At 31.0% G+C, this 72,089-nt stretch overlaps 3 protein-coding genes and 1 long non-coding RNA gene across 8 annotated transcripts; 2 read left to right on the forward strand and 2 right to left on the reverse strand.

The window, feature by feature from the left end:
• The first annotated feature begins 23,608 nt into the window (after nucleotides 1-23,608).
• Nucleotides 23,609-29,129, forward strand: LOC147816144 (uncharacterized). 2 transcript variants are annotated; one of them, XR_015431808.1, is made up of 4 exons: nucleotides 23,609-23,749; nucleotides 23,869-23,945; nucleotides 25,857-26,613; nucleotides 28,234-29,129. It is a non-coding gene; the product is annotated as an uncharacterized LOC147816144 (long non-coding RNA). The 2 variants fall into 2 exon arrangements; XR_015431809.1 differs by lacking the exon at nucleotides 25,857-26,613 and having other exon boundaries at nucleotides 28,234-28,363.
• Nucleotides 29,130-30,218: 1,089 nt separating this feature from the next.
• Nucleotides 30,219-38,548, reverse strand: LOC107438182 (F-box only protein 22). Of its 2 annotated transcripts, none has more exons than XM_016050399.4 (3): nucleotides 38,012-38,548; nucleotides 34,580-34,835; nucleotides 30,219-31,062 (listed from the first exon to the last, which is right to left on the reverse strand). In XM_016050399.4, the coding sequence occupies exons 1-3, from the start codon at nucleotides 38,165-38,167 to the stop codon at nucleotides 30,305-30,307; spliced, it is 1,170 nt and encodes a 389-aa protein (XP_015905885.2). In that variant the 5' UTR covers nucleotides 38,168-38,548; the 3' UTR covers nucleotides 30,219-30,304. The 2 variants fall into 2 exon arrangements, with proteins under 2 accessions (XP_015905885.2, XP_015905886.2); XM_016050400.4 differs by having other exon boundaries at nucleotides 38,261-38,397.
• On the forward strand, nucleotides 38,463-55,088 carry LOC107438181 (major facilitator superfamily domain-containing protein 6). Of its 3 annotated transcripts, none has more exons than XM_016050396.4 (6): nucleotides 38,463-38,669; nucleotides 42,036-42,097; nucleotides 44,109-44,201; nucleotides 45,636-47,015; nucleotides 48,571-48,717; nucleotides 53,521-55,088. In XM_016050396.4, exons 3-6 carry the CDS (start codon nucleotides 44,126-44,128, stop codon nucleotides 53,580-53,582), a joined length of 1,665 nt encoding a protein of 554 aa, XP_015905882.2. In that variant the 5' UTR covers nucleotides 38,463-38,669; nucleotides 42,036-42,097; nucleotides 44,109-44,125; the 3' UTR covers nucleotides 53,583-55,088. The 3 variants fall into 3 exon arrangements, with proteins under 3 accessions (XP_015905882.2, XP_015905884.2, XP_015905883.2); XM_016050397.4 differs by having other exon boundaries at nucleotides 38,537-38,669; nucleotides 42,036-42,089; XM_016050398.4 differs by lacking the exon at nucleotides 42,036-42,097 and having other exon boundaries at nucleotides 38,480-38,669.
• A 4,753-nt stretch (nucleotides 55,089-59,841) lies between these two features.
• Nucleotides 59,842-62,807, reverse strand: LOC147816145 (E3 ubiquitin-protein ligase MYCBP2-like). The gene is made up of 3 exons (XM_087158273.1): nucleotides 62,698-62,807; nucleotides 61,183-61,348; nucleotides 59,842-59,949 (listed from the first exon to the last, which is right to left on the reverse strand). Exons 2-3 carry the CDS (start codon nucleotides 61,346-61,348, stop codon nucleotides 59,936-59,938), a joined length of 180 nt encoding a protein of 59 aa, XP_087014399.1. The 5' UTR covers nucleotides 62,698-62,807; the 3' UTR covers nucleotides 59,842-59,935.
• Between the last annotated feature and the right edge of the window lie 9,282 nt (nucleotides 62,808-72,089).

Genomic DNA, 72,089 nt, shown 5'->3' on the forward strand with positions numbered 1-72,089 from the left:
ATAGGTCAAGATAAGTGACAAATATATTTACCGGTGTCTTTTTCCGTGTTAATGTTAAAATCTTCTAAACACAGCTCACTTCCCTTTTTTTTTTTTTTTTTTGAAATTTGCAGTTATTTAGAGATCTAAGAGAAACAGTTATTCATCTTAGAAATTTCTCTAATTTACAAAATCAGTTATTGATTAATTTTTGAATATGAATGGAAAAAAATTGGATTTTGATTTTATACTTTAATGCAATTTTGGATTTCATCACACGAAAAAAATTGTCGTGTCATTTTGGATTTTATACTTTAATACAAATATAATTTGATATTTTAACATATTTTTAGGACATATTAAACTATTTTTTTATAAGTAAAAAATATCAAACTATATACACCTGAAAAAAATCTATATAAGGGCGATCCCATGTTTGTCAAAAGGTCCATGACAATGAAATTTATTAACATTCTTTTCTTTTAATCGAAAGAAAATGTTAATTATTTTCTAATATGATTAAAAAAAAAAGAAACAACTTGAATAACCTTTGATAGAATGATTGGGTTTTCGCTTTACTAGAAGTCAATTTGAGAGTCTGACCTTAAATATATTAATTAATTAGGACAGACTTTATTTTACGCTACGAAGGAAGACACAAAAATGCTTTGTATTTTGTACCGACTTTTGACCCTCCATGTATGGGAGGATCTGGAAAATAAGATTCCACTATTTTAGGCAGATGAGTGTTAATTCTCAATGTTGAATTCACTTTTTTGCGTTTTTTACAACATTTGGTTGAATAGTTTTTTTCTTAATAATTGGTCGTTATTTTGCATTTTATTAAATTATGGTCAAAAGGTTTTTCAATTGAAATGCGTATTAATTTTTATACCTTTTTATACTTAGTAAGTAAAAATGACAAAGTTCCAAATTTGAGCGTAATGAGTCGCATAGTTTTCAAAAAAGAAAAGTTTATAAGTACTAATATCATATGTAAAATTCTTCGATCGATTTCGTTCAAATTTTGCCTTTTGCGTCTGGGTTTGATAGTGCAAGTTTATTGATTTCGCAACTAAAAATAAAAACAGTGCAAATCAATTTTTCACTTAGGGTTATGCCCTGGAATCCTTAAGATTGTGTTCGAGTAGTTGAATTTATCGGATTATCGAATCGAAAGTTATTCAAAGTGTGCCTTTCGCAATTTCGAAAGAGCAATTTCGTGTTAATTTTTTTCGTGTGATAATTTTTTTTCCTGCCGTTGTAAAAGTTGAAAACTAAATTATTCAAAAACAAAAGTAAAACAACTACAATTAAGAAAAAGCAAAGATAACAGATATTATTTAAATAAAGTAATTTTAGAAACTAGAAAACGTGATCTATTGACAGACTTGTGTCAAACAAAGGAAATCATAATTAAAAATTTGAAAACAAAATATGCAGATAAAAACAAGAAATTATTGATGAAAATTTTTCATCAAAAATTATGCAACAGCTAAACGACATATTACAAGTGTTATAAAATATTTTGATTTTTTTATGAACTAAGAGTTTTAAATACATTTAATATGAACTGAAAAATATCGAATTAAAAACAAATTACTTTGAAGAATTTGTAATTTAATATGAACTGAAAAATATCGAATTAAAAACAAATTACTTTGAAGAATTTGTAAAGCATTGGGTTTTTAGCTGTGCACACTGATTAAAAGTTTTTTAATTCATTCCTTTTTCTTCTTTTTTATATGTACATTCCATCGGTTTCGGTTAAAGCTAAAATTAAATATTTTAACTTTTAAGCTTTAAAATTACTGCCGTTTTTCTATGGCACTGCCCAAATAGTATATTGCTGCAGTGGCTCAGGGGATAGAGCGTTCGCCTTCCAATGTACCGGGGTTCGATTCCGACGATGGCCGATCGTTACGAATTCCGCATCCGGCTTGCACCGACCACAGTTCTGACGTGAAATATCCTCAGTGGTAGACGGATCACGGGTTAGAGTCCCCTTGCCGTTAGGCTAACCGTGGGAGGTTCTCGTGATTTTCCTCTCCATGTAACACAAATGTGGATTAGTTCCATCGTACACATTAGTAGTCGTAAACCCAAAAATTGGGTCGGCTGTTCAACGAAGCAACTGTGGGGAGACAATCTATGATTGTTTAACTTGTGGGAGGAAAAATAATTCGAGGTTTCCTTTGAATGAGAGTACTAAAGCGTCCTGAAATAGAAATGAAATTTATTGCTATTAAATTATGACCAAAAAATTTTTTTGAGAAATAAATAAAATAAAAGTAACTAAAACATTCTTAATCGTTTTTTCAAAAGAAAAAACTGCCCTTAAAGTATCGGAACGATACTTTAAGGGCAGAACGATAAATAAGTTTAGCCCACGGACTTATAAGGTGGTTTTTTTTTTTTTCAAAAATTTTCGACAAAATTTCATAATGGGTCTTATATTGCCTCATTCCTTTTCAATTTTAAAAAGCCAAGTTGTTCAAAACTTGCCAAACCTAACTAAATTCAAATTTATGATCTATCATAAATTCTCACTTGCAATAATAGTAAACGAATCATTCTTATCTTACATTTACTACCAATGATATTCTTTCTTGTCTGTACATAAAATGGGATTACAGGTACTAAAGTATTATAAGCATGGGCGGAATTGTAAGTGTAAAACTTAGAACTAATGATATGTTTACCAATGGAACACTTTACAAAACTATCCTAGTTGCCCCAACGAAAGTTATTGTATTCTGAAATTTACAAGGTTTGTTGATTTACTTTTCTACTAGGATAAAACTTTATATGCATTTTTTTTATGTAAATCTAAATTTAATTAATTTTAAGACAAGGAAACATACGTATAGTTTAGAAAAAAATGTCTCTCCTTATTATTTAGTTTTGAAATAAAAATTTCCGAAAAAATTAAAACATTGAATACGTAGGCCTAGTCACTATGTTACCCAAACTCTTACCACTAACAACTGTAAAATAAAGAGATTTTAGTTTTGTCCTTTAGCTGCCACTCCCTTCTAAAATATCTATAATTTTGAAAGGCAGTGAAACATGTTACAATATGTGTGACAAATTTTAAAATTATAGGTTGATATTTATGAATAATACTGGCAATTGTATATGGCCATGAATGAGATTTGTTCATTCATATTTCTGGGGGGGGGGATTATCTTTCATTTTGGCGACATCCTTTCAATTAGGCCCGTTACTCACCTTCTAATTAGTCTACAATAATGAAATTTAGTATGTTATATATAAATGTTTTTTCATTATAAGTGGTGAAATTTCAAAATTATAGGTATTAAATTTTTTTTCCTTTCCACCAGACGTGGACACATATCTAGGTTTACGAAGGGTCTGGTCTGGCTACCAGTCCAGATCACCACAACCCTTATGTACAACCTTCACTTTTGTATTTAAACACAGATGTAATGGGTTTCCATGCCAATGTACTCAAAATAATAAGAATGCCTCTAGGTAAGTATTGCTGTAAATACTTTTATTTATGACCACATAATATAGAAGCAACAACTACATATTATATAGGGTTACATTTTAAACAGGCTTAAATATATGGCCACTTTCATCAAAGCAACATTGCCTGTAGAATGAGCTGCATATTATCGATCCACATATTTTATAGAATCCAACATTATTTCAGCGACTTATTGTATGAAGAAATTAATATGTGGGTAACATATTGTATAGCCTATTCTATAGAACAACATATAAAGGCAATTACATTAAAACCTCATGTTAAACTGAATTTTTTATAGGGCAGCATCTATTAACATAGAGAAGAGTTGACAAAATTGTGCCTCTCCTAAATCATACCACCACCAATTTCTGAAGAAGCAATGAATAGAGAACGATTTAGAGGATAAATTCTGCACATGAAGATTTATGCAAATTATTCAAGTCATTACGTACTGGCGTTAAATTTTTACAAAGTTAATCGGTTTTGTAAGTTTTTAATCATCCTGCTTGGTGATATAGTAAAAATATAATAATGTACTTATTAGTTATTACATCATATAATTGTTAATAAACTTATTTTTTTCATATTCTATTGGTTTCTTTAGTAATTAAAAATTGTTTGAAGTTAGGAATGACACTTTGTTTAAAATGTCACGTAGTTGCCTAAATCATGTATTAGGTACTGCAATCCTACATCTTACCACTATTATTTAAGAGCAACGTATTGCCTTTAACATTGAACAGATCAAGTTTAAAGATATTTAAGCTGTTTTTCAAATGTGGAGGAAAACTAATTCTGAACCGAATTTTTCCCAATGAAGAATTTCTTATCTCCTAGGTAAAGATTTACAAAAAAAAAAAAAAAAAAAGACTGCAACAATTAAGAACAATACTGATGACTTTTAATACTTTTAATTAAACTGATTTTTACCCAATAAATACTTTAAGGCGACTGCCTGGGTACGATGAAATTTTTTTTTAAAATTATTTTTTTAAAAAAAACATATGTGTTATTGGTTCATGTGTGACATAAAATGATATAAACAAGAAGAAATATTTTTGAATATCGCATAGTTTTTAAAATATTTCAAAAATTAAGCCTAAAATGAGCGAAATTTAGAGCTTACGCCAGACACCATACACTTAATTTAAATGAATAAAATACAATTTCTTTTTCTGTACAGATTATTTTGACTCTTATCTGTGTTCTGAACTAAAGGTTTATGAAAATTTTAAAAATTACCCAAATTAAGTGCTAAAATCTAGAAAAACAGCAATTTTTTCATTTTTTTTCAATAGTTTTTTATGTTTATATACCTGTAACATGACCAAATATTTAAATTGAAACTTAGTTTTAGTTCAAAACACAGTATATATAGTTTATAACATTGTTACCAAATTTCATAAGAAAATTTCCATTAGTTTTGGAGAATGAGTGTCTGGCGTGAATCAAAATATTGAAAAATACAGTTTTTCAGAAAACGCTTTTAAAGATTTACTTAAACAAAAATAGTTACATTGACTTATTCAACAAGCTTTAATTTAATAATATTTGTAGTTCATCCCTTTATGTAGCTCTTGCTTTTTACAGTTTGCATTTTATTCCATTATCTTTTTTTTATGACCAATTTTCTATTGAGCGACAAACAGTAACTCGAGCCCGCGATTTTCTTTTTTTCAAAATGTTAGTTATGTATGCAATAATTCACAGCAAATTACCACCAAACTCCTTCTAAAACAGTTTTAGGTTGTTAGAATCAATTGGCAAACAATACCTAAGTCATTTTAGAATGTAGTATTGTTAAATATTTATATTTTTTCATAAAACAGGCAAAAATGACGCGTTATTTTTCGCTGTATTTTGTATACACAACTACATGATTAAAAATATTAACTTCATACTACTATTATTTTTAACTTTACTTCAAACAAAAACTGTATTATTTTAAAATAAACATTATAAGATATGCCTTTCTTATGAAAACACAAAATTTTACAGTACATAATTTTGAAAAAAGATTTACTATGTTAGCATATTTGTTTACTATAACTAAACAGTGAAATAAAAGTACTTAACAAAAAAAGTACTTAAATAACAACTAAAACTACCGTCAATTTAATATTAAAACTTTTTTTAATAAGATCGTGGCAAATTTGAACACTGAATAAATCATAGCAAACAGAAAATATAAATATCAAAATTGATGCCATTCAATTTCCCTTCCTTTAAAAAGTTTATACATAATTTGTAGCCAGATACGTTTAATTAATGTTACATAAAAAAATTAACAAATATTAATATTTTTAATAGCGTTGCAAGCAAAAAAAATTCTTATTGGTTCAAAACTACTTTTTTTACAATTAATTTTGACGTTTTCAGTGCACTTCCGGTGTTTCGGAATCTCACTTCCGGTTTCAAAATCAGCTATAACTTTGCTTCTAATTATCGAAATTTTAAAAACAAAGTATTTTTAGAATCCTAAGAGTTCATTCTTTTCAAAAATGCAAAAAACAGAAATTCGAATTATTTGATGAAATCGGACATTTTAAGGCAGGCAGATACCTTAAATGATACGAGAACAAATCAGAAAGAAATTATTTTATTTCAGTTATTTAAATGAGATTTAATATCCTTATAATGAGATTTAATTTCCCTAATTCAAGGATAATCCTCAGGGACATTTCCCAGACAGTCGCCAATTACACATTATGCAGGTGACATAAATGAAAGTACCATCACCCTATTAGAAAGAATATAAAAATTATTTTACAAAAAAAAAACATTTTCGTGATGAGCATTAATTACTAGTTAGCTATGCGATTTCTCTTCGAATATATCATATCTTAATTTTACACTTATTAAAATGCTTAAAACATATTCAACGAAAACTTAGTTAGCGAGATTACGCAGGTAAATATATCCAACCACTCAGATTCTCTTTCGCATCTCCTAATTCAATCATACGAATTTCTCGCACGTCATTTATAATGCAATCGATAGCCCGAGAAAAACGTGTGAATGTTAAAGAACTACATGTAAAATGAACTTCTAACGCATGGGCCAAACGCATTTACGTGCTACCGCATATGTAATCACATGCATGATTAGATTTGCAATAGCACATGGTCCCGCAGTGGACTGATCGTTAAGACACGGTTCCCAGCAGATCACCAAAGTCAAGCATCACTGGCTACGGTCAGTGTGTGGGTGGGTGACCACTTGGATCAGTCTGCGTAGGGACCGAGGGTGTGCGGTATTGGTCCTCGTTAAATTGTGCGACCGTAAAGTGCTCGACTACGCGCGCAGGTCGTCGGGCTGCCGAAGCGGGGGTGCCATCCCCTCCGCAGAGGATCAAAATTGTGATGGCATGTCTTCGGATCATCCTCCGGGATGTTTCCCAGACCGTCGCCAATAGCCCATTGTGCAGCTCAAGTGCGACGTAAATTAACAACAACAACAACAATAGCACATGTGTGTCACATGCAGTGAGGATGCTCATTTGAAGATGATCATTTCGACATAAATGTAATCAAAGTGCAGATTTAGATAAAAATGTGAATTAAAAAAAAAATCTTAAATAAATCAGATTCACGTATGCGCAAAAAGTTCTACTTCTATGTAGATTTTAAAGTTTAGCACGCATATAACTGAATTTAAAGGTGCTCATATGGAGAGCAATTTATTATTCTTTTAAATTCTCTTAGCATGAGATGTATACTTATTATAAAATGAAAGAATTCATAAACATATATTATTTCACAATAGTTCAAACAAATACTGCACTACGATCAAATATCAGAGTGAAGATTTCCCTAAAGCATAAAAAAACTAAATTAATTTTTTTTTAAAAAATATTTTGTTTTTATTTTCTATGTTCTTAGGCCAGCTGTCTCAAAAATACCTGATAATACATACATGATACGAGAAAGATTAAAAACTCTAAAAAAAACTGGTATTTAATGTTATTGCCTATTTGGGTTAAAGGAATTGCTCTTCTATTACTGATAATTATTATTAATCATTTGACGGTGATTTTAATGATATTTTATATTCTTTTGGTTCTTAAGCGAACTTTGGTATTAATTTCAAGTCATTAGATAGGTGTCGAAATTTCTAAAAATATATACATAAGCTGAAAAATATGTATTAAACATCTTTAAAAATTTTTTTATCTTTTCCGCATCACCCTAGATTATTAGCACAGGTGTCGCTAAAATCGATAGTGACGCAAATATGATATGAGAAGGGTCGGGAAAATTCTTTATCGCCTTCTTTTTAAGTACACTATAGTCTATTTCAGTTATAGACATTGCTCTTCTTTGTTTTATAATTTATAATAAATATTGCATTTGAGGAGGTCGATTGGCTTACACTTTAATAATTTTTTGTATTTTTTTAAAACCCGCGTGAACTTTGCTATTAATTTTAAGTTATTGCACAGGTGTCAAAATTTCTAAAAATATATACATACGCTGAAAAATATTTATTAGACATCTTTAAAAAAATTTTTTTACTTGTCAGTGCCACCCTAGATTATTAGCACAGGTGTCGCTAAATTCTATAGTGACGCAAATATGATATGAGAAGGGTCAGGAAAACTCTTTCTTTCCTACTTTTTAAGGTCCCGCAGAGGACTGATCGTTAAGACACGGTTCCCAGCAGATCACCGAAGTCAAGCATCACTGACTGCGGTCAGTATGTGGGTGGGTGACCACTTGGATCAGCCTGCGTAGGGACCGAGGGTGTGCGGTATTGGTCCTCGTTAAACTGTGCTACCGTAAAGTGCTCGACTTCGCGCGCAGGTCGTCGGGCTACCGAAGAGGGGGAGCCATCCCCTCCGCAGAGGATCAAAATTGTGATGGTATGTCTTCGGATCATCCTCCGGGATGTTTCCCAGACCGTCGCCAATAGCCCATTGTGCAGCTCTAGTGCGACGTAAATTAACAACCTACTTTTTAAGTACACTATTTTCTATTTCAGTTATAGACAGTGTTCTCCTTTGCTTTCTAATTAATATTAAAAACTGCATCTGAGGGGATCATTTGGCGGGCACTTAAATGATTTTTGATTATTTTTTGGTTCACGTGAGAACTTTGTTATTAATTTTAAGTTACTGCAAAGGTGTCAAAATTTCTAAAAATATATACATATGCTGGAAAATATTTATTAAACACCTTTAAAAAAATTTTTATCTTGTCAGCGTCACCCTAGATAATTTGCACAGGTGTCGCTAAAATCGTTAGTGACTCAAATATGATACGAGAAGGGTCATGAAAATTCCTTCTTGCCTACTTTTTAAGAACACTATTGTCTATTTCAGTTATAGACATTGTTCTCCTTTGCTTTCTAATTAATATTAAATACTGCATTTGAGGAGATCATTTGGCGGACACTTTAGTGATTTTTTATATTTTTTTGGTTCACGCGAGAAATTTGGTATTAATTTCAAGTTATTTCACAGGTGTCAAAATTTCTAAAAATACATATATACGCTGAGAAATATTTTTTTATCATCTTTAAAAATTTTTTACTTGTCTGTGTCACCCTAGATTATAAGCACAGGTGTAGCTACAATCGAGAGTGACTCAAATATAATATGAGAAGGGTAGGGAAATTCTTTTTTGAATACTTTTAATTGATTGATTGATTGATTTGTTCATTTACGTCGCACTAGAGCTGCACAATGGACTATTGGCGACGGTCTGGGAAGCATCCCTGAGGATGATCCGAAGACATGCCATCACAATTTTGATCCTCTGCAGAGGGGATGGCACCCCCGCTTCGGTAGCCGACAACCTGCACGCGATGTCGAGCTAAGAAATATCCATAAAACATTTAATTTTTATTTTGTCCATGTCACTCTACATTATTAGGGCAGGCATCGCTACAGAGGACAATATTGCAAATACACTGGTTATCATAAATTAAGGAAAAATCACAAAAATAGCGATAACTCTTTCAAAAGTAAGCCAAACCGTGCAAAATTTGCATATGTTGTCCACTAAGAGTAGCTGAGTAAAATTGCAATATGCAAATTAGTGGCGCTGCACTCGGCTTACGTCATCTGCCTGGAGCATAAAAGTCCAAGTTTGAGAGAAAGCACACAAATTTTACTGTGATTGCGACATTGAAAATCTGAGATAGCCAATTCGTAATAATGACCTCTAGGCATCATTTGCCTGAAGAACTACGATGGAGAGCCATCGGGAGACTAGAGGCAGGGCAGAGTCAATCAGAAGTGGCCAGATGGCTAAATGTGAGTCCATCTGTGGTTCATAGACTTTGGAGGCAATTTCAAACCACAGATTCGGCATCTAGGAGGTTCAGTCAAGGACGGCCAACTGTTACGACCAGTGCCGATGACCGATATTTGACATTAAGTGCACGCAGGAATAGAACCGCTACTCCGACACATCTTAGATCCTCTCTTGCTGCAGCCACCGGAAGGTTGGTGTCAACGTCAACTGTGCGCAGAAGGCTCCACGAAGGTGGTCTGTATGCGAGACGACCAGCCATTTGCGTGCCGCTCACATCACGCCATAGGAGAGACCGTTTGCAGTGGGCCCGACAACATGTCCACTGGACGTCAGATCAATGGAGGCCTGTTCTCTTTACGGATGAGTCCAGGTTTAGTCTAGAAAGTGACAGTAGACGTTATTTGATATGGAGAGAACCTGGGACCCGTTATCATCCATCAAACATCCGTGAAAGAGATGCATACGGAAGAGGCAGTGTCTGTGTTTGGGGAGGCATATCCTTAGGAGGGCGCACATACCTCCATGTCTTTCCAAGGGGAACCGTGAATGCTCAGGTTTATCGAGACAACATCCTTGATGCTTATGTGCGCCCATATGCCGGGGCAATTGGTGATTGCTTCCTGTTACAGGACGATAATGCAAGACCACACAGAGCTCGCATTGTTGATGATTATCTTCAACAGGAAACAATTACTCGCATGGAGTGGCCAGCTCGATCCCCGGACTTGAATCCTATCGAGCACGTTTGGGATGCTCTAGGGAGGCGTGTATCTGCCATCAATCCGCCCCCTCAGACCCTTGCCACGCTTGCAACTGCTTTACAAGAGCAATGGCTCTCACTTCCTATTGAACTGATAGACCGCATAATTGAAAGCATCACACATCGCTGTTTGTGCTGTATTGCTTCTAGAGGCAATCATATTCCATATTAAAGGTACTTTTTCTATTGCAAACCGATACTTCCAATTTGTTTATTTTATACATGTGCTAATTTCTATACTACTATTAATGTCTGATAATTTCTTTTTATGTTGTTTAATACCTTTCTATGTGTTGTATATTGTGGGTAAGTTTCATAAAATTCCATGTGTAATTTCTTGAGTTATCGCGATTTTTGTGAATTTTCCTTAATTTATGATAACCAGTGTATTATGAAGGACAGGTTAAAAATATTCTTTGTAACCTACATTTAAAGTATATTAATGTCTAATTTGGTTACAGGCATTTCTCTCGTTTACTTTGTAATTATTATTAATAACTGCATTTGAGTGGGTCATTAGGCGGACAATTTAATAATTTTTTATAATTTTTCTAATCAAACGAGAACTTTGATATTCATGCCAAGTCAAAAGATAAGTGTCAAAATTTCCAAAAACATATAGTTATGCTAAGAAATATCAATAAAACATTTAATTATTTTTTTTATTTTTTCCATGTCACTCCACATTATTAAGGCAGGCATCGCTACAAAGGGCAATAATGCAAATATTATGAAATACGGGTTAAAAATATTTTTTGTAACCTAAATTTAAAGTATATTAAAGTCTAATTTGGTTATACGCATTTCTCTCGTTTACTTTGTAATTAATAGTAATAACTGCATTTGAGTGGGTCATTAGGCGGACACTTTAATAATTTTTTCTAATTTTTCTAATCAAATGACAACTTTTTTATATTCGCGCCAAGTCAAAGGATAAGTGTCAAAATTTCCAAAAACATATAGTTATGCTAAGAAATATCAATAAAACATTTAATTATTTTTTTTATTTTGTCCATGTCACTCCACAATATTAAGGCAGGCATCGCTACAAAGGGCAATAATGCAAATATTATGAAATACGGGTTAAAAATATTTTTTGTAACCTAAATTTAAAGTATATTAAAGTCTAATTTGGTTATACGCATTTCTCTCGTTTACTTTGTAATTAATAGTAATAACTGCATTTGAGTGGGTCATTAGGCGGACACTTTAATAATTTTTTCTAATTTTTCTAATCAAATGACAACTTTTTTATATTCGCGCCAAGTCAAAGGATAAGTGTCAAAATTTCCAAAAACATATAGTTATGCTAAGAAATATCAATAAAACATTTAATTATTTTTTTTATTTTGTCCATGTCACTCCACATTATTAAGGCAGGCATCGCTACAAAGGGCAATAATGCAAATATTATGAAAGACGGGTTAAAAATATTTTTTGTAACCTAAATTTAAAGTATATTAAAGTCAAATTTGGTTATAGGCATTTCTCTCGTTTACTTTGTAATTATAATTAATAACTGCATTTGAGTGGGTCATAAGGCGGACAATTTAATAATTTTTTATAATTTTTGTAATCAAATGAGAACTTTGATATTCATGCCAAGTCAAAGGATAAGTGTCAAAATTTCCAAAAACATATAGTTATGCTAAGAAATATCCATAAAACATTTAATTTTTATTTTGCCCATGTCACTCTACATTATTAGGGCAGGCATCGCTACAGAGGGCAATATTGCAAATATTATGAAGGACGGGTCAAAAATATTCTTTGTAACCTACATTTAAAGTATATTAATGTCTAATTTGGTTATAGGCATTTCTCTCGTTAACTTTGTAATTATTATTAATAACTGCATTTGAGTGGGTCATTAGGCGGACAATTTAATAATTTTTTATAATTTTTCTAATCAAATGAGAACTTTGATATTCATGCCAAATCAAAGGATAAGTGTCAAAATTTCCAAAAACATATAGTTATGCTAAGAAATATCTACAAAACATTGAATTTTTATTTTGTTCATGTCACTCCACATTATTAAGGCAGGCATCGCTACAGAGGGCAATATTGCAAATATTATGAAGGACGGGTTAAAAATATTTTTTGTAACCTACATTTAAAGTATATTAAAGTCTAATTTGGTTATAGGCATTTCTCTCGTTTACTTTGTAATTATTAGTAATAACTGCATTTGAGAGGGTCATTAGGCGGACACTTTAATTTTTTATAATTTTTCTAATCAAATGAGAACTTTGATATTCATGCCAAATCAAAGGATAAGTGTCAAAATTTCCAAAAACATATAGTTATGCTAAGAAATATCTACAAAACATTGAATTTTTATTTTGTTCATGTCACTCCACATTATTAAGGCAGGCATCGCTACAGAGGGCAATATTGCAAATAGTATGAAGGACGGGTTAAAAATATTTTTTGTAACCTACATTTAAAGTATATTAAAGTCTAATTTGGTTAGAGGCATTTCTCTCGTTTACTTTGTAATTATTAGTAATAACTGCATTTGAGAGGGTCATTAGGCGGACACTTTAATAATTTTTTATAATTTTTCTAATCAAATGAGAACTTTGATATTCATGCCAAATCAAAGGATAAGTGTCAAAATTTCCAAAAACATATAGTTATGCTAAGAAATATCTACAAAACATTGAATTTTTATTTTGTTCATGTCACTCCACATTATTAAGGCAGGCATCGCTACAGAGGGCAATATTGCAAATATTATGAAGGACGGGTTAAAAATATTTTTTGTAACCTACATTTAAAGTATATTAAAGTCTAATTTGGTTATAGGCATTTCTCTCGTTTACTTTGTAATTATTAGTAATAACTGCATTTGAGAGGGTCATTAGGCGGACACTTTAATAATTTTTTTATAATTTTTCTAATCAAATGAAAACTTTGATATTCATGCCAAATCAAAGGATAAGTGTCAAAATTTCCAAAAACATATAGTTATGCTAAGAAATATCTACAAAACATTGAATTTTTATTTTGTTCATGTCACTCCACATTATTAAGGCAGGCATCGCTACAGAGGGCAATATTGCAAATATTATGAAGGACGGGTTAAAAATATTTTTTGTAACCTACATTTAAAGTATATTAATGTCTAATTTGGTTATAGGCATTTCTCTCGTTTACTTTGTAATTATTAGTAATAAATGCATTTGAGAGGGTCATTAGGCGGACACTTTAATAATTTTTTTATAATTTTTCTAATCAAATGAGAACTTTGATATTCATGCCAAATCAAAGGATAAGTGTCAAAATTTCCAAAAACATATAGTTATGCTAAGAAATATCTACAAAACATTGAATTTTTATTTTGTTCATGTCACTCCACATTATTAAGGCAGGCATCGCTACAGAGGGCAATATTGCAAATATTATGAAGGACGGGTTAAAAATATTTTTTGTAACCTACATTTAAAGTATATTTGTGATGATATTTATTAACATCTTGTTTTAACTGTAACTGTGCTTGATTTTCAATTGTTTTACTATTTATGTTTATAAGTATGTAGTCCTCAGCGGCTAGCCTAATTTTGCTAATTAAAGCTTTATTAAGTTATTATGTCTGCCTAAATTGATTATCACAACAATTTAATTAGCAAAATTATATTCTGATAAATGTGAGTACTGGTATTCATCGTCATGGAAAATTTTCTGAAACCGGAACGTTTCGACTTCGACCCCACGTGTGCTAACGCTGAAAATAAGTGGCTACATTGGAAGAAAACTTTCGAAAACTTTTTGTCAAAGGTGCCTAATCTTGTTGAAGATAATAAACTCCCACTCCTAATTAATTATGTATCTGCAAATGTTTTCCAATCAATAAGTGAAGCCACCAGCTACTCGGCCGCTATCTCTGTTTTGGATGCACTCTACGTAGTAAAGAGGAATGAAATTTTCGCTCGTCATTGCTTGGCCTCAAGAAACCAACTATCTAATGAAACTGTTAACGAATTTCTTCAAGTTTTAAAGCAACTAAGTAAAAACTGTAACTTCACACAAGTCTCGGCTGAAACTTATAAAAATGAGTATATACGTGATGCTTTCATTAGAGGGTTGCGGAATACCCGCATTAGAGAGCGTCTGCTCGAAAATACAACAATCACTTTAGACAATGCAGTCAACCAAGCCCGTGCTCTTGAACTGGCTGAAGCTCATTCTGCTTCATATCTCACTAACTCACAACCTATGCCTTCTGCTGCACTAGACTGTACTGATGATGCTTTTGAAAAAGAAACCCTTGCAGCAATTCCTCGTGGATCATGTTTTTTCTGTGGTAATAGTGATAATCATATACGAAGTAACTGTCCGGCTAGAAACAGTGTTTGTCATTCGTGTGGAAAAAAAGGTCACTATCAACGTGTGTGTAGAGCGAAAACTCGGCATAAAATAAATACTACTGCCTCTGCTCATCTAATTGCTTCTGTGTCGCCAGCCCCTGGTTGTCTCCAAAAATCCCTCACATTTGTTACAGTAAATAGTGTAAAATTGGTTGCTCTAATAGACACTGGGAGTTCACTCAGTTTCTTAAACTATAAACATGTTGAGAAATGCAATCTTCAACTGAAGTCATACTCTGGTACTATCACTATGGCCAACTCTGCTGTTACCTCAAGTGTGGTTGGGCGTGCAACTGTAACTCTTGACCTTCTAGATCACAAGTATGAACAGATTGAAGTACTGGTTATGAAGAATTTATGTGCTGACTTTCTGATTGGTCATGACATTCTTAAACTCCATTCCTCCTTAGTCATCAATTTTGACGGCAGCAAGTCACCCCTCCAAATTTGCTCATTAGCTGTTGCTAAAATTCAACCTGTATCATTGTTTTCTAACCTGACGCCTGATTGCAAACCAGTGCAAACTAAGTCAAGACGTCTCCCTCTAGAAGATCAAGGGTTTATTACCTCAGAGATACAAAAACTCATTGAAGAAGAGGTCATCGAGCCCAGCAACTCTCCTTGGAGAGCACAAGCTTTTGTGGTGAAAGGTGAAAACAAAAAATCTAGGATGGTCATCGATTACTCTCAAACAATCAACAGATTTACAATGTTAGATGCTTATCCTCTACCTAAAATTGAGGAACTCATATCTAAGGTTGCTACCTACCAAGTGTTTAGTAAAATAGACTTAAGAAATGCATATCATCAGCTCCCGATTTTGGATTCTGAAAAACACATGACTGCTTTTGAGGCAGACGGAAAGCTTTTTCAGTTTAAACGTGTCCCCTTTGGAGTTACCAATGGTGTGGCATGCTTTCAAAGAACAATTGATAAAATTGTACAAGAAGAAGGTCTTACAGATACCTACCCTTACTTAGATGATGTGACTGTTTGTGGTACAAACCAACAGGAACATGATGAAAATCTTGCAAGGTTCAAATCTGCTGCAATCAAGTTTAATCTTACACTAAATGAAGAAAAATGTAACTACTCTTCTCAATCTATATCCCTACTTGGTTACATAATTGAGAATAAAAATATTAAACCTGATCCAGAACGTCTGAAGCCACTCTTAAGTCTACCTGTCCCTAAAGATACTGCTTCATTGCAACGTGCTCTGGGAATGTTCGCCCATCATGGAAGGTGGATCCCTTCTTTCTCAAAAAAAATTCGTCCCCTCTTAGCTTGCAACTCTTTCCCTTTATCTCAGGAAGCTACCACAGCCTTCCAGTCAGTAAAAGATGATGTAGCCAATGCATCTCTTGCTGCAATAGAAAATGACATTCCATTTCGTGTAGAAACTGATGCATCTGACTTTGCCATTGGGGCAACATTGAACCAAGCTGGTCGCCCTATAGCCTTTTTTTCACGTACCCTAAATCAATCAGAGCAAAGACATTCATCTATTGAAAAAGAAGCATATGCCATAGTGGAATCTCTGAAGTATTGGCGGCATTACCTTATAGGGAGACACTTTGAGGTGTTTACCGACCAACGCTCAGTCTCTTTTATGTTTAATCAACAACACAATAGCAAAATAAAAAATGAGAAGATACTGCGATGGCGTCTTGAGCTTGCCTGCTTCAAATTTGATATTGTCTACCGCCCAGGAAGCAAGAATTCGACTGCTGATGCTTTGTCCAGAGTGTCCGCATCTATTGTCCCTCAGGTTTCTGACCTTAAAGACCTCCACTTTTCTCTTTGTCACCCAGGTGTTACCAGAATGTTCCACTGGATCCGTTCTAAAAATTTACCTTACTCAATCACTGATGTGAGAGCTACTGTCAACAATTGCCACATCTGCAGAGAACTGAAACCAAAATTTATCAAAAACTCTGGAGTCCTCATCAAAGCAACCTCAGCGTTTGAAAGACTCAACTTAGATTTTAAAGGCCCCTTACCATCCTCTTCTAAACATCGATTTCTTTTGACAATTGTTGATGAATACTCCAGATTCCCATTTGCTTTTCCGTGCTCCGATATCTCAACTTCAACTGTCATCTCCTGTTTGCAGACTCTCTTCTATCTTTTTGGAATGCCTGCATATATCCACTCAGACAGGGGCACTTCTTTCATGTCTCACGAACTAAAATCATACCTGACAGCTCAAGGAATTGCTACCAGCCGAACAACAGCCTATAATCCAGCGGGTAATGGCCAGGTCGAGAGATACAATGGCATAATTTGGAAAACTATTGAGCTGGCTCTTAAATCTGAAGGGCTTCCAACAAATCAATGGCAAGCCATGCTACAACCTGCTCTCCACTCGATTAGATCATTACTATGTACTGCCACTAATGAGACCCCTCATGAAAGAATGTTTGCACATCCGAGACGCTCCCACACTGGCTGCTCTCTACCTACATGGCTCACCATTCCTGGCCCAATTCTAATGAAAAACCACAATCGTAGTAATAAGTATCAGCCCATGGTTCAAGAAGTGGAGCTGTTGGAGGCTAATCCGGGATATGCTCATGTCAGGTTACCTGACGGCAGGGAAACTACTGTTAATGTCCGTCACCTGGCTCCTAGAGGGTTACTTCCTGAAAAGGCCCTTGATGCAGATATGCTAGCAACCCCTCTACTAAAAACCCCACTTGCTGACAGCTCCCACGAGGCTACTGATGATCAACTTTTGGAATCCTCACTTGATGAGACCTGTTCTTCGGAAAACACTGACTCATTTTTGAGACCAAAACAGGAAGAGACTTTGCCTCCTACTACATCCAGAATACGAAGACCACCTGCTTATCTTTCAGACTTTGTTACTGACTGATTCAAGTCACTCCCTGAACTCTTAAAATAGCTCGGGGTGAATGTGATGATATTTATTAACATCTTGTTTTAACTGTAACTGTGCTTGATTTTCAATTGTTTTACTATTTATGTTTATAAGTATGTAGTCCTCAGCGGCTAGCCTAATTTTGCTAATTAAAGCTTTATTAAGTTATTATGTCTGCCTAAATTGATTATCACAACAATATTAAAGTCTAATTTGGTTATAGGCATTTCTCTCGTTTACTTTGTAATTATTAGTAATAACTGCATTTGAGAGGGTCATTAGGCGGACACTTTAATAATTTTTCATAATTTTTCTAATCAAATGAGAACTTTGATATTCATGCCAAATCAAAGGATAAGTGTCAAAATTTCCAAAAACATATAGTTATGCTAAGAAATATCTACAAAACATTGAATTTTTATTTTGTTCATGTCACTCCACATTATTAAGGCAGGCATCGCTACAGAGGGCAATATTGCAAATATTATGAAGGACGGGTTAAAAATATTTTTTGTAACCTACATTTAAAGTATATTAAAGTCTAATTTGGTTATAGGCATTTCTCTCGTTTACTTTGTAATTATTAGTAATAACTGCATTTGAGAGGGTCATTAGGCGGACACTTTAATAATTTTTTATAATTCTTCTAATCAAATGAGAACTTTGATATTCATGCCAAATCAAAGGATAAGTGTCACAATTTCCAAAAACATATAGTTATGCTAAGAAATATCTACAAAACATTGAATTTTTATTTTGTTCATGTCACTCCACATTATTAAGGCAGGCATCGCTACAGAGGGCAATATTGCAAATATTATGAAGGACGGGTTAAAAATATTTTTTGTAACCTACATTTAAAGTATATTAAAGTCTAATTTGGTTATAGGCATTTCTCTCGTTTACTTTGTAATTATTAGTAATAACTGCATTTGAGAGGGTCATTAGGCGGACACTTTAATAATTTTTTATAATTTTTCTAATCAAATGAGAACTTTGATATTCATGCCAAATCAAAGGATAAGTGTCAAAATTTCCAAAAACATATAGTTATGCTAAGAAATATCTACAAAACATTGAATTTTTATTTTGTTCATGTCACTCCACATTATTAAGGCAGGCATCGCTACAGAGGGCAATATTGCAAATATTATGAAGGACGGGTTAAAAATATTTTTTGTAACCTACATTTAAAGTATATTAAAGTCTAATTTGGTTATAGGCATTTCTCTCGTTTACTTTGTAATTATTAGTAATAACTGCATTTGAGAGGGTCATTAGGCGGACACTTTAATAATTTTTTATAATTCTTCTAATCAAATGAGAACTTTGATATTCATGCCAAATCAAAGGATAAGTGTCACAATTTCCAAAAACATATAGTTATGCTAAGAAATATCTACAAAACATTGAATTTTTATTTTGTTCATGTCACTCCACATTATTAAGGCAGGCATCGCTACAGAGGGCAATATTGCAAATATTATGAAGGACGGGTTAAAAATATTTTTTGTAACCTACATTTAAAGTATATTAAAGTCTAATTTGGTTATAGGCATTTCTCTCGTTTACTTTGTAATTATTAGTAATAACTGCATTTGAGTGGGTCATTAGGCGGACACTTTAATATTTTTTTATAATTTTTCTAACCAAATGAGAACTTTTATATTCATGCCAAGTCAAAGGATAAGTGTCAAAATTTCCAAAAACATATAGTTATGCTAAGAAATATCCATAAAACATTTAATTTTTATTTCTCCATGTCACTCTACATTATTAACGCAGGCATCGCTACAGAGGGCAATATTGCAAATATTATGAAAGACGGGTTAAAAATATTTTTTGTAACCTACATTTAAAGTATATTAAAGTCTAATTTGGTAATAGGCATTTCTCTCGTTTACTTTGTAGTTATTAGTAATAACTGCATTTGAGAGGGTCATTAGGCGGACACTTTAATAATTTTTTATAATTTTTCTAATCAAATGAGAACTTTGATATTCATGCCAAGTCAAAGGATGAGTGTCAAAATTTCCAAAAACGTATAGTTATGCTAAGAAATATCTACAAAACATTTAATTTTTATTTTGTCCATGTTACTCCACATTATTAAGGCAGGCATCGCTACAAAGGGCAATAATGCAAATATTATGAAAGACGAGTAGAAAATATTTTTTGTAACCTACATTTAAAGTATATTAAAGTCTAATTTAGTTATAGGCATTTCTCTCGGTTTACTTTGTAATTATTAGTAATAACTGCATTTGAGTGGGTCATTAGGCGGACACTTTAATAATTTTTTATAATTTTTCTAATCAAATGAGAACTTTGATATTCATGCCAAGTCAAAGGATTTGTGTCAAAATTTCTGGAAAACCTACAGTTATGCTAAGAAATATCTGTAATACATTTAAATTTTTTATTTTGCCCATGTCACTCCACATTATTAACGCAGGCATCGTTACAAAGGGCAATAATGCAAATATTTTGAAAGACGGGTAGAAAATATTTTTCGTAACCTGCATTTAAAGTATATTAATGTCTAATTTGGTTATAGGCATTTATCTCGTTTACTTTGTAATTATTAGTAATAACTGCCGGTGGCTCAGGGGATAGAGCTATCGCGTTGGCTGGTCGATTCGAGTTCTGCTCCCTCCCGGCATGCGCTGATTACACATGCTGACACAAAATATCCTTAGTGGTAGACGGATCATAGGTTAGAATCCACTTACCATCGGGCTAACGGTAGGAATATGTAATAATAAAGAATAAATTAATGAAAACGTAACATTAATAATAAATTAATAAAATAATAACTCTTAAAAATTTTTGCAGTTTGAGTTTATAAATTAATACTTATATCGTTTTATATCATTTAACAAAATTAATAATCTTGTTACTCGTACAACACAATTCATCCAGTAGACGTCCACGTGAACCACGTGGATCAAATACAGACTCCTAATAGCTTATTTGTGGATAGCGCACAATAGCTTGAGTGCAGGCTTCTTATAGTTAGAGGCAATGTTTGATGAAACACTCCTTGAACCTGAGTCTACGAGACAACTAAGAAAAAACGTCTATTTTAGTCGTTAGGATTGTTTCTTATAGTCGAAAATTAGACGTAGGATTGAAACGAAATGAATAGCTTAATGAATGAACATATTTAATAAATACTATTTACCGTTATTTACAATTTATACATAATGCGTTTTAGTCAAATTTGGCAATAAATATTTATGATTTTAGCTCAATAACAAAATAAAAAGAACAAGAAAAGCAATTCCAAAATTAGGAATGAAAGATGGTGTTAGAACTTGCGACATTTTTTTTTCTAGGTACACATAAAATGCATAGATTTAGTTTTTTTTTTTTTTTTCAAATGATTTTGTTTTTGAAATTGTTTTTGGAGTTTTAAAAGCTTCAATGTTGAGAACAGGTTATTATACTATTGAGTCCAATATTTTTGGAATTTAACAAGATAAATGTTGTTAAGCCTTTATTGCCTATTAGTCACTGTTTGTCTATATTCTTAATCTAAGCTCGAACACACTATCGAACATTATTTTCTAAAGCTTGCAATGATTTTGACAGCTACTTGTGCTTTGGTAACTATTTAAAAAAAAAATTGATAATGATTCTAATTTGGATACTCCATGATTAATTTTCGTATCTATTACGAGCCATAATGAAATTAAGCATTGCTCAGGAGTTGATTAAAAGGTTTCTTCCGTGTAGAGATGAAATGTGTGAATGAAAAAACTTTAAATCATCTTAAAAATTAGATTTGGAAGAGAGGAGCGTTAGATTCAAGTAGTATATGTAAGAGATCTCTAGTCCTTCAAAAAAATTATATGCGTTGGAGACCTTAGGCGTAACCACAGATAACCATGTTGTTCGCCACGATAATGAGTAAACAAAATCTGTGAAACTTCATGTCAATAATGTGTATTTTTTATAGTGAAATATTTTATGATTGTATAAAGTTTTATTGCGTTGTAGTTTTGAAATCCGAAATTTGTGTAGGCTTTTACTTTGTAATTTAATTTTAAAATAGATTACTTTTAAAAGTATAATCACATTATGTTAACTGTATTCACTAATTCTATTAAATTTAGTTTAGATAATTAGTGAAAGGTTGAAAATTTTTATCCGATTATGTAATTATTCATTAAGCCAAATTGTCAGTAAATAAACAAATAGTCATTAATCAAATAGTCAATATCATTATATAAGCGATTTTTAATGTTTTAACTAAAACCGCAAATAATTTTTTTTCATGCTCATATTATTAACTAAAAGAGAACTTATTTAAAAAAAATTTAAATACTTATTGCGTCACATTTAGGCTTTAAAAACACATTTTGATCTCAAAAATCTAGTAATTTCCACGATTTTTTTTTTCATTGACTGAGTAGGTAGGTGATTGAAGAATTTAATAAATGATCTTAAACATTCGATTTCCTTAAAATTTTATGTAATAAAATATAAATATAATTTTATATTATATAATATTTTTTGCATGCTCATTTCACCAAAACTGGCGCATGCGCATTTAAAATCATACGTACCACAAAGTTCGGAAGCTCACATAAATTTGCGAAATCTCCCTAATTGAGTCATATTTCAAAGTAGATCTCTAAACATAGTTTTAGTCTCAAAATATTGAAATAATTTTTTCATCTGTTCTTATAAAGAACTGTTCTAAAAGAAAATTTTTTTTCGTTAAATCTGTGATATGTCGACATTTATTGGTCCATTTCACTCAAAATAAGTTCATGTTCTTTTCCCCCTCTTTTTTTAACTCTTTTAAAGTGTGAAAATATTGCCCATAATATTCAAATATGAAATCTTTTTATATGTAGATGAAAAAAAATATTACATTTGCAATGAAATATTATATCATTTAAAAATAATGATTAAAAATACAATTACAGTTGACATACAGTTTTATTCTATACGTACAGGCGTTTTTGTAAACACGAAGCTCGCCTGTTACTTTAAATTGGTAACGTATATATTTGTTACTATTAAAAATATCGTGTAGGAAGATGTTGAGGTTTGTCTCAGAATGCCAGACAAAAATTCTGCCACGAGGGTCACTATAACGATGGAAAAAGAATATAATTTCGAAGCTTTTTTTTTTTTTTTTCAGACTTCGATTCATCGTCTATAAAGAATCGAATCGAAATTTGAAAAACCGTATAGAAACGGTTGAAAAAAAGGTACTATCGAGAAAGGGCTCTAAATCGGTGCGCAAAAAATCGCAAAGACAGTGATTACTCAAATGCAAAATTTCAAACTCGAAAAATGATGTCGAAATGGCTAAGAAAATTGATAAATAAGTGTCGACGTTAAATTTGTGGGTCTTAATTATGTTCGAAATTCGTGTATCATAATTCAATAATAAGATCATTCAGTATCATCTTATTAAAGTATAATAACGAGATAAATGACAAAAGAAACAAAAAAAAAAGTATTTGAGGTTTATGAAGAATCCTGTCTTATGCAGAGTGTTCCGAAAAATCTGCTCTTACTATGTATTTTTTAAAATCCTTTTAAATAAATGAAAATAAAAGGTATACACGTGAGGAGTCCCAAATTAATATTTAAGAGAAAAATAAAGAATAAGAGGAATGTAGTAATCATCAAAGCAGATTTAATTGGACGTCGAAACTTTGAGATGTTATCAACAATCTTTCAACTTATCTTTGTTTCCGCAAGCAATCAAACTTGCCTTGTTGTTTATCATATTCTCCTTCCTGTCCTGTGATTTGTCAGATTTTGATAGTATTTTTGCCCTCCCCCCTCCGTTAGATAATAATTGCGATCCCCAATTTGTTTTCATTTATGATCCTCAATAGAAAAAATAATATGTCAATGTTTGCCTTTCAAACATTCAGTCTCTACTTTTTTTAAAGTTTTTTTCCAACCTTTGTTCTACTTTTATTATCAGAGGATACTATTTAGTCTGCTATTTCCAGCTACTGTTTTTTTACAGTTAGTCACATATTCAATATGTAGTATACCAGTGTCCTAAATAAACTTTTATTTTGTTGTGTTAGTTGAAATTTTGAGTATTTCATCTAAAAATTTCTTTTTTTCTTTGCATTTTACAGGATTAACTGCAGCCGTTATAGCTATGAAGGGGAATTGTAGGTTTTGCGTGCTACATCATTTTTCTTAAATGGTTCTGGTAAGAGTTTCATTTAATGCCTTAACCACTTTAAAATCTCTTTAAAAGTGAATAAAATGTTTTTTTGTTTTAATATTTCCTATGTAATTGTCTGATAGCTTTTTTGGGCAATTAAGTGAAAACTTAATGATTTTGCTTAAAGACTGCTCCACAATCTTGAACACGCCCAATTCATTCTGGAAAACAATCTTTCTACAGAAGCTATTGTTCTCTGCTGTATTAAACTTGGGCAGATAACTTTATCAGTTTTGGAAATTTGTCCCAAATGGTGCTCTTCCTTTCCTGAATTTTAAATCTCGTAAATAAGAATGACGATGTGTGATTTTGAAATCGCGTGAATACGAATCGAAATTGATATTTTAAATTGCGAGAAGAAGTCTGATTTTTAAAACGTGTGAATATGAATCGCAATGTGGTATTTAAATCGTGTGAATACGAATCGTGGTGTATAGTTTTTGAATTACGAGAAGTGTAACAGCGTATGATTTTTTAAACGGCAGAATACAAATCGGGATATGCGATTTTAAATCTCATGAATACGAATGGCGATGGATGATTTTTAAATCTCGTTAATGTCAATACGGAACGTGATTTTTAGCGAATCACGATGTGTGATTTTTAAATTGCGAGAAGAATAAAAACGTATGATTTTTAAAACGCGTAAGTACGAATAGCGATATATGATTTTTAAATCATGTGACTATAAATAGCTTGATTTGCAACAAAATCGGCACAAATAAACCACGTCATAATTGATTATCCAAATGAGCGATTCGTAATAATATCGCTCAAAAAATATCAAAATTTTAAAAATCTCGTGGAAATGAGTAGTCATTTAAATTTGCGATAAAATTTGCGCAAATAAAGCGCGTCAAAAACGAATTTATTTAAGTGCCCCGTTCCAAAAGTTCAAGACGTAAAATATCTTTAAAAAAAAAATCGTTATTTCAGAAACTACATGAAGATGGGTAGCATTGAATTTACGATAAATTTGGCACATATGGAGAGCGACAACCGGAATTCAAAATTCGTTCGTGTATTGTAATAATGTCGTGTTAAAAATATGGTATTTTCAAGGCTATGCGTAAATCCGTAGTGTTAACCATCCAAAAAAAGCGATCGAAAACCTACATTGGTTGAGATTGGGTGTGTCAAAAACTTAAACGAGCAATCTCAGACTTTTTTTATTTTTCCAAAAGAAAAAATGGAGAAAAAAAATTAGTTTCATTTCTTTTTCTAAAATTACATACGGTTGCTGCTCAGGCCGCATGTGGCCCGCGTGCCGCAAGGTGTGTACCCCTATATTTATGAAACTTTATCTCACAATTGCGTGTTTTCGTAGCTAACTATTTTGCAAACTATTAAACTACATTTTTCAAAATCTTATTCTCTACACAATCAAGTAGATTATATTTTCCATAATATCCTGATCAATTGTTTTAGTAATTAAATTTAGGTTTTTCTTTAAATTAAACGTTCGTTTTTAAATTATTTTATTTTATAACCGTCGCATTAACAGCCGACCCAATTTTTGGGTTTACGACTATTAATGTTCAACTCCGTTTGAAATTTTGAACCAAATCCAGAAGACAAGGGAGCTCCTGGATCGAGTATTGGGAGAAACACGCCTTCGTGAAGGACTTTGTTGATGGAGCTAACCTGCATTTGCGTTACATGGTGAGGAAAACCATCAAACCCCCCCCCCCCCATCGTTTAGCCGGGCGGCACAGGAACTCGTCGGCACTGTGGTCAATGTAGGCAAATTTCGAGTTGTTACACTCTCGCTTTTGGACTCTTACACTTCTTTACAGCAATGAGCTTCTTATACGAAAAGTTAAAACAATTATTGCTTTTTTATTATTACTATTACTTTTTATTCTAACTATTATAACTAAAACACTTTTTTTTCAGATAAAATGTATTCATTTTACGATATATTCCTCACTCGAACGCAATCCAGAAGACAAGGGAACTCCTGGATCAAGTATCGGGCGAAATTTCACTTCAGTGGAGGGCTTTTTGGTGGAACTAACCTGCATTTGCGATACAAGGAGAGGAAAACCATGAAAAATTATCTCGATTCGCTCGACGGCACAAGGACTCGACGAATTATAAGCTATTATTCTTTCAAATTAGGAGCCAAAATCTTACATAAAACTTACGTGTAAACTTATTTAAATTCAATATACTTTGTTACTAAGTTAATAATACCAAGACTCTAAAGTGGACAAATGAAAAATGACATTTAACTTCAAAAATATGAATATGTCAATAAAAATCGACATGTTTTGGGCCCTCGAAAATTCATGTCACTAGTCATTTACGTTAAGCAAGTTCTGAGATTGCCAGTGTTTAAAGCAAATGTTTAGCGTTCTCAAATATAGGCACCCAGTTTCAAGACCAGCCAGATGTGAATGAGGAAAATAAGAGTGATTTGAAACAAAAAATGTTTGGTTGCGAATGGAGGGCTTTGTTGATGGAGCTAACCTGCATTTGCGTTACATGGAGAGGAAAGCCACTATTTTTTATTTTTTTTAAAATTATTGTCAAGTTTTTATTAAAAGAAAGCTTAGAATTATTTCTAGTTAGTTGAAAATTAAATCTTATTAAGAAATTAAATACATTCTGCTGCTTTAGAATTACTTGATGCAAAACAGCTGACTATTTAGTAAGCATTTCTATTTTTTCGAAAAAATGATTATAAATTATTGATTATCTTTTTTATTGTTTCCTATTAGAGTAATGAAAAGTAAATGCATATATGCGCAACTAAAAAAAAAAAAAAAAAAAAAAAAAAACAGGTTACTTTGCTTTTTAAAGGGAGAAAAAATTAATGAGCTGCAATTTTATCTTGACGTTCAAACTTATTCTCGCCCGCTATCTTTAAGAAAGTTGTCTTTTTTTTTAAAAAAAAAAATGATGAATTTTTTTTATTTAAAGAAGCTTGTAATATTATTTTTCAACTTTAGCACAATTCACAAAGTATTTTTATAGCAGTAAAATGGCCAGTAGGTCTTATTTTGTTTAACAGCAAATACTAAAAATGGAAAATTGTAAAAAGAATTCCAAAACCGTGCTAATTTTAGAATCGTCATATCAAAAATTCTTTCTTTTTCTAAATTTAGGTTTTTCTTAATAATCATATAAAGTATATACATTTTTGAATTTTAAATTATTTTATTGCTGTAATTATCATGTTCAGAAAATAGTTTTAATATACGTTTTCTTTCATAAATTTTAAATAGAAATTGTTTTTATTTCGCAGTAAGGAGTTAATTCATTAATGTTTATCGTGTTTTCATTATTGTTCATCGTGTTATCATTAATGTTCCATTAAACCGCGACAATGATTTTTTTAAACCCCAGAATTGAAATAATTTTGGACGATTTAACTTATTAAAATTATTATAAATCGAATTTATTTCTTTACTTTGTTAAGACGGCAGGAAAGATAGGGGAAAGCAGTAAGAATTGCTTATAATCATATAACTTGCGTAATTTTAAGTAAAAAATATTGTAAAAAAATTATTGGGTGTGTAATATAAACTCTATCATAATATGTCCTAAGTATATTTCAAAACATATCTAAATTAGATTTTGAAAATATATTTTCAAAATTTTCGAATCGGGCGAAGATGTCAAGTTGTTCGAAATAATTGACCTTTTAACTATTTAACTTTGTATCGAGGGAAGATTTATTTCATTCGACTTTTCAAATTTCAATTGCTGACGGAAATGTTTAACTTGCCAGCTGTTAAGTAAAACAATAACATATAATTACAAGTTATTAATTTTTCAAATTAAAACTTATTTTAATATCATCGTAAACTTATTTTATATCAATATACTTTGTTACGAAGTGTATAATGCCAAGGCCCTAAAATATTGTATTAAGTTTTGTATTATTGCAATTAATTTTGGCAAAATATTAGTCTAATTTTTCTTTTCATTTTTTAGTTTAGTTATAATGTTTTTCTTATTTATTTCATTTCATTTATTTATTTTATTTCATTTATATATTTTATTTTGTTATTTATTTCTGTTTATAGATTTATTAATTTTGCTTAAATACTAGAATTAGATTTTCTTTCTTTTTTTTAATATTATTTAGTTTTCATTTTTGTGATTTTTGAAAGTTTATACAATTTTTCTTAGTTTATTATTAATTTGTTGTTATTATTTAATGGCTCTATCACACGAAACCAAGAAGCGAAGGCCTTTGTTATCATTCTATAATTGTAAAAAATGTGTTATGAAGAGGTAATAATAATGTACTTTCTATTTACAGTGTATACAACAAGGGATCGGAGGTGCCCCAGACTTGCCAGCCGAATTAAACAACGCTCTTCAACCTCATTTCAGAGGATTTCATAATGATCTGGGATCTACAGGAAGTCGTTATACAGACTAAATAGACTACAAAAAGAATTAACTTTTCCGTATCAGTTTAAGAAGCGACTATCTGTTAAAATGGTGTAACTCAAGAGAATTGATTATTCCCTGTACCGAATATCTTGGTTCTAATTCTGCAGTTAAAACAAAGTAGCGTGATATTCATTGTAATTAATATTAATGCAGGTTATTCATATAATATTCATATATCATTCGGATGTAAGTAAAATAATATTTGGTGTTGGTGTCTTTATTTACTTCCGAAACATAAATTTTAAAATCGAATCTAGTCCTCACACATACATTTTAAATATAAAGAAAGTCATTTATGTACTCTAAATATTTTTACTCATATTGACCTTTACCAGCACAAACACAAAATGCTGTGCTGGAGATAAGGTGGTAAATTGTTATAACTTGTTTTCTTAGCATTTCTACACATTCAAATAATTAAAGGACCCTTATTTTCCAAAATAAAAACAGTTTTTAAGGGAACCCTGATACTAAATGTCGCATATTGAATATAATACTAATTTTTAAAATGAAATATTCAAAACGATTCTTAAATAATATGCATAGAATTTAAAATTCTGTATAAAACTGAAAAAATTTGAAAATTTCCATTTTTTTTTTTGAAAAAAGAATTTTAATTGTTACTTATCTGATCTTTGTTTAATTCATTGCTGGATAAAGGTCTTCTCCAAACTTTCCTTTTTTTTATTATTTAAGTTTTATCAAACTATTGTTTGCTGTCTTCATTGCCCAATTCAAAAAAAAAAAAAAAAAAAAAAAGAGTTAAAAATATTTTATTGTCTTTGAAATCAAAAAGTGTGACATACCATAAAAGATACAAAGTTCCTTCCTTACATAAAGTTTATTGTCTCATTGGTGAGTTTTTAAATCTGGAGTATTTTTGTTAAAGAATAAACAAATCCAATTAAATCTGTAATGTGACATCCATTTAGATAACTCACTCGATACATTTTATTAAATTAGTCTAAAAAGTCAACAGTTTTTTACAAGGTTGCCACACTGTAAATTAAAGTTGTAGGAATTTATAATTTTAAAACTCACTTTATCATTCAGAATTCTAAATTCAAATACATTACCCGAAAAGTTATACATTGGCATACCTGCCAACATAGGAGGAATAAAATAATGGAGATTTTACTAGCGTCGTTTTTCAGGATAAGAGTAAAGTTGGACACATCATGTTAAGTCGAAAAGAGAAATTCAAAATTGGAAATAATATGAGCACTTATATTTAGCAAAAAATATGTATATAAATCTTAATCGAAAGAAAATTTTTTTGAACCATCATTTATAATTACTTAAATTATTTTATAAATGTTGTTAAACAGCCGACCTAATTTTGGGTTTACGGCTAATAATGTTCAACTTCATAGTCTTGTAATTTTGAACTCAATCCAGAAGACAAGGGAACTCCTGGATCAATCAAGTACTGGGAGAAATTTGCCTTTGTGCAGGACTTTTTGATGGAACTAACCCGCATTTGCGTTAAATGGAGAGGAAAATCACAAAAATGTCCCATTGTTAGCCAGACTGCAAGGGGCACTTAAACTATTATATCTCAACAAACTGCAGTACTGGAAATAGTACTATCTTTTGAGGAATAAGAGAAGTATTTTTACCATCAGCAGAATTTTTATCGCCAAAATGTTTTTTTTTTTTTTCAAAATTTCTTAAGCAAACACGGAGAAATTTCAGAATATACGGGTAAACAGGAGACTTGGCAGGCATGCATTTCTGAACTTAGCCCTGTAATGATATAAAAGTAAAGAAAACTAAGCATGCAATTCCCTGTATTAGGATTGAAAACTAAAAAGGTGTTCACTTATGCGAACAAGCATTTTGTAAAGATTTAAAAATCGCTAAAGATTTGCAATTTTATTAAACAATGGCTAAAAACATATTTATAAAACACTCAAAACAAAAAACAGCAAAAATTAATCTTCAATAGATATAAGTACAAAAACTGTTGTATAACTGTGTAAATATTTTTTAACACACCTAGGAAACTTTCCTGACTGGAAAACTTTATTTTCAGGAGATACGTGAGGAAAATAATTCACACCTATTTCGCCGTTCCCAAAAACTCCTATTAATGGAATATCTGGGTACATGGAATGAAATATCGCACTTTCATAATTATGCTTTTCAAACAGTGAATATCCTCTGGCCACGCAAGCGAACATGAAAGCATAGCATCGGTTTTTGAGAAGCCCGGTCTCTTGAAATATTTTTAGTTTATTTTTTAACTCCTCTTCACATTTATCATTAAGGCCAATTATAACTGAGGATGCCTCAATATTTTTGCCACAAAACACTACGGCCGACCCCGAGAGAGATTGAGTTCGATCGACGATGGCACCTCCCACGGCGACTTTACTTTCTTCTCTAAAAAGGCAACTTTGCACCAGTTTATCAATGATAGACGTTCCTCTGGGAGTTAAAAATGCTAATAAGCATTTGATTTTCGTTTCTTTTGGAACTAAATTTGATAGATCACATTTTCGACCATCGACTGGAAAATGATGAATTTCAACGCCAGGAATGTTAGGAAAGCAAAATCCTGACAATGCAAATCCATCTTCAACTTCTTCTGGAACTTTTGCATTAGAACAACACCCTATGATACCAGATGCAATTGTAAACATTATTGTAGAACGAGATGGTAAATGCGAGCCCAAAGCAATTTTCATGGCTGAAAAAAAAAAAAAATTTTTTTTTCACAGTTTAATAACTATTTGTTTGAAATAAATGTGTATTTTTTTAAAAATAAAATATTCCTTTTTATACAGTTGATAGCTCCTAAGCACCTTTAAAAAGTTTTTCAAATAAAAAAGTACATTATGACACACTGAAAAATAGAGTTACTCTTTTCAGTCTTTTGGAAAAGAAATATTTAACTAAGTGGTAAAAAAAATAATAATTATGATTTAAAAATGCTGATTATAACAACTCTTATTATTCATATACAAATGGGTTTTTTAATTATAGATATACCAAATATTCAGCATCTATTTCAAAACATCTAACTATTTAGCAGGGCTAAATATTTGCTAAGAGGAAAATATTTAACTAAGCGGTAAAAAAAAATCACAATTTAAAAATGCTGATTAAAACAACAATTTTTTTTTTCATATAATAATGGGTTCTTTAATTATAGATATACCAAATATTCAGCATTCAGCATCTGTTTCAAAATACAGTAGAGAACCCGTTATCCGGAAATCAGAAAACTGGAACAAAGTTCGATAAATTTTCCAGTCATTTTTAAAATTTTTTTTTTTTTCCTCATGAGATTTTAGGATTTTTCTTTCTTTTTTGAAAGATGTTTACCTTACCATCATTTTGGAAATAATCATTAGTGTATTACTCCATCGTTTTTTCTTCTTTTTAAGATTATTTCCAAAAAAATTTTTTTTTTAGTTGGGTTTAACAATAAAAAAAACGGCTTTCTGTAGCGATTCAGAAAACCGGAAAAATCAGTTATCCGGAATAGCGATGGTCCCGACCGTTCCGGATAATCGGTTCCCTATCTAACTATTTAGCAGAGCTAAATAGTTGGGTATTTTTTTAATCTTAAAATAATAAGGTTTAAAAGATCAACTTTTTATGAAACTGATATTTCTTTGAAACACACTGTTAAAAGTTTTTTTTTTTTGTTCCTATAATAAATGCCTGTTGCTACCGCTTATAGCATTCAAACAAAAAGAGAAATTATTACTAGAGACTCCCTTCAGTCCTGATTATTATTTTACCCTATACTCTATTCAGGGTATCTACTAAATCTAGAGTTTTTAAATCCATGACTTAATGGGTAAATGCATCATTACTCAATAAAGTTGAAAGAAGATCTAAGTGAGTATAACTTTCTTTCTTAAAAACAATATAGTTTTAACTGAGCAAAACTTAGCACACTTTTTTAATAAGCCAAATTGAACAAATGCAATAATAAAGGACTAAAATCAATAAAAGTGAAAAAAAACTCAGCAATTAATGGTAACAAACATTCAAATTAGAACATGGATTTAAAAATATTTAATGCCTTTTAAGGTCAATTCTAAGGAATATGTTAATTTAAACTCACAGAAACAACAGTATCAACGCCATTCCTTGCACTATCAAATTATGTTATATATATATATATATATATATATATATATATATATATATATATATATATATATATATATATATATATATATATATATATACATAAATCGAAATAAAAAAAATATTTCAAAGAATAAACAAAAGTGTTACTTTAAATTTTTTCAAAGTGAAATCATTTTTAATATTATGTTTTACTAACATTTTTTTTCATATTTATTAAGCTTAAAACATTTTAGTTGACTTAATTTTTCTTTTCTATGTAACAAGTATAATTTTAATATAAAACCAACGGGCCCCTGCCTGTAAATATAAATTACGGTGCAAGATTGTGGAACATTATTAAAGGCTACAATAGCTCCATAATGAACTGAGAGTTTCCATGAAGCATTTATTTAGAATTGCGACTTTCTAGGTGTGCAGCTGTCTATTACCCTTAACACTGAAACACATATCATAAAACAGCTAGAAATATTTGTATTAAACTTGTGTAGAAAATATAACTTTAAAAAATTTGAAATCGTAATATGTTTTTTAATAAAAACTTATTTATTTCTTAGTGGTTCTCTAAAAAGTGAGACATTCAAAAAAAGTTAGTAAAATGTTTTTTTTTTTAAATAATAATATTTAATAAAATTGATCTGCATATTACTGACCATCATGAAAGATCTTTTGGCAGAGAGTCTTTAGATGTATTTGATGATGATTTGACAAATTTTTATACAAATTGAGGCATGAAAAAATATGTCAGAAAATTGAAATCATAGGATAATCTTTTTGTAAGTTGATGCTTTAATTTGTTTTTAATAAGTTGATGTTTAGTCAATGTATGTATAAACATTGAACTGTGGGTAAAATTATCAAGAGAAGTAGTAGCTGAAACAAAATTCTTTTTTTGAATTTTTATTTTTTCACACATAAATTACAATATTATGAAAAATTTACGTACATTTGCTTAAATTTTCTTTCTAAGTTACCAAAATTTTGGATTCTTCGTCACAACAAGTATTTGATAAATGTCAGAACCTCTTTGATTTACCTCCAAAAGGGTATCGGTCAATTGGACGTTGGAAAATCCGACTTATACTGTTTTAATTAAGATAAGTTTTTAAAGAACACATTTTCAAAAATTTATTTGGTTAAAAATAAAATTTTAACTTGTATGAAGTTAAAATTTTTATTTTTAACCTGCATTAATCTAGTAGTGTTATTCGGAGAGTAAATTTCTTTAGACCCATAAAAAAGAAACAAAACATAATTAATGGAAAGATACTTCAGATACTCAATATAAGAATCATTTGTTATATCTTGGGCTAATTTTTTGTAAGCTAGTATAGTAGATGCCTGCCACTTGGAAATGGTGTCAGCAAGTCAAAATGTCTTGTCTGTGAAAAGAGGCGCCATATAGGAATTATTTTTTTCAAATGCAAATCACTGAGAACAAGATCTGAACTATAAGATGGATGGTCAAACAATTCACAGTGAAATTTCTGGTGTAGATTTTCTTGTGTGTAATTTGCAGCATTGAGTGAAGCAGTAAAAACGGAATATTCCACGTCGTTTGATCTGAATGGTTTGTCCCAGATGTCTACAGATTATGGGTGCAGAGGAGGCTCCATTACTCTACTAGACTACAAAAACTTATTCCAGTGTGTTATATTTTTAGTGATTCGTAGGTTAATAATTATTGTATAAAAGCCAGTGCAATAAATATCAATTTTTTTTCTATGCAAAAAATAAACTTAAGTCAGTCAAATATCTTCCATTTTGTTTGGTGACCTTTTGCTATCTTTCTGGCTATTTCATGACCTCATTCTTACAGAACTTTTGATCCTTATCAGAAAAAAAGAAACTCGCCCCAAAACAATTTGAGGTCTTCATTATAATTTCAATTTTTCCTTTTTAAAATTTCCGTAAATTTTGAAATAAATGATGGGGGATCTAAGCTCCAATAAATGTGTTCATCCTACTAAAGATGTGTGAGATCTATCGTTGTATTCCTTTGCAATCCCCCCCATGTCTTTCCAAAAAATTATGTTTCATTTTTTTTAATGGACTTTGGGAAATTTACTTTCTGAAAGACCCCTCCCCATACACAATATTACCTGAATTAAGGTACTTTCTCTTGTGAAGATTACTCTCTCTTTTGAATTTCTTTAAATCAGGTTCACCAAATATGTAAGTCGGATAATATACCTCGAAATCCTCCAAAAAAGAATAAGAAGCAAAGGCAATACAAAAAGTAGGCCGAACTCTCAAGCTCTCTAACTGTTTTTTCAAGCCATACTCAAATGATGAAATATACTGCTCGCATGCATCATTGTAATCTGGTACATCATCCTGAACGTTAACTTCAGCTACCTGGAAAATACAATAATTAAAAATGACGCATCTGATAATTTCAAAACTTAGGATAAATAGCAGCGAATGAAGGGAAGCTTTTCATTTGGCAATTCCCTCAAAATTATGAAATTTTTTATTAGAAAAATTTAAGATGAATCTTTATGCAGGAAATTCTAAATTTCTTCCCTCTTAGATAGATTTTAGACACAAGGAAGTCAAAACTTTTACTATCAAACCAATTATTTCCTGCATATTTAGTTTAGGCTGAATCAAATAAGGCCAAAAAGTTACAGCATTATAAGCTACAGTAAACTGCAAATAAAAACTAAATTTCTTGACTTATACACTACTGCCCATTAAAATTGCTACACCAGGAAGGTGACACACCACATACCTGAAATTTGCAGGATGGATAAAGCATGTTGTGCTATGCATATGATTAGCTTATCATCGCATCCATGCAAAGCAGGCAGCGGTAGCGACACCTAGAATGTGTATAAATATGGACACAGGGGTCTGTCTAGGTTTTTCTGAGAGGTACCTATCTTTGTGAAATTTTAGACATAATTTGTCAAAAATTATGTTAAAAAATCAACACAAAAATCTGAATTTATCGTTTCTTAAAGGATACAAAAATAAAATCTTAAGAAAAAGTATTTTGTGAAACTAACGTTTTTCCTAAAGTTGAATGTGTGAAGGTACCGCTAAACGGTAGTAAATTCGGCCTGGGCAGACCCCTGGGATATTAAAAATTCTTAAGGTTTGTATTTATAATACATAAAAATTGGCAATATACAATTTTGTTTAATTATAATAAAGTTTTTTTTTAGTTTATTTAATTCTTAACATCCATATTTAACACATTCAATCAAGAAACATAAGGTTCAGTCATTTGACTGGCTATGGTAAAAGTAGGTAGGATATATTATTGATATGTTTACTGTTAAACTTCGATGTTATTACGACACCTGAATTTCGAATTTGAGTTATTTTATGATACGTTCGCTTCGTGACGAATCCACATCATTATCACTCCCCCCCCCATTCTAATAATTTTATACGATGTCATAATGAAAAGCAAGATTTTCAATTTAACAAGTCACGCGCTTAGTTTTGTTGTAAATCCTCGTCATTTATGGATTGCTTTTTTTTGTTGCTATTGTTAATCATTTCTTGAGTCTTTCCTCTTGGTTTTGCAACTGTAATTAATATGAAGCTAACTAATTTCATATTTTATTAATTACTTTTTCATGCGCTTAATTTGCAACAATTCCGTCAGAAGTCCACATTAATTGTCAATCCCTTTTTCGGCAGTTATTGCAATTACTTATTGTTTTTTCATTCATTTCAACACGGATTTCGCAATTCTGATATTTTTTATAAGTTATTATTACAACATGCAACATTTTAAAAATTTGAGAATTATGCACATGTTAAAACTAATTTATAGAATGTGCAAATTTAACTGAGGAATTATTTTTTATTTAAACTAATTATCATTAAAAAAATTAGATTTTTATAATGATAAAATAAAAAATTTTTTACATTTTGGATTTCTTAAAAGTTATGCATGAATTAGTGAACGCCCTTTTTTGTGATAGGTGCCCTTTTTATTATTTTTTTTTTATTCGCCCTGCCCTTCTTAAGGTTAAGAATGAATACTGTCATTATGCCAATTTTTTTAATTGAATAACATATCAGTTATATTGTATTCCTCCTATCATTCTTCTTTCCAAAAAATAAAAGTTTTGTTTTTAGACTTAAAATTAATATGTATGGCCTATAATTAAAAAATTTTTTTTTTTTTAGATATTTCATTGTAAAACATAACATAAATTTTTTCTAAAGCTAACATAGAAGAAAAAAAAAATAATCATAGCTAAGCCAAGTCATATGTACCTACTTTACCCCACTTCAGAAAACAATTCATAATAAATAGAAATTTGAAATTTATTCTTAAATTTCTATGAAGATTTGTTCTTTAGATGTCCCCCTACCAGTTTGAACTAATATTGAAAGTTTTTGCCAGTTTTACATGATGTTAGTAGAAAGTAAATGATGATTGTAAATACGAAATTTTTTTATTAGTTTCTAAAATTTAAATAAAGATGTTTACCACAATCCCAATGTAAATGACTCTAAAAATATTAAACTAAATGTCTTAATTTAGAAAAAGAAAATAGATGGTTTTTTAAAATTAATATTCTATAACAACAGTAACTATGAAAGTTAAAACAAGAGAAGTAAAGCATCAATAACAATTTTTTATTTTTAAAGAATTTAAATTAGAATTATTTAAATTAAGGGAAGTTAGATACTCATTATTGATTTACAGACATTAAATTGTTCCATAGTTAAATGCCTGTTATGTCAAAGAGCCGTGCTCTACTATGCGTAATAAAAACCTAAGTCAAAATAAGCTCAGCAAGTTGAAATTATACAGAAAATTTACTTCTGATAAAGTTTGATCTATGGAGCAAACTATATCAGGAGTCTAGATCTTACGAATTCATGAAAAGAAAAGAAAACATTACTTTGATGAAGGTTTCGCTTCAGATAAACCTTAGAGCGAAATAAGTACAGTTGACTCGTGTTATAACGACCTTGTGATAGAACGACCAACATGATATAACGACCCTGTGAAGGAGTCCCAATTCACATCCTTAAAAGATAAAGTTATTTTACTCTTGCTATAACGACCCTCTTTGAATTTGAACACCGCTCTCTCTTAACTTCCTATTGGAAAGTGGGGTTGAATGGTCGACCTTGAACAAGCACACCTCTGTTCCAGCACACCACAAATTCTTAATTGTTAACAATTGCTAAAATGTCATTATGTTTTATTAATGTATGTATCCCATCCTTTTTTGACTTATAACATGTATACCACAAATAGTCTAATCATGCATTATGACATTTAAAACCATTATATGACCGATTTTCAAAGGAAATTTGCTCATTTTGATATAGCGACCATTTGATATAACGACCAGATTGGGACAGTCCCGATGGGGTCGTTATAACGCGAGTCAACTGTATATATATATATATGTATATATATATAAAACTCTGATGAACGAAAGGAAAGGGATATTTCCATATCGGTCCCTGTGCACGACTGGAAAAAAGTAACTATGAAGCACAACAAAAACACACATAACTTAACAAAGCAAATACTTTGTTTCATCTTATACCTTAAAGAACCAACTTATTCCTTTACGGCGTTTTAATTCAATTGCTGACATAGAACTCCAAAGTTTGCAAACTTGAGCACAATTGGTCAAATCACGGGCTCGTAGATGCTTAAAAATATTTTCAACAATAGGAGGTGACTGTGAAAAAGCATACATTTTGATAAATATAACGATTCAGTAGTGCTCTTCTAAACAAAAAAAGAACTTATTGAACAGTTTCTCTTATATTTTGTTTACTCTTCTGCTTACTTTGTGATTGAACGGATTGACCTTTCTACTTCTGTCCAAATTTTCAGCTGAAATTGAATCAAATGCTCCATAAAGGTACATTTTCACCGAAATCTGTTGTCACACCTTCGATCACCGTCACGAATTATGGAAATTTGATTGGTGGATTTTATTTTCCTGTGATAAACTCACCAATTAAATTCCTCTATTCTCTGGCGTAATTAAAGGTCTGGAAAGAAAGAAACCCCTAATGACTTAGCGTTATAAGCTATGATTTGCAAACACAAAAGTAGATAAACGGAAACGACTGGTACATTTTGCAAACAAGCGCATGTGTTGTTTTTACCGTGTCATCTGAATGCATTTAGAAGTTAATTATAATTTAATGAATTTGTTTAAGCAATCATTTTAAAAATTTTAAGTTTTCAGAGTAAGTAAAAATAAAATTTTTACTGTAGAACATGTTTTTATTTTAGTGTTACCACTTAAAATGAAGAATACATTTATAAAAACCATTTAAATGGTCAGTTATAATCATTTAAATGGAATTTATGTTATGTAATTTATTTAATAAGACATTAAAAGTCTTGTTGAACTTTTAAGGAAATATAGTCTATCAGCCTTCTCTGTTGTTTACTAGCCCCAATTGTACAAACTTCTTGTCTAAATTCAATCAAAACAGCTGTCACTTCTGTGATGCGAAAAAATTAGTATTTCTGACAAATAAACTTTTTCTTTTTTGATAATTATTAAATTTAAGGAAGTTTCGTTATAGAAATTTTTTGTTTCAGTCCATACGTGTAACATAATTTAAATCTGATGATTTGTTTTTAAAATAAATCATTGATTTAAATCAATTATATCATTCATGTATTCTTAAAGTTGTGGCATATTTTTAACAATCGAATTTCTTTGACGATGAATGCTTTATCCAAAGTACAAAAATAGTTAAATAGAGTTTAACTTTTGGAGAGAGTTACAAAATTACACTATAATAAATTTTTAAAATTTATTTTCATTAATATAATATTTAATTAAATAGTTATATTTTGAACCTTTTCTGAAACCTATATGCAGTGTCTTTCGAAGTTTTTTAAACAAAATGTTTTAAAACATTGAGATTTTAAACTACTGAAGGAAAAAAAAAAGTTTGATAAAATCACTCAATTTCACTGTGGAACTGTTGCTGATTGAGTGGGTCGAGAAATGATTACCTCAAATGTGTGATTCAAAATTTGAGGCACGTTATAATGGTCCATTAAAATATCAAGATTTTAGAGTCTTGTGGAAATCTGTATTGATAGCGGCCAGCATGGTGATTGGCAAACCACGTAGTTTCATAGCGGAATTTTCGCTAATTGATTGGGCCAAAATAAAAAGTTATTGCTTTCCTTGAGTATTTAAGAACTATATGAAAATTATTTAGAAATAACTGCCAAAATCGCTATTGTCATTAAAAAAACTGTTGAATTTCTGGGGAGAGTTGCTATTGACAATGTCACGTATGAAAAGGTACCCCAACATAGAATCGAGTTAACATGTCTTGAATGGGAATTGTAATTTTGTAGTGGTAGAAACTCTACACTACTCCCCCACCAGTATTACATAACTGTGATAAAGTTCGATGTCTGGATACCACTAGTCGATTCATTGCTGTTTAGTTAGAAGCTGGGAGAACTGTATTAAGATCCCCGAACACTTGAGTGCTGATCGTGAGAGCTGTATTAAACTCACGGTCGTGGTCACTCCTCTGTTGCCTTAAGCTGTCGAGTGACGTGTGTGAGAAGCAACAGCGTAAGGAGGACCAAGTCACAAGTAGCAAGTCAACTTTTCAACCATCCATCAAAGTAGACATGTTCAAATCAAAGTGAGAGTTTCTGTCTAGGTAGGGACGTGTTCATATCATGTCCGGGTCACCAATGTGGGGATAGTAAGTTGCTATCGACAATGTCAACCGTCATCTATGAAAAGATACCCCAACATAGAATCAAGTTAACATGTCATCTTATATACTAGTAAGTGGGAATTTTAATTTTATAGTGGTAGACACACTACAAATTTTTTGAAAGTTTAGAAAAATTAATCATGTTGATTACCATGCATTAGGTTAAGTATTACCAATATGTTTAATAAAGTTTTCATAAATTAAAAAAATTAACAAGATAATTTTAACTGAAAACTTATTTCAAATGAAGTTAGGATTTCATAATAAAATTATTTTTGTTTCTTACGTCATTAATTCTCAAAAAGGTGTATACAGGGAAAGAAATTTTTTTTGTTTCGTTTATTTTAAACATAAATTAAATACTAATTTGCATTCTAAATTAAAAGTATTTCAGTTATTTATTATTATCAATAAGTAATTATAAAAATATCTACTTTTATTCTATAAATATATGCTGACATACTCATGGTGCGTAGCATTTTTTAAAAAACTGCTTAAAGGTGCTTATTTTCTTTTATTAAAAGCCTTTGAAGGTGCTTTTTTCGTGGGATGTTTTTAAAAAGTGCTTTATTTTCCCTTTTCAAAAAAATTAGATTTTTTCTTTACCATGTCGATTTTTGCCTCGTATTATGCGAAAGCCTGATTTTCACATTGTTCTATTTAATGTTTTCTCAATTCATTCAAACACAATGCATTTTGCTTATCGTTATTCCGTAGCGTATGAAAGCATCAATCATTTTACATGTTTGATGAAATACTTGCGAGTCCGCATGTACGTACACAGAGCTGAGTTCGGTGAGATCCTTGTGCTCTCATGTGCAACTCTGCTGCATTTTGCAAGATATTCTCAATTTCAGGCTTTATTTTCCACCCTCTGAAACGGAACTGAAAAATCTCTCAATTTATTCAAGGTGGCTAATGTAATCAAGAAAAGAGTTCTTTATCAGATACTAGTTTTTTTATCATGATCATGAAAATAATGTCTAATGATTAATAAATATGTCTTTGAAAACTATTTTGCATTTTGTTAATGTATATAGTGCTTAAAAATATTTTTTGAATGCTTAAAAAATTCTTAAAAAGTGTATTAAAATTAATTTTTGTTTTATATTTTAAAAATAAAATTAAATACTAATTTACATTCTAAATTAAAAGTATTTCGGTTATTTTAAAAATTTATTTTAAAAATAAAATTAAATACTAATTTACATTCTAAATTAAAAGTATTTCGGTTATTCATTATTATTAATAAATAATTTAAAAAATATCCACTTTTATTCTGTAAACATGCTGACATAATAAAAAAGTATAGGTAACTGAAGACATTGAACATGCATTACTTTACATTTAAACTTAAAATGCAAATAAAAATTTAATATTAAGATGTAATGTATGGAAGAGTTTGTTCCTTTGTTTGTTGGTGACATGAAATATACATGAAAAATCCCATATTTTTGCATTATTTTAAGTTATTAAAATTATGTAACTGTATTAAATTTACAGCATTTGTATCTGTTTAATTAATAAAATTATAATGTTTCTTCCAACTGAATGAATATAAACTTTAAACAAGGAAAGCATGAAAAATTCAAGGTATTATATTTTTTGCTTCTAAAATATTTAAAAATAATGGAATGATAAAAAGGACAATCAAATTGGCTGCATACATATGTGTAGATAAAATAGTGAAGTAAAGCATGATATATCTGATCAAACAAATGAGTTTGGAAGAAATTTTTGGTCTAATTAAAAAAAAAAATGGTACAAAATATTTTTCAATCAAAATATTGTGTTGCTCATAAAAAAATCTTCACTCTAAAAGAAAAATTAAATGGATAATTATCCCTGCAGGAAAAAATATTGCAAGAAAGTAGAATGAGGATGTATTAAAGTGTTGTGAGAAAAGTAAGACAGTAAGTTATTATATATTTTGATTTATAATTTTATTTAACATATGTGCTAGTTCATTCAAGAGTTGTGCATAATCAATCAAGTTTTTTTTTCTTTATTAGAATTTTTTTAAAAATAAATTGGTTAAAAGAAAATAAACTACAATCCTTAAAGAAAATTTTAAAAAATCATTGTAACTTAAAAAAAGGCTATTTTTGGGGGAAATTAAAAAAAAAAAAAAATAAAGACTCTGTTCTGAGAAAATATTAGTTTCTGATAATTTTCTGCCCCCTTGTCTCTTACTAGGTAATTATTAATTATTGTAATCTCTTATTAATTATTATGCTTACTCCTTGTTAATTATTTAATAATAAATCAAAAATATAATACTTTTTTGTCTTTTTTAACATAATGAAGCTTTAAGTATATCAATATGCTTAATGTTGCATAAAATAATATACATCGATAAAATTTTAAATGAATTTGAATATTTTCAATATTTTGGAATTATGTTCTCTTTTAGAAGATAAGTCTCCTTTTATTGATTCTATACTAGAATCAATAAAAGCAGACTGCACACGTACAATAATAATTTGTTTCTGCTGATATCAGAAAAATTCTAAAAATCAATTCAGAAATGCACCTTATTCCCATTTATGCCTTTGATTGTAGCAAGCATAATGTATTTGTTTGCTACAATCAAAAACATAATTAACAGGATTAGGAAACAGAGAAACTTTTCATCTTCACTTGACATCTTATAATTTTTTGAAAAATTTTCAAAACTATCTGAGCATGGAAATTATAATGGTCTCTATTATTTAAAGAATTTTTAGAGACGTTTTAACTTCGACTTACAATTTGCATGGATTAATTGTTTTATAATTATATTTTATTAGAAGAGCAATAATGCTTTTAAAAATTACATGTCACATATATATTAAATTTAAAGTAACACGGCTCAGCAATTTTAACTCCAGTTTAAAAAGATTTTTATTGGAAAATTTAATGGTTTTCATTCAGTTTTATTTAAACTAAAGATATTTATGTAAATAACAGAAACTTAAGTTATCAAGATATAAAAGATTTATTTAAAAAAAAAAAAAAGCAAATGTAAAAAAGTAATCTCATTATTGCTTACAGAGAAAGTAGAATTTGAAAATATATTTTTTAAATATTGTGAAGAAAGAACTTTCGACAATGTCAAACCTTCTTTGATGAAAAGTACCCTTACGTAGAATCGAGTTAAAATGTCTTATATACTAGTGAATCGCGATGTAATAATTGTAGTGGTGGACTATTATTCAATGTATTATATTAGTGGTAGGTTACAGTGCTCTCACACCAAAATTTTATCTATGGTAGAATTCTATGAACAGATACCACTAGTTGATTCATTGCTATTTTTATGAGAAGCAGGGAGAGCTGTATTAAGTTAACCAGACTTAGATTGTTGATCATGAGAGCTGTATTACGTTCATGGTTGGGGTGGCTCACTGTCCTGCCATTTGTAGTCAAGTATATACAGGCTGAGTAGACAAGTATATCGAGGCTGAGTAGAAACAGCGTGAGGAGCTGAACAAACTATCAGTCACAAGTAGCAAATCAATGTTCAATGTAGACCATGTACCAGTACTGAACAATGAGCTGGACAATGTACAAGTCACAAGTTACTTGTTGTCACAAGTTGCTACTTGAAGTAGCAAATAATGTTCAATGTGGGCGTTGAGATAGGCGTGGTCAGATCACATCCTTAGGTCACCAATGTGGGGAAAGTGTTATCAATAATGTCAAACTTCATGTATGAAAAGGTACCTAAACAGAGAATTGAGTTAACATGGCTTATATACTAGTGAATTTGTACTTAATAATTGTAGAGGTAGTTACGCTATAATAATTTTTTGTTTGTGACTCATAAAAGTGTGAAGTTTCTGTTAAAGTTATATTGAAATAACTGTTAAATATATTTTATATGGTACGGCTTTATAAAATATTCTATTATGCTTGAAATTTAATAACTTCTCTTGTTAATAGGTTATTAAAAAGCAATCATGGTTGACTGTACATCTTACATCAGGAGGATCCCTTATTATAATGTAAAATTGCATTACTTTCTTTTTAATGGAGGTGAGTATTACTTTATGCATCAGTTTTAGTAGAAGAATAAGTTGCAGATAGGCATTTTCAGGGTATCTACGCACCTGGAAAGTTATGAAAAATCATGCTAAGTCATGAATTTCAGTCTTGAACAAAATTTGTCATGAAATGTCACAATTTGAACTATTTTTTAAAGAAAAATCATGGAAAGTCATGGATATAGGTCGCCAAAAAATCTAGTTTTTACAATGGGATTATCCTCCTCCCAATTTCATGATGTTCCGAATATCTTAATTTGTAACAAAGTCTCCACACACAGTCATATTTCATTATAATATAAAATGTTTTTTTATGTGCTTTAAAAATTATGGCATTCTTTCAAAAAATGAAAGAAAAAATGTCTTTTCTAGGGCAAATTATCTGTCAAACTTCTGTGATTTCAGAATTTGTATTATTACTTATTTTTTTTATTTTGTCAATATAAAATTCTAGCTGAAGCAAGCCAATTTTTTTAAATTCCGAAATGAGAGCAGAAAAATCAGGAATGTTTCTCTCCTTTTCAGATGAACAAGAAAAGTATCTTTAGAATATAATTCTGCAGAAAAAAAGAAGATGAAATTGCTTTTGTATTTTTTTCAGCTGTTTTATTGCTTCAACTCTTTCGTTACTCTGTTTTTTTAAATTTAAAATCTTATGAATATGAAGATGCAGAGTAAAACAGTTTTGTTTATACCTATCATTTCAATTTAATGTTATTATAATGCCTTTTTAAATTTATTGTTGTTTTTTTTCGGAGAAAATAATGACTTCCTTATGTCATGTAAAATTGGGATTTGAAAATCGAAAATATAGTAGATTCCCTGCATTTTGCGAAGGTAGATTTAGGTTTGACAGCATTTTCGGCTATGCAGCCAGAAGCATTGAGTGGTATAAATTGAGAAGAGTCCTGAATTTATTTATTTAGGCTATTTAATGTCTACCTTCAGCATTAATAACAGGCTGTACATGTCAGGAGAGAATTTTTACTTGTTTTTTGGCTATAGGAATTTACTTGTTGTTTGGTGGCTATAGGAATTGATTTTGTCCCCAGCTGATGAGGTAGTGAGGATGATGGCTAGTTAGTAATGTGCCTCCAAATTATTCTCAAAGGTGCTCCATGAGAACTTTGAGAGGGCCAGTGTTTTAAACGCTCCTTTTATTTTGTTTTATAACCGTCGTGGAACAGCCAACTCAATTTTTATGTGTTTATGACTACTAATGTTCAACTCCGTAACAATCTAAAGTTTTTAATTATGATTTTGAACAGTAAGAAACAATGACTTTTAATGTTCTCCTTGATTTTACATTTTTTTTAAAATTAAGTTATTCTTAATAGTTAATTTAGTGTAACTAAATTCTGTGATGTTTTTATTTGCTTCTGATATAATTGACTTTATTATTAAATGGGATTCATTTCTCTTTCAGCTATGGCATGTATTATTCCATACTTTCCTATCCATGCAAAAGAAATCGGCATCTCGGCAGTATCGGTCGGTATTATTTACTGCTTACTACCAATTGTTACAATGCTTCTAAAACCTCTGTTTGGGGCCATCGCTGACCATTTTAACAATTTAAAGACGTTACTGCTCATATTTTTAGGTGTCATTATGCTAACTTCTACTCTCACTGTTTCCATACCCAGAAAGCAGAGTATGATAGGAAGTGAAATACGTTGTTCCGCATCAGGTACAAGCCTCTATTTTAAAGCCAAACCTAGTCAAGATTGCATGATAGATGTTTTGTTGTTGAAGCCATTAAAATGTTACATGTATTGCACAGAATGCCTGGAATTTAAAAATGTGCCATCTAGTAAAAACACGTCCAGTCAAATTTGTTCCAAAAAGGTGATGCACCCAGCAGAAATTGAACTAGATTTAGAAAAGACTAACAACTCTACTCACGTTTTTAATGTGAAAACCATGACACTTTCGGAAAGAGTGATGAACACTCTTTGCTTTGTGAACTTGACTTTTAGTTGCAATTCATTCTGTGAACCCATCTTGCAGGAATGTTTCTCTGGGAAGGAAGAGCCTGAATACCACAGCGATCAATTTTGGTTGTTTTTTATATTTGCCACATTATGTGTTAGCTTATATGGTGTTGCTACTTCTTTCTCTGATGCAACATGTTTTAATGAACTTGGCGAGAATGGGCATCTCTACGGTAGGCAGCGATTGTGGGGAACAATCGGATGGGGTCTTCTCTCGCCGCTTGCTGGTTTTTTCAATGATCTCATCACCGGAGATTCTTTCCTAAAGGCCTATCAACCTGGCGCAATTCTGCAAGTTCTGATTTTGTTAAGTGATCTCTGTGTTGTAAACAGATTAAAAACAAAGAACTATAAGTTTTCTCAAAGCATTCTTAAAGATATGAAGACTGTTCTCTGTAGGTTTAAAGTAGTTGCTTTTGTAATTGCTGTCATGGTCATTGGATCTTTTACTGCTTTGATTTGGTCTTTCTTATTTTGGTTTTTAGTCACTAAAGGAGCCAACAAAATTCTTTTGGGAATCATTCCTGCAGTGCAGTGCTTCTTAGGAGAGTTTGTGTTCTTTTTTTTCTCAGGACAAATTATCACCAAACTTGGTCATTTTAATGTCCTGTCCATAACTTTTGTTTGTTTTTTCTTGAGATTTTTTGCTTATTCTCAAATTCAAGATCCTTGGATGGTGTTACCAATAGAGATTCTTCAAGGTCCAACCTATGGTTTGTTTTATTCAACGATGGCGTCATTTGCACACGAGGCTGCTTTACCTGGTACTGAAGTTACTGTTCAAGGACTTGTAGGAAGTGCTTTTGAACTCGGTGAGTTGTTTTGATAAGCTACAAAAAATTAATTGCATAGTCATACTTTTAAAAATGTTACAAGAAATTAGTTCTAATATGAAAACAGTTATTCTTAATTTTGTTACTGAAATAAGGAATAGTGATTATTGCTATTTTACTCTTCTTTAATCTATACTTATAATAAAATAATCTGTCTGTTGTTGGCAGAGTTAAGATTATTAAACAAGTAAGGATTGCTCAAAAGCCAGTTTCTTTTTCAAGTGTCAAAAAGCCAAATTTCTTTTTCAATTTTAATGACACATATTACAAATATTAGCTTCAACAAAATAAAGGCTATTGTCTAAAACATTTGTTTTCACATTACGGTAAGAATTATCAGTTGGATTTTGTTTAAATTTACTTGCGTTCTTGGAACCTTATTTTAAATTTTGCTTACAATCTATTTGTTACAATGATAACAAGGTCCTATCTCTGATTTAGACTTAATATTATTAAAAAATTTACTTTACTATTAGTAGAATCAGATTAAAACTTATTGGCCAAACTTATCTTTTCATTGAAATATGAATTAACATAAAAACAATGAAAACTTCTTTCCTTTGTCTTTAAGCAGTGGTCAGAAAACTACATTACTTTTGCAGTAAACTACAAATAATTTTTACAAATATATTTAACTACAACTAATTTTTCAAGTGTAGTGACTATAAACTATATTTAAAATGTAATGACTACAAATTATGTTTAAAACATAGTCACTAATTCACTAACTTTGGGAGACGAACTTAATTTACGCCAGTGTTTCGATCTAGCCTACAAAAATGCAGTGGATTTTTTTAAGATTGGGCCCATTTAAAAAACCTATCTTTATATACCCAAGGGGTTTTTTACTTTTTCTTAAAGGGATTACCAAAATGTTTTTTTTTTCTTCCCATTTTATATTTAATTTTCTTTGAACTATCAAATTAAATTGTTCATTGAAATTATTAACTTATTGTTTTGTAAATTTAACTTATTAACCTTTTATACAAAATTATATGAAGTAAACCATATTTCAGCAATCTGATTTTAGCTAATAAAATTTAAATGGAGTAAATAGGTGAAAAAAAATGAGTACTTAATTTAAAAAAGAAATAAGTATTGCTAAGTCATAATACATTACTAATCTATAAAACAGATTAGGATTAATGTAACAAATTAATATTCTAAACGCACATTAAACTTATTGCATAATTTATTTGTATTGTATATCTTTTCATTTACGTTATCATTAGGTATATATATATATATATATATATATATATATATATATATATATATATATATATATATATATATATATATATGTATGATATTTTAAAAGAAATATATTTGTAGAAAAAGAATAAAAAAATAAATTTTTCGCTTCATCTTAAGAAAAACATTTTTTTGTATGTTTCAGAGTAATCAAGGTTCTACTGAATTGTAATAATTATCTTTTTACTTTTGTAAAAATTTAACTTAAGTGATCAAACCACTTTTAGATTTTTTTTTTGAAAAAAGTTTGTGGTTTTTGTGAATTCTATTTTTTTTTCAGGTATGTGCCTAGGTAACCTTATTGGTGGCTTTGTAATGCAAAACTATGATGGAGCTTTCATGTTTTACTATGCTGCTCAGATTTCTGTGTCATATCTTGCTGCTCATGTCCTTTTCACAGTGCTTATAAAGTATTTTGATAGAAAAGGTAAATGTCAATTTTGAACTATTTTTTTTTTTTTTAATCTCAAAAATTTTAACATAATATTCTATTACCTCAAAAAAATATTGTAAGGAAACATGAGGAAAACTTTTTTTTTAAGTTTTCATTTAGGAGAATTGCAAAGTTTACTAGCTTATTGTTAGTTTACATTATGCTATTATTAGTTTACATTAGGAAATAACAAAAAAAAGACTGTTAAATTGTGTTAGTTAGACTATAAATCATAAATATCGGATTGAGTAAAAAGTTTTCCGCTAAGGGAATATATTTCCACGCCAGCAGCAGCCTTTCCCCTGGTAGTTAACCTTTCTCCAATCAGGCTTTTGCATTTTAAAGCTGAAAGTTGGAACTATGCAACTGTGTAATTTGTTTGTCAAAAATTTATTATCTTGTGCACCAAGAATTTTTTTTTAAAACGGAGCTATCACGTCAACAGATCAGAACGACTATGTACTATGAGTTCTGAAATAAGCTCAGTGTAACTGAATGCCACAAAAAATGTGTGAAATTATGTTCCAACACTGTTTCTTATGATATAGTAAAAGTTTGGTTTTGAAAGTTTAAAGCTGGGAATTTCGACATTGAAGATGAACCACGTTCTGGCCACCCTATTCAGGTTGATTGTGACTAGTTAAAGTAAATCATTGATCAAGGCAGGAATGTTTCAACAGGAACTATTGCGTTTGAGCTTGACGTTTGCGAAAAAACAATAGTTAATGCTCTCAAAGGCATAAATCTAATGTTTAAGTTCAACTACTGATGAGCAAGAGAAAAGCGACTTGTTTGATTCTGCTCAGAGATCAAGGAAAAGAGAACATTCTGAGCAGAATTGTGACCTGTGATGAAAAATCGGTGTACTACAACAGTACAAGCCGTAAAGGAAGGTGGTCAGAACCCGGGGAATCAGCAGGCTTGGTTGCAAAACAAATGCTAAGTAACAAGAAAATGTTTCTCTTTATCTGGTGGGATTATCATGGAATTATTAATGAGGTGTACCTGAAAAGTGTGCAGGCTATCAACAGTACAATATACAATAATATGCTAATCTAAGTTAGCGATGCCATTCGCAAAAAAATGGAAAAACGAGTTCAGAAGGAAAGTGTTTCTCTTTCATCAAGAAAACGCCTGACCACATGTTAATGTGATGACCGGTTGGACGCTCAGCACACAGGAGTGAGGTTTGATGCAACATCCACCATACAGAGAAAACATGACGTCTTCAGATTACTATCTGTTTTCACATCCACAGCTACATCTTGATTGTACAATCTTGTGTTCAAATGATGTGGTCTATCGCTTTCTGGACTCGCACACCCTGTAGTTCTTTGCAGAAAAGATTGATAAGTTGCCAAAAAGCTAGCAGACCATTTATGATTTGAATGGAGATTACTATTCTCATTAGCTTTGCGGATTTTGTTTGTATTCATCATTTTACAAGATGGATTATTATTATTTTTTTTTTTTTTTTGACAGAAAATAATTTACTCAATGTAATATAATATTGATGTTCTAGAAATTAACAGATACAGGCTTTCAGAAAAGGGAAAAAAAGCATGCAATGATTTAAGAGAATACTATTCTACTGGAAAAACCCTTCCTGGCTCACCTTCATATGGAATTTTAAGTATAAACGAGTTCAGATAAACCAATCTGAAAAAGCCTTATGAAGTACTGCTTAATAGCTTTTAGCATCTCCCAAAAAAAAGGTGTGAAAAGGTGGTCACTAAATAAATGTTTTTAGTGGTCAAAGTATCTCTCTGTCAATGGCTAACTCTGGAAGAAGATATGACGTTTAGGGTGGTAAGAGCCAGTTTCCTGAACTTTGACCTATTCCAAAGAAATTTTTTGTTCGCATAAACAATCGGGCTTGAGGTTTTGCTAGCATATTCATATCTTTTTGTTTGCTTCACTTTTTAAGGAAGCAAAAGTAAATTTTAAAATAAAACAATATCGATAAAAGAAATAACTGTTAAAGTATATGAATGTTTCATTTGTTAAATCTGGATTATTATTATTTTTTTTTTATGTTTTGATTTCTAAGCACTTTTTTGGCTTCTAGTTGTTTATATTCAAAAGATTTTTAATATTAATTTTTGGCAAAAAACATCGAATATTAAATTTTTTATTTCATAATTATTTATTAACATTAATATAGGGCTAATCGATTTAGCAAGCTAAGAATTTATCTATTAAATGCATTATTTAATCCTATGTAATATGAATCGTAATTTTAACTCAATAATTATTTATATTGATTTATTATACTATTTATATTTAACTGACACTTTGAAAAGTATTTTAGATATTTATAAATAGTACAATAGTTAAACTAAAAATAAATGAAGCATTTTTTTACAATTGATTAAAATAAGTAAATAAGCTTGGCAAAATAAGTAAAATGACAATATAATTCTTTCATGACTCAGGGGATAGAGAGTTCACCTTCTAATGAGGTAAACAGGGTTCGAATCCCAGCAATGGCTGGTCCAAATGAATTCCACACTCGGTTCGCAACTACCACAGTGCTGGCGTAAAATATCCTTAGTGGTAGATGGATCATAGGCTAGAGTCCCCTTTCTATCAGGCTAACCATGGGAAATTTTCCTCCCCATGTAATGCAATTAGCAGTTTATTTCAATCAAAAAGTCTTCCAGGAAAGCAAATTTCTTCCACTACTTGATCCAAGAGTTCCCTTGTCTTCTGGATTGGGTTAAAAATTACAAGGTTAAGGAGTCGAACATTATTTGTTATTAAGCAAAACAGAGCAGATTTATTTAAAAAATGTCTTGAGTTGTAGTCTAAGATTCTGATGAAGCTAAGCACATTCCCCGATGCTTTGTTTTTCTGGTTTCTTTAAGAAGTTCTTTTTCTTTTGAGAATAAGTTTTGAAATAAATTTATGAATGAATTAATGCCACAGTTTTGTTGTGTTCTGTGAATCATATCCATGTAACTAAACAGTAGTGTATGAATACAATATAAATGGAACATATCAGTATTTAAATACTACTTTAAAATTACTTTTAGATGCAAATTACTTTAAAACACAAAAGTATGTGTACTTAAATCTTTCTTATTTACAGAAGGAAAAAAAAACTTAAATTATGAACAACCGAAAATTCCTCGATTTTGGTTTGTTTTAAAGATTGTAACCTCTTTCTTGCAGCTTATAAATTGTTTGGTATATGTTAAGATAAAGAAATTTCTTCAATACGATTTTCATTGTTTACTCCTTTAAAGTTTATATGGTATATGGAGAATTGTTGTTTATAGAATTTTCACTATATACATCTTGAATTGTATGTTAAAAAATAAATTTTTAAATCCGCCAATTATAAAAACAAAAATTGCTTTTGATTATTTTTAATTCGAGTCTATAAGTACATACAGTCGGACTTTTATTCAACAATGTTGCTGAATCTCGATAATAAGTTAGTAATATTGAAAATTCGTTAAATGGAAAATCACCTTTTGAAATAGTTAAACAGCACAAAACAAGTTTTAAATTCATAAATGTTAGACATAATTAAAATAGCCATTGATATGAGGGGATTTAATTCATCGACTATGTCAACCTTCATCTATCAAAAGGTACCCCCACATAGAATCAAGTTAATATGTCTTGTATACTAGTGAATTGGTATTTAATATTTATAGTGGTAGTTACACCACATTACTCCCCTTCCAGAATTCTATCTGTGATAGAATTCAATGAACGGATACCACCAGTTGATTTATTTATTTATGTGATTTTTGCTCCTTATATTTTGCTAATTATTATTTTTTTTTAGTTTATAGCATTTTGCTCATTATATTTTTTTTCATTTTTTGCTTGTAGCATTTCGCTTATTTCTTTTCTTTTCTATTTCTGCATCTTTTCTTATAGCATTTCGCTCATTATTTTATTTCTTCAATATTGTTTATTGACTGGGAGAATTTATTTACTTCACCGGATTTTTATTCTCTGAGCAGCAAATTTTTAAGCAAATCAACTGTCTAACGCGGACAGTCCCTCAATGTTGGTATATTCATATCAACCTTCATCTATCAAAAGGTACCTCCACATAGAATCAAGTTAATATGTCTTATATACTAGTGAATTGGTACTTAATATTTACAGTGGTATTTACACCACAGATACACCTTTATCTTGTAAATTAGTATCTACTATTTATCTTAACCATGAAAGAAATCTGCATGGAAAGCAAGAATAGAGAAAAACATTATTCAGTGTTACACTATCATGCTACATATATTTTAATCTAAAAAAGCAAATATGAGTATAAAATTATAGCTACATTTATTGTAAAAACAATTTTAAACATACATTGCCACATGCGTTCTTAAGTTTAATTACTACTGATAAAATCCGTTAATTTTGTCTGAGTTTTTCATTTGAAATGCAAACAAAAGTGGATTTTACTGCATTCTTTAAAAGTTAAGTGACATCGAAAATTAATTAAAGTTCACTTCCCCCATAAAATGCGTTAACAAGTTTGAAATGTTCGTAAATATTTTGGGAAATAGGGAAAGTGGACCTCGAGGAAAAGTTCGGTAAATGTAAGTCACTTCACTATTACTTCAAAGAAAAGTCACTTCACTATTTGGAAGTTATTTTACGAAGAAATTTCTAAAATGTTCTTGGTTCCTCAAGAAAAAAAAAATAGCAAAAGAGAGAGCTTCCCAAATTCGCAAAATGGAAGTTTGTTAAATAGAAGTCCGACTGTATTTATCAATGAAATTTATTTTTCTTTCAAGTTCTCAATAATTCTTTATTTTCTTTCCACAGAAAAAGAAAGAACTAATGAAGAAAGTACGCCTCCAGCAGAAGAAAGTGCCTCTTTTATGTGAAGTCAGTTAAGAATATTATTCACCCACTCCATGTCCAAAGACTTCACTATTTATTTGTTTATCATTATCATTTGAGCATTTTACCAATACTGGTTATTCTAAACGGAAATCAGTATTTTCCTGTGAATCTCTTTTCATATGACAATTTTTTCATATTACTTAATAGAAATAGAATTGGTTAAAAGGGATGATATAAAAGTTCCATTTAACAAATCAATTTACATAAGTGATACAGTTTTCAAGCCAAAAGATTCAAACCATTTAAACATTATTGATTCCAGTCAACAGGTTATAATTAGCGTTTATAAACCTATCGTAGATTTGGATAAACAAATACTGATTTAAATCAAAGGATTAGAATTACAATTTTAAACCAGAATTAAAATAGTGATTTGGATGACTAAATCCATTGAGGAACAAGTGATCTGAGTCTTCAAACTAATAGATTCAAATCAATAGATGGATGAACAGTTATTCAAATTATTGATTCCAGTTAATAGGTTTTAATCAGCAGATTCAAAAGTATAATAGATTTGAATCAACCTACTGATTTAAATCAACAGATTAGAATTATTAATACAAGCAAGATTTAAAATAGTGATTCCTTTCTTGAGAATAATGAACAAGTGATTTGAGTCTTCATAGCAATAGACTTGGATAACTTATTCAAATCAGCAAAATAATGGATTAATAGAGATTAAAATTGTTGATTTTAATTAACAGGTTACAATTAGCATGTGCAATCGTAGATTTTAATAAACAAATACTGATTTAAATCAATAGATTAGACATACCAGGATTTAAATAGTGATTTGGATTACTAATTCCTTTGTGGTGAATAATTTTTTAATTTGAGTCTCTAAACTAATAGACTCAAACCGTTGATTTAAATCAACAAAATGATGGATAGTCATTCAAACTGTTGTCTGGTCAACAGATTATAATCAAATTAAAAAAAAAAAAATTAGACTTGAATTAACATATTGATTTAAATCAACTGATTAGAATCACTAATGCAAAAATAGGGCTTTGAATTACGAATTCCTTTGTTGTGAACAATGAACAAGTAATTCAAGTCTTCAACACTATAGACTTGGATAACTTATTGAAATCATCAAAATAATGAATTCATAGTGATAGAAATAGTTTATTCCCCTCAACTGGCTATAATGAATGGATGTAAACTTATAGATTTGAAATATCTGAATACTGATTGAAGGCAATATATTAGAATCATTAATTTAATCCTGAACTAATAGAGTGATTAGATTCAAATGAATGTTAGTCCTTTCTCTGTATCCAATTTTATTTGAAACTTACAGTGCAGCTAAGATCAGTGTTAAAATTATTATTCCATTTCCTAATCTCATTGATGTTGTTGGTTTTTTGTAATTTGTCTTTATACAAATGAATGCAAGGTGTAATTTTGTGATATAAATATTGACATTATTTAAAACTATAATGTACTTTCAAAAAATATGCTATTAAATTTTATATATGTATAGATTTGTTGTTGCCGGTGATTCATATGAAGTTTTTTTTAAATTAAGATAGTAAGTTTTTTGTAATATTTGGCTTTATACAAATGAATGCAGGGTGCAGTTTTGTGATATAAACATTGACATTATTTAAGATTATAATATACTTTCAAAAAAAAAAAAACATGTTATGAAATTTTATATATGTATAGATTTGTTATTAATGGTGATTCATTTGATGTTTTTTTTAAATAAGATATTTCATAAGTGTGTTGCGATATATTGAGTTTTACTATTGCCTAGATACATTGTCAATAGGGTGTCTGCTAATCTAGAATGATCAAGGAAGTTTAAAAATCCATAAAATAGTTTTCATTTTATATAATAAAATTAAGTACTTCAGGTTAAAGCCAAAGAGCAAGATTAAATTAACAATTTAAAAATTTTGGTAATTTAGTATTTTAAATTCGATACCTTTTATAAACTTAGAATATACGTTTCTTGAAACCATTTTTTTTTTTAAATTCATAATGTTGCTTTGATTAAACAAATGGCACAAAATTTTTATGTAACTTAATAAAAAGTAATATATTTATTATTGTACATAAAATTTAATTTATTTTAAATTTTTCTAGAAGTTTTTTCTCAGATAATATTTTTTTGTTTCTGGGTGATTTTCAGGAATATCCGTACTAATTTGTGTCTATGTAGGCAAGGAAAACAAGCAAACAAATATTTGATTAGAAAATATAAATATTGCAAGTAGTTTCCTATTAATAAACTCCAATGGGCATTATAAGCACAATAGCAAAGTGACAAATTAAGTAAAAGGAGGATATTATTGCCCTCTTGCCATAGAAATAAGGCATAATTCAGATATTTTTTTTAATGTAAGATCAATTAATTAGCCAATAATTCTTTTAAATATCTGCAAAGTATCATATTTTTTGGAAATTTTTTCAAAACACCTAAAAATTAATTTGAAGCTAATCAGTTAATATTGGAAAATAAAACTGTTACTAAAATTTTTTTAGATATTATGTCGAATTGTAATTATTCAAACTAATCTGTTTCTCTTTAATATTGTCCTAGCAGTATTGGGGAATTTAACAGTCAATTAGGAATCTTGATCTAATCTTGCTTCATCATTATGATAGTATTAGTTTTAATTTTTCTGATTTAACATTAAAAAGAGAAGAAATTATCAGCATTATTGACTTATACGATAAAAGGAATGATTTTAAATTTAATATAAATTAATTACATGGAATTCTAATATTTCTAAAAACATTTATTTAAATACTACTTTTAATCAAGGAACTAGAATTAAAAGAATTTGCAGTAATATTTATTTATCCAAAATAAATAATTAACTCTTCCAAAATTTGACTAAAAACCACAGATTTCCAACCAATGTAATTAAATTATATATAAAAATAATGAATAATTGTATGTTATAATTATTAATAAATTTCTTTATTAACTAAATTTATGTTATTAAATTTATCTCAAATCTAAATTGGGCAAATCGATGGCTAAAAATGTTGTAACATTTAGTAAAGCATTTTTTCTAAAAAAATTTTTTGTTAATAAATGTTGATAATTTCTATAAGAGTCATCAAAATTAAAATGTTATAATTAAAATATTTTATTTTTATTATTTGTAAACTTCGAGTATAATATTGTCCTTGTGCAAATCTAGTCTCAGGCTAATACAATATGGTTCAAATCAAATTTGATTTGAATCCTGCCAGCAAGGATTTGAACCACTCTCTGTCATTGTTTGTAATATCCGACATCATCCAAACAATCAAATGTCAGTCTTCATGCATGATTTTATTAATTTTTTTTATCAGTTCTTGACAACACAAGTCGACCAGAATATTCAACAACCTCCCCGAAATTGTTTGTGCAATTCAAAAATTTGACTGTGACATGCAATTATCTCCAGACTTGCTTTAATAGTTTAAAACATTCAGTTGAATTTTTTTACAAAATTCAACAAGGAATTCCAAATTAATGTGCTACTATCATTCCCCGTGGCAGAAATGCGTCGACATTGTCGCAGAACATTACAGAGTTTTTGCAGAAAGATTTTTAATTTGGAAAGTAAAAATTTTGGTTTTCCTTTCTACATAATTTCTCGAAAAATGTTTTTTCTTTTCTGGTGAATTTTTTTTTTAAAGATGTCTTTCTTGCGCATCAGAGAGGAAAGAAATAATCATGATTTTCTATTCTCATTTGAGATTTTAAAAATTAGTCTGTAGTGACTGGCTTCAGCTAGAATTTCAAAATAATAATCTAAAATAAAAAAAATCGGAAATTGCGAAAGTGTAAAAGATAGTTCGCTCTATAAATGATGTTCTTTCTTTCATTTTTTTCTTCTTTAAAGAATTCCATAATTTACATAAAATTTTTTGAGTATCTCTTTTTTTTTTTAAAGAGTCCCATTCGCGTGATTCTTGATCTTTATTTTGGAAATTACTGCACGGATATTACAAGATTTAATTTATGTACGAATCTTAATTTACTATCATTTAATTTATTTATGAATTTTAATTTGTGTAATGATTTACAAAATTCGAAAGAGGACATAATTAGTGCATTTTTTCACCTACAAAATGCGAGAATATTGCATATAGTACTAGAATTGAAAAAATATTACTTTCATAATTGAAAATTTTTATAAGTTTTTATTCTATACTTTCTTATGTAGACACAATGTTTCTGTTACTTTAAATTAGTAATTGTTATAATTAAAAGTATTTTAAAGCAATATATTAATACTAAGAAAGTTTGTCGCAGAAAGCCCAAAAAAATTCTGCCACTGGGCTATCATTATCGCTGTACTATGACGGGTCTTACTCTAATAAGGGGGGGGAATTAGTAAATTAGATAACCTGACAGAATAATGTGCCACATGCACCAAAACCGTCAAGGTCAACTACATTTCATTTCCTCCCCTCTACTTCAAGGGCATGTGCAGTTCAGTAATTTAAGTGTTACCTTGTACATAACTTTAGTGAACTGTAAAAAGTTCTCTTCTGGATTTGTAAAATGACTAATAAATGTAAGCGATGATTAAAAACTTTATTAGATCTGAGAACCTTCTGTAAACACCCTAATTTAAGAACAAGTGAAAAAAGCTTCATAAAGGCAATACTTCAAAACTGTTTATAAAACGTTTAGTTTCAAATGTGAATTTTGCATCAATAGCACCATTGTTTGTTTGATGTGTTGATTATAAATATTGGTGATATCTAAAATTGACTTGTTAACGTCTAGTGTCCTCATTTAAGGACAGTTTTTTTTACAATAGTTTAATCTGGTCTCACGATCAATTTTTTTGTCATGGGAAACAAAACTTATGTATGGTAAACCAAACAATGAAAGAACACACCCACCCCATTTAATAAATATCTTTTAAAAATACGATTTTAAAAGTTTTTTTCTATTTTTGAGATTGATTGGTAACAGTAACTTACTATCTAATAATAGGAAGTCATCATAATTTGTTTTTGATAACAAATATGCACATTCATTTAACTGAAATTACAAATTTTGAAATTATGAATTTTTTTTCCTTTTAAAGACCAGCTAAGCTTAAGTGTTCCTTTACTAGTTAGTTTACCCTATCTACCATGATATATTAGTTCAAATAATCAAGAACTGTTTTGTAATTTGTTTAACAATTGGGTGGTAGCTGGAAAAAAAAATTTCTCACTTGATTTAATGTATTATCACCCTTTTTACCAATAGCACTTGTCACATGATTGCAATGTAAAAATTTGGGCGTTAATAGGTTACTCTTGGTTTACAGGCATTTATACATTGTTATTTTCACAAATTTATTATTCACATTATGGTTTGCAAATCAATAAGAGCAAATATTTTTATTATTATTAGTGTTTATTTATCATGTTTTCTATTGTATTAAAAAAAGTCAATAAAATAAATTTTGCTGAACAGTGTGTTGTGGTGTAGTCGCAACTTTTATTGTTTTAACAATCTTTTCTGAAACTAATTTTCATTGCTGTCATTTTGAAAAAAAAAGAAAAAATTCCCCTCAAATTCATATCCAATAATTACTCTCTTAATAATGTCCCCATGGCAGAATCATGACGACGTTGTCGCAGAACGTTACAGAGTTCTTGCAGAAAGAATTTCCCTTTAAAAACTAAAAAAATGTGGTTTTCTTTGCTTCAAAAATTTTTTTCTTCTCCAAAATTATATTTAAAAGAAGCCTTTTTCGCGCATCAGAGGGAAAGAAAAATGTTCTTAATTTTTTGATTCTTATTTGAGAAGAATTAAAAATAAAGAATATTGAAACAAAAAATTTCTTTTCCTCCACAATTATACTCAAGAGATACCTCATGTGCATCTGAGGAGAAGAAATACTTGATTTTTTTTTATTCTCTTTTTGAAAAAATAAATTTTTTGGTTTTCTTTCACTGATTTTAAGTTTTTTAATTATTTTTTTATGTGATGATTTATGAAATGCAAAAAAGGAAATAATTAGTGTGAGACAACATCAATTAACCTCTTACAAAATATTACATATTAATTTTAAAAGAAATACATACAATTTTATTACATCCAAATAGGCTTTTCTTTGTAAATACAACGTTTCCATTACTTTAAATTTAGTAACATGTATATTTGTTATTATTAAAAGTATCTATATTAGTGCTAGAGAGATATGTTGCGGAAAGCCCCCCAAAAAATTCTGGCACAGGGAATAATGTTGCGTTGCAAACACAGAACAGCAAAATTGATATTACGTAATAATTTATTATGAGCTTATAAGGATCATAATTTACAGATTATATACAAAATTTGTAATGTACATCCGGAAATTTGCTCTTGAAAAGCATATTATACACGTCCAGCTGAAAAAAAGAAAAATTTGAAAATATCAAAATGTTAACAAATTATTGGAAGAGAGCTTCTCCATGGCGTGATCCCAAGTTATCTTTTAATAAATTATTTTCATTTTAATATTTTGAAAATATCTTTTCACTTCTAATGTCATGGCCTTACTCTAGGTTTGTCTGAACTTACTTTAAATTACTTATGGTGGTGAAAGAGAATTTCAGTTAAAAAGTTTTTCCCCTGGTATAGTGACCTCTTAATGGTTTAAGGAACTGTTATTTAGACTGGGTTAATTATTTTTCTCTTTTGGCTAAATTTACACACATGAACACCAGAGAGAGAATGTAGCTATTAATTGCAGGCTTAAGACTAGGACAAACATTCATAGTCGTTGACTAGTTTCTGAGGGGAAAAGCTACAAAGTATACACACTGTTGGCTGTTCGTTGAAATGGATGGAAAAACTGTTGATAAACGACATGGATTTTTGATGGAATCGCCGTGATTTGAGCGCATCAAAGAGTGCTAGCCGAATAATGTATAAAAAACAGCACAATTTGAAAAACCACAAAGAAAGGGCTTTTTTCTAAATAACAACCGACACCAAAAATAATTTTAAAAAAAACATTGTACATTCAAACATCAAAAAGATATTACTAAAATTAGCATGACATAATAATATCTTATTTAAAAAAAAATGTTTTTTTTTTAAAGGGAAAAAAAAACATAATATAAAAAGGAACATTTTATTTATGCTTTTTCTTTTGGAGAAAAATAAGACCTTTAAGAGTGCCTAATTTTTACGATGATAAATTTTTTATGATGGAAAATTGAATTAATTCTATTGAGAGCTTTATATGTATCTTAAAACCCTTCAGAAAAAGAAAATCCAATTCATACACAAAATTTCATTCTCCACAGCAAATAAGAAAAGATGAAATTATCTCTCGATACAGTGCATTTCAATAGGTATCTATTTTTCATCACCTTTCTTTACTTGCTCAGGTAGGTGGCTGAATGAAGGAGGGAAATCTTTCTTTTAATTTTAAAGAGGCGGAAATTGTGAAACGCAAATAAAAAGTGAGATAAGTGACTTAAAAATAGTGAATAAAAATTACTATTTTATAAGATAGTTAGAAGAAACCTTGTTTAGTCACCCTAATGTGGAAAATTTAATTTTTGTCTCAGACAATAGAAGACATCTATTTACGCATAAAATATCTGAGTAAAAAAGACAAGCAAATAAATTACCTGCAGGACAATGTGGAAGTTCTGTTTTAGGAATATTTGTCACTCGTTGGAAATCATCATGGCAAGCATTGCAAAAGTGAGTAGTGCCAAAACAAAAGAATACAGCAACGGAACAACAGTATGGACACTTATATTCCAGGAAGTCAGTACCATGCTTGGGACACATCTAAAAAGAAATGATTATTCTTCTACAATTTGCAAATATTGTTTGCTTTAAGACACAGTATTTTTAAGACAAGGTAATATATCAATACGGAAACCACATTCCTTATTGAGGCCCTTCAAAATTCAATATCAATTCTTGATTTTACAAATGAATGGAGCTTCTATTTTAAATAAGAGGGATTGTGAGGAATACAGGGGTGATTTTGAGCCAAACTCAAAATCCTGAAAATTTCTTGAGTAAAATCATTAATAACGCATTTCAAAAAATTTATGTCTTTATAAATTCAAATCATTGATATCTTCTCAACATGAAATTTTAAACAAATTATATGCAGCATAATTCAAATTAATAATTATGTATCAGTTTAGTTTTTAATCTCTAATCACATTTATTATTCTACCAGAAAAATTATTTACAAATGAAAAAGATACTAAGAATAAATTCTAGTTCTAATATTTCTAACTAAAATATGCAAGAATATTTATACATAAATGTGATGGGATTTCCGGATCACAGTTATTGAAATATCTGGATTTTTTCTGGGAATATAATAGTGTAATTCTAGAAAAATTCTCTGCATGCGAAATTCCCAAATATGTTTTCAACTAACCATGATAATTTTTTAACTTAGTTTTTAATGTGAGTGTTTTAACATTTTATCTAGAAATAAATAATTATTATTTTTTTTAAAGAACTTTCCTGCTTTTTGACTAATTCCTTTTTTTAAACAATGAATACTTCCATCAAGTTGAAATTTTCTCAAATACCTTTACATACTGTATTGAGTTTGAATAAAAAATAAGTAGACGACTAGTAATGTTTCATATCTAAGCAACAGTGATAAATAAATTTTTAAAACAAAATTAAATGAACGATTAGAAACAACATAACATTCCCTTTAAAACTGCATGTTTTTTCTAATCATCCATTCCACTGTTTCATTCTCTCTTCAAATTTGAGTATATTACTCAAAATTTGTTTAAACAGCGCAACATGAGCTATGAGGGATTGGGGGATAGTGTGTATGCTTCCCAAGTGGGTGCCACATGTTCAAGTCCCAGCAATTTCTGGTCATTTCAAAATATCCAGAGTGGTAGAGGGATCATTGGTCAGAATCCCATCGCCATCAGGTTTTCGTAGCTGCGTGTGACACCAATGCCAGCTGATTGCATCAAGAAGAATTCCGTGAAGGCTAGTTTGTCTTAATACTTAATCCAAGAGTCACCCTGCCTTCTGGATTGAGTTCAAAATTACAAGGCTATGGAATTAAGCATGAATCTAAAAATGGGTCAACGTAGGCTATAAACTGAATAAAAACATTGCAATGCAGTTAAAGAAAAAAATCAGACCTGTGCTCTTGAGACGTCAGAACAACCTCCGCAGACAAGCTCTGTTGGATCATAATCATCCCCGGCACCCGCTTCGGCTTCTTATCTGGCTTCTCCACCATAGTATGCCTGCAATAATTAAATGAACAAATAAAATAAGGACTCCATTCATATGCAGGATGTTTCATAAAGACCTCCCTTAATATTTATTTTTTAAGAAAAAGATCTCATTTCGGGGTTTAAATTTAATATTAAAGCGAGGGCAAAGCAAAAACGTTGTTAAATATCACAAGAGGTTTTTTGTGGGCAAAAACAGGCATTTGGAAACAGGAAAGCGAATAGGTTACACAGAAATTTCAAGTATAAAATGTAACTTTCTCTAAAAATGGCACAAATAAAAATAATAAACATCAAAAAACTTCCAACTCTCATCTTCGCAATATATCTTCAGGGGCCCACTGTGACCCCCCTACTCGGCCTATAAAAATTATCTTCCGCAGCCTTGTTAGGACCATAGACCCTTACTTAGGGTCCGAGTTTGAAAATTATACCTTGATATTAAGGGGAGCTAGGGGATCTTGAAATTTGAACCTTTCTCCAGCCATTTTATTTTTTTATTCTTTTTTTTTATTATTCTATTACGCTTTCTTTGCTGGACTTCACACACAGAAAACACTCCATGCATGCCAGAATATCCAAAATGTTACAATAGAAGTCGAAAAAGAGCAAATAAACTGATTTCCCAGGATTTTTCCAGTTTCTTCCCATTTTCCCAATAAAAAATTTTTTTTCCTACATGCAGGAACCTACAGAATATCGAAAAACACATAAAAAATAATATAATTTAAAATAAACAAAATTTTTTTTTTAAAAGTTTGACCGTCCCTGGGATTTGAACCCAGGACCCCTCCCTCCTGCAGCGAACTTGCTTGTCTGGTGACCTACCTTCCCGTCCCCAGTGATACGTGAAGCCTACCACAGTTTCGCTTCAGAAGCTCTCTCCTCTCATCTTCGCAATATACTTCTAGGGGCCCACGGTGACCCCCCTAATTGGCCTATAAAAATGATCTTCAGCAGCCTTGCTTGGACTGTAGACCTTTACTTAGGGTCCGAGTTTAAAAATTATACCTTGATATTAAAAGGAGCTAGGGGGTCTTGAAATTTGAACCTTTCTCGAGTCATTTTATTTCTTTTGTTCTTTTTTTTATTGTTCCATTAGGCTCTCTTTGCTGGACTTCACACACAGAAAACACCCCACGCATGCTAGAATATCCAAAATGTTACAATAGAAGTCGAAAAAGAGCAAATAAACTGATTTCCCTGGATTTTTCCAGTTTTTTCCCATTTTCCCAGTAAGAAATTTTTTTTCCCTACATGCAGGAACCTCCAGAATATCAAAAAACACATAAAAAAAATAATATAATTTAAAATGAACAGAAAAACAAATTTTTTTTTTTGAAAATCTGTCTGTCCCTGGGATTTGAACCCAGGACCCCTCCCTCCTGCAGCGAACTTGCTTGTCTGGTGGCCTACTTTCCAGTCCACGGTGATACGTGAAGCCTACCACAATTTCGATTCAAAAGCTCGCTCCTCTCATCTTCGCAATATACCTTTAGGGGCCCATTGAGACCCGCCTAATAAGCCTATAAAAATTATATTCAGCAGCCTCGTTTGGACTATAGACCCCTACTTAGGGTCCGAGTTTGAAAATTATACCTTGATATTAAAGGGAGCTAGGGGGTCTTGAAATTTGAATCCTACTCGAGCCATTTTATTTTTTTATTCTTTTTTTTAAATTGTTCCATTACGCTTTCTTTGCGGGACTTCACCCACAGAAAACACCCCATGCATGCTAGAATATCCAAAATGTTACAATAGAAGTCGAAAAAGAGCAAATTAACTGAATTTCCTGGATTTTTCCAGATTTATCCAATTTTCCCAATTAAAAAAAAATTTTACTACATGCAGGAACCACCAGAATATCGAAAAACTCATAAAAAAATAATATAATTTAAAATAAACAACAAAAAAATGAAAGAAAATTTTTTAAAAATTTGACCGTCCCTGGGATTCGAACCAAGGACCCCTCCCTCCCGCCGCGAACTTGCTTGTCTGGTGGCCTACCTTCCAGTCCACGGTGATACGTGAAGCCTACCACAATTTCGCTTCAAAAGCTCTCTCCTCTCATCTTCGCATTACACTTCTAAGGGCCCACTGTGACACCACTAATTAGCCTATAAAAATTATATTCAGCAGCCTCGTTTGGACTATAGACCCCTACTTAGGGTCCGAGTTTGAAAATTATACCTTGATATTAAAGGGAGCTAGGGAGTCTTGAAATTTGAACCTTTCTCGAGCCATTTTATTTTTTATTCCATTATGCTTTCTTTGCTGGACTTCACACACAGAAAACACCCCATGCATGCCAGAATATCCAAAATGTTACAATAGAAGTAGAAAAAGAGCAAATAAACGGATTTTCCTTGATTTCTCCAGTTTTTTCCCATTTTCCAAATAAAATTTTTTTTTCCTGCATGCAGGAACCTCCTGAATATCGAAAAACACATAAAAAAAGAAAATAATTTAAAATAAACAACAAAAAAGAAAAGAAAGATTTTTGAAAATTTGACTGTTCCTGGGATTCGAACCCAGGATCCCTCCCTCCAGCTGCAAACTTGCTTGTCTTTTGGCCTACCTTCCAGTCCACGGTGATACGTGAAGCCTACCACAGTTTCGCTTTAAAAGCTCGCTCCTCTCATCTTCGCAATATACTTCTAAGGGCCCACTGAGACCCCCCTAATTGGCCTATAAAAATTATCTTCAACAGCCTCGTTTGAACTATAGACCCCTAATTAGTGTCCGAGTTTGAAAATTATACCTTGATATAAAAGGGAGCTAGGGGGTCTAGAAATTTGAACCTTTCTCGAGCCAATTTATTTTTTTATTCTTTTTTTTATTGCTCTATTACGCTTTCTTTGCTGGACTTCACACACAGAAAACACCCCATTCATGCTAGAATATCCAAATTTTTTCAATAGAAGTCGAAAAAGAGCAAATAAACTGATTTTCTGGGATTTTTCCAGTTTTTTCCCATTTTCCCTATTAAAAAAAATTTTCCTACGTGCAGGAACCACCAGAATATCGAAAAACTCATAAAAAAATAATATAATTTAAAATAAACAACAAAAAAATGAAAGAAAATTTTTTAAAAATTTGACCGTCCCTGGGATTCGAACCAAGGACCCCTCCCTCCTGCAGCGAACTTGCTTGTCTGGTGGCCTACCTTCCAGTCGACGGTGATACGTAAAGTCCACGGTGATACGTTTTTATGTGTTTTTCGATATTCTGGAGGTTCCTGCACGTAGGAAAAATAATTTTTTATTGCGAAAGTGGGAAAAAACTGGAAAAATCCAGGAAAATCAGTTTATTTGCTCTTTTTCGACTTCTATTGTAACATTTTGGATATTCTAGCATGCATGGGGTGTTTTCTGTGTGTAAAATCCGGCAAAGAAAGCGTAATGGAATAAAAAAATAAAATGGCTCGAGAAAGGCTGAAATTTCAAGACCCCGTAGCTCCCTTTAATATCAAGGTGTAATTTTCAAACTCGGACCCTAAGTAGGGGACTACAGTCCAAGCAAGGCTGCTGAATATAATTTTTATAGGCCAATTAGGGGGGTCTCAGTGGGCCCTTAGAAGTATATTGCGAAGATGAGAGGACAGAGCTTTTGAAGCGAAACAGTGGTAGGCTTCACGTATCACCGTGGACTGGAAGGTAGGCCACCAGACAAGCAAGTTCGCTGCAGGAGGGAGGGGTCCTGGGTTCGAATCCCAGGGGCGGTCAAATTTTTAAAAAAAATATTTTTTTTTTGTTTATTTTAAATTGTATTATTTTTTTATGTGGGTTTCGATATTCTGGAGGTTCCTGCATGTAGGAAAAAATTTTTTTATTGGGAAAATGGGAAAAACTGGAAAAATCCAGGAAAATCAGTTTATTTGCTCTTTTTCGACTTCTGTTGTAACATTTTGGATATTCTAGCATGCGTGGGCTGTTTTCTGCTTGTGAAATCCAGCAAAGAAAGCGTAATGGAATAATAAATAAAAAAAGAATAAAAAAATAAAATGGCTCGAGAAAGGTTCAAATTTCAAGACCCCCTAGCTCCCTTTAATATCAAGGTGTAATTTTCAAACTCGGACCCTAAGTAGGGGACTACAGTCCAAGCAAGGCTGCTGAAGATAATTTTTATAGGCCAATTAGGGGGGTCTCAGTGGGCCCCTAGAAGTATATTGCGAAGATGAGAGGACAGAGCTTTTGAAGCAAAACAGTGGTAGGCTTCTTGTATCACCGTGGACTGGAAGGTAGAACACCAGACAAGCAAGTTCGCAGCAGGAGGGAGGGGTCCTGGGTTCGAATCCCAGGGACTGACAAATTTTCACAAAATGTACTCTTTTTTTTGTTTATTTTAAATTATATTATTTTTTTATGTGTTTTTTGATATTCTGGAGGTTCCTGCGTGTAGGAAAATTTTTTTTTTATTGGGAAAGTGGGAAAAAACTGGAAAAATCCAGGAAAATCAGTTTATTTGCTCTTTTTCGACTTCTATTGTAACATTTTGGATATTCTAGCATGCATGGGATGTTTTCTGTGTGTGAAGTCCAGCAAAGAAAGCGTAATGGAATAATAAAAAAAAAGAATAAAAAAATAACATGGATCGAGAAAGGTCCAAATTTCAAGACCCCCTAGCTCCCTTTTATATCAAGGTATAAATTTCAAACTCGGACCCTAAGTAGGGGTCTATAGTCTAAACAAGGCTGCTGAAGATAATTTTTATAGGCCAATTAGGGGGGTCACAGTTTGTCCCTAAAGGTATATTGCGAAGATGAGAGGAGAGAGCTTGAGAAGCGAAACTGTGGTAGGCTTCACGTATCACCGTGGACTGGAAGGTAGGCCACCAGACAAGCAAGTTCGCTGCAGGAGGGAGGGGTCTTGGGTTCGAATCCCAGGGACGGTCAAATTTTCGAAAAAAAAAATTTTTTTTTGATTGTTTTAGATTATATAACTTTTTTAGGTGTTTTTCGATATTCTGGAGGTTCCAGCATGTAGGAAAATTTTTTTTTATTGCGAAAGTGGGAAAAAACTGGAAAAATCCAGGAAAATCAGTTTGTTTGCTCTTTTTCGACTTCTATTGTAACATTTTGGATATTCTAGCATGCGCGGGCTGTTTTCTGCGTGTGAAATCCAGCAAAGAAAGCTTAATGGAATAATAAAAAAAAAAGAATAAAAAAATAAAATGGCTCGAGAAAGGTTCAAATTTCAAGACCCCCTAGCTCCCTTTAATATCAAGGTATAATTTTCAAACTCGGACCCTAAGTAGGGGTCTATGGTCCAAACAAGGCTGCTGAAGATAATTTTTATAGGCCATTTAGGGGGGTCACAGTGGACCCCTAAAAGTATATTGCGAAGATGAGAGGAGAGAGCTTTAGAAGCGAAACTGTGGTAGGCTTCACGTATCACCGTGGACTGGAAGGTAGGCCACCAGACAAGCATGTTCGCTGCAGGAGGGAGGGGTCCTGGGTTCGAATCCCAGGAACGGGCAAAATTTCAAAGAATTTTTTTTTTTTTTTTTTTTTTTTTTTAAATTATATTACTTTTTTATGTGTCTTTCGATATTCTGGGGGGTCCTGCATTGTAGGAGATAATTTTTTTATGGGGAAAAAACTGGAAAAATCGAGGAGAATTATTTTATTTGCTCTTTTTCGACTTCTTTTGTAACATTTTGGATATTCCAGCATGCATTGGGTGTTTTCTGTGTGTGAAGTCCAGCAAAGAAAGCGTAATGGAATAATAAAAGAAAAGAATAAAAAAATAAAATGGCTCGAGAAAGGTTCAAATTTCAAGACCCCGTAGCTCCCTTTAATATCAAGGTGTAATTTTCAAAATCGGACCCTAAGTTGGGGACTACAGTCCAAGCAAGGCTGCTGAAGATAATTTTTATAGGCCAATTAGGGGGGTCTCAGTGGGCCCTCAGAAGTATATTGCGAAAATGAGAGGACAGAGCTTTTGAAGCGAAACAGTGGTAGGCTTCACGTATCACCGTTGATTGGAAGGTAGGCCACCAGACAAGCAAGTTCGTTGTAGGAGGGTGGGGTCCTGGGTTCGAATCCCAGGGGCGGTCAAACTTTCAAAAAAATATTTTTTTTTGTTTATTTTAAATTATATTATTTTTCTATGTGGGTTTCGATATTCTGGAGGTTCCTGCATGTAGGAAAAATTTTTTTTATTGGGAAAATGGGAAAAACTGAGAAAATCCTGGAAAATCAGTTTATTTGCTCTTTTTCGACTTCTATTGTAACATTTTGGATATTCTAGCATGCGTGGGCTGTTTTCTGCGTGTGAAATCCAGCAAAGAAAGCGCAATGGAATAATAAATAAAAAAAGAATAAAAAAATAAAATGGCTCGAGAAAGGATCAAATTTCAAGACCCCCTAGCTCCCTTTAATATCAAGGTATAATTTTCAAACTCGGACCCTAAGTAGGGGTCTATGGTCCAAACAAGGCTGCTGAAGATAACTTTTATAGGCCAATTAGGGGGGTCTCAGTGGTCCCTTAGAAGTATATTGCGAAGATGAGAGGACAGAGCTTTTGAAGCGAAACAGTGGTAGGCTTTACGTATCACCGTGGACTGGAAGGTAGGCCACCAGACAAGCAAGTTCGCTGCAGGAGGGAGGGGTACTGGGTTCGAATCCCAGGGGTTTTCAAATTTTCAAAAAAATATTTTTTTTTTTGTTTATTTTAAATTATATTATTTTTTTTATATGGGTTTCGATATTCTGGAGGTTTCAGCACGTAGAAAAAATTTTTTTTATTGGGAAAGTGGGAAAAAACTGGAAAAATCAAGGAAAATCTGTTTATTTGCTCTTTTTCGACTTCTATTGTAACATTTTGGATATTCTAGCATGCATGGGATGTTTTCTGTGTGTGAAGTCCAGCAAAGAAAGCGCAATGGAATAATAAATAAAAAAAGAATAAAAAAATAACATGGCTCGAGAAAGGTCCAAATTTCAAGACCCCCTAGCTCCCTTTTATATCAAGGTATAAATTTCAAACTCGGACCCTAAGTAGGGGTCTATAGTCTAAACAAGGCTGCTGAAGATAATTTTTATAGGCCAATTAGGGGGGTCACAGTTTGTCCCTAAAGGTATATTGCGAAGATGAGAGGAGAGAGCTTTAGAAGCGAAACTGTGGTAGGCTTCACGTATTACCGTGGACTGGAAGGTAGGCCACCAGGCAAGCAAGTTCGCTGCAGGAGGGAGGGGTCCTGGGTTCGAATCCCAGGGACTGGCGAATTTTTATAAAATTTACTCTTTTTTTTGTTTATTTTAAATTATATATTATTTTTTTATGTGTTTTTTGATATTCTGGAGGTTCCTGCGTGTAGGAAAAAAAATTTTTTTTATTGGGAAAGTGGGAAAAAACTAGAAAAATCCAGGAAAATCAGTTTATTTGCTCTTTTTCGACTTCTATTGTAACAATTTGGATATTCTAGCATGCATGGCATGTTTTCTGTGTGTGAAGTCCAGAAAAGAAAGCGTAATGGAATAATAAAAAAAAAGAATAAAAAAATAACATGGCTCGAGAAAGGTTCAAAGCTCAAGACCCCCTAGCTCCCTTTTATATCAAGGTATAAATTTCAAACTCGGACCCTAAGAAGGGGTCTATAGTCTAAACAAGGCTGCTGAAGATAATTTTTATAGGCCAATTAGGGGGGTCACAGTTTGTCCCTAAAGGTATATTGCGAAGGTGAGAGGAGAGAGCTTTAAAAGCGAAACTGTGGTAGGCTTCACGTATCACCGTGGACTGGAAGGTAGGCCACCAGACAAGCAAGGTCGCTGTAGGAGGGTGGGGTTCTGGGTTCGAATCCCAGGGGCGGTCAAACTTTCAAAAAAATATTTTTTTTTTTGTTTATTTTATATTATATTATTTTTTTATGTGGGTTTCGATATTCTGGAGGTTCCTGCATGTAGGAAAAAATTTTTTTATTGGGAAAATGGGAAAAACTGGAAAAATCCAGGAAAATCAGTTTATTTGCTCTTTTTCGACTTCTATTGTAACATTTTGGATATTCTAGCATGCGTGGGCTGTTTTCTGCGTGTGAAATCCAGCAAAGAAAGCGCAATGGAATAATAAATAAAAAAAGAATAAAAAAATAAAATGGCTCGAGAAAGGATCAAATTTCAAGACCCCCTAGCTCCCTTTAATATCAAGGTATAATTTTCAAACTCGGACCCTAAGTAGGGGTCTATGGTCCAAACAAGGCTGCTGAAGATAATTTTTATAGGCCATTTAGGGGGGTCACAGTGGGCCCCTAAAGGTATATTGCGAAGATGAGAGGAGAGAGCTTTAGAAGCGAAACTGTGGTAGGCTTCACGTATCACCGTGGACTGGAAGGTAGGCCACCAGACAAGCATGTTCGCTGCAGGAGGGAGGGGTCCTGGGTTCGAATCCCAGGAACGGGCAAAATTTCAAAGAAATTTTTTTTTGTTGTTTTTTTTTTGTTTTTTTTTTAAAATTATATTACTTTTTTATGTGTCTTTCGATATTCTGGGGGGTCCTGCATTGTAGGAGATAATTTTTTTATGGGGAAAAAACTGGAAAAATCGTGGAGAATTATTTTATTTGCTCTTTTTCGACTTCTTTTGTAACATTTTGGATATTCCAGCATGCATTGGGTGTTTTCTGTGTGTGAAGTCCAGCAAAGAAAGCGTAATGGAATAATAAAAGAAAAGAATAAAAAAATAAAATGGCTCGAGAAAGGTTCAAATTTCAAGACCCCGTAGCTCCCTTTAATATCAAGGTGTAATTTTCAAAATCGGACCCTAAGTTGGGGACTACAGTCCAAGCAAGGCTGCTGAAGATAATTTTTATAGGCCAATTAGAGGGGTCTCAGTGGGCCCTCAGAAGTATATTGCGAAGATGAGAGGACAGAGCTTTTGAAGCGAAACAGTGGTAGACTTCACGTATCACCGTTGATTGGAAGGTAGGCCACCAGACAAGCAAGTTCGTTGTAGGAGGGTGGGGTCCTGGGTTCGAATCCCAGGGGCGGTCAAACTTTCAAAAAAATATTTTTTTTTGTTTATTTTAAATTATATTATTTTTTTATGTGGGTTTCGATATTCTGGAGGTTCCTGCATGTAGGAAAAATTTTTTTTATTGGGAAAATGGGAAAAACTGAGAAAATCCTGGAAAATCAGTTTATTTGCTCTTTTTCGACTTCTATTGTAACATTTTGGATATTCTAGCATGCGTGGGCTGTTTTCTGCGTGTGAAATCCAGCAAAGAAAGCGCAATGGAATAATAAATAAAAAAAGAATAAAAAAATAAAATGGCTCGAGAAAGGATCAAATTTCAAGACCC

The sequence above is a fragment of the Parasteatoda tepidariorum genome, chromosome 2 (assembly GCF_982258835.1).
Source record: "Parasteatoda tepidariorum strain Cologne lab strain chromosome 2, Ptep-v5.0, whole genome shotgun sequence".
Lineage (NCBI taxonomy): Eukaryota > Metazoa > Arthropoda > Arachnida > Araneae > Theridiidae > Parasteatoda > Parasteatoda tepidariorum.

Coding starts and splice junctions, on each gene's coding strand:
- LOC107438182 (XM_016050399.4), bottom strand. CDS start 38,167: ATGTATGCTTTTTCACAGTCACCTCCTATTGTTGAAAATATTTTTAAG. Junction 34,836..38,011: donor GAATAAGTTGGTTCTTTAAG/GTATAAGATGAA, acceptor TGTATTTTCCAG/GTAGCTGAAGTTAACGTTCA. Junction 31,063..34,579: donor GAGAAAGTACCTTAATTCAG/GTAATATTGTGT, acceptor TTTTTTTTTCAG/CCATGAAAATTGCTTTGGGC.
- LOC107438181 (XM_016050396.4), top strand. CDS start 44,126: ATGGTTGACTGTACATCTTACATCAGGAGGATCCCTTATTATAATGTA. Junction 44,202..45,635: donor TTACTTTCTTTTTAATGGAG/GTGAGTATTACT, acceptor TTTCTCTTTCAG/CTATGGCATGTATTATTCCA. Junction 48,718..53,520: donor AAAGTATTTTGATAGAAAAG/GTAAATGTCAAT, acceptor TTCTTTCCACAG/AAAAAGAAAGAACTAATGAA.
- LOC147816145 (XM_087158273.1), bottom strand. CDS start 61,348: ATGTGTCCCAAGCATGGTACTGACTTCCTGGAATATAAGTGTCCATAC.